This window comes from Coregonus clupeaformis, chromosome 26, assembly GCF_020615455.1.
Source record: "Coregonus clupeaformis isolate EN_2021a chromosome 26, ASM2061545v1, whole genome shotgun sequence".
Lineage (NCBI taxonomy): Eukaryota > Metazoa > Chordata > Actinopteri > Salmoniformes > Salmonidae > Coregonus > Coregonus clupeaformis.
In genome coordinates, this window is record NC_059217.1 from 33,523,439 (window position 1) to 33,583,591 (window position 60,153).

A 60,153-nucleotide genomic window follows, 5' to 3' on the forward strand; every position below is an offset into this window, starting at 1 on the left:
CCGGCGCGAGAAGAGGTTCAGCTGGGTCCAAATCTGTCCCCACATCAACGACAGATGGCCCTGGAACTCGTGGAGCAGAACCAGGATGTCTTCTCCTCCCTTCCCGGTCACACAGAGGTGGTCCAACATGAGATCCGCACCATGCCTGGCCAAACGGTAAACCAGCGCCCGTACCGCGTGCCAGAGGCTCGTAAAGTGGTTATACAGAAGGAGGTAAGGAAGATGCGGGAGTTGGGAGTAATCGAAGAGTCCCACAGTGCCTGGGCAAGTCCCATCGTACTAGTTCCCAAGCCAGACGGTTCAGTACGATTTTGTAATGACTATCGAAAGTTGAATGAAGTGTCTGAATTTGATGCATACCCAATGCCTCGTGTCGATGATTTAATAGACTCCTTGGGGCATGCTCGTTTCCTAACCACTCTTGATCTCACAAAAGGCTACTGGCAGGTGCCCCCTGACCCCGACGTCTAAGGAGAAGACAGCCTTTGCCACCCCGGAGGGGCTCTACCAGTATACCCGACTTCCGTTTGGTCTCCACGGGGCACCTGCCACGTTCCAACGCCTGATGGATCGAGTCCTTGCGCCCCACAAGAGTGCGCAGCGGCTTATTTGGATGATGTTGTTATACAAAGTCCGGATTGGGCCAGCCACATACCCCGGGTACAAGCGGTGCTGGATTCGCTCAGGGAAGCAGGGCTCACGGCAAACCCGAAGAAGTGCAAGCTGGCCTTCAGTGAGACAAACTACCTGGGGTACACCATTGGGCGGGGGTTGGTCAAACCACAGGAAGCCAAACTGCGGGCCATACAGGACTGGCCGCAGCCCATCACCAAGAAGCAAGTAAGGTCATTTTTGGGCCTCGCTGGCTACTATAGACGCTTTATTGCAGATTTTGCTACCATAGCTGCACCGTTGACGGAGCTGACGACCAAACGCCACTCACGAATGGTGAAGTGGAACCCTGCGGCGGAGGCGGCTTTCCTCAACCTGAAGCGAGCACTCTGCTCCAGTCCGATCCTGGTGGCACCAGACTTCAAGAAGGAATTCATTGTCCAAGCGGATGCTTCGGAGGTGGGACTGGGTGCTGTCCTCACCCAGGCACATGACGGTGAAGAACATCCCATTCTCTACCTAAGCAGAAAGTTACTTCCAAGAGAGAAGAACTATTCAACGGTGGAGAAAGAATGTCTGGCTGTAGTCTGGGCCCTGGAGTCCCTTCGGTTCTATCTCCTGGGCCGACGTTTCATGGTGGTATCTGATCACGCCCCTCTGCAGTGGATGGCCAAGAACAGGAATCAAACAGTAGAGTAACCAGATGGTTTTTGAGCTTGCAACCGTTTAACTTTTCTGTTGTCCACAGGGCTGGCAAGCACCACGGCAATGCGGACGCCCTCTCCCGGCGTGATGCCTTCTTCGCTGCCTTTACCCCGACGAGGACGTCGGTCCCGAGGAGGGGGATGTGTGATGTCACGAGAGGCTGTGTCCTGGAGGGACGTTACATCCCCCTGAGGTGGCTGCAAACCCAGACAGCTATGGCTCCATCTGCTGGTATGGTCGGGAACTCCACCCCTCTATGGCCAATCTTCCCACGCAGCTGAAACAAATGAGGAGCTGATGAGCTGAAGGTTTGGGAAGGGAAGAGACACAGTCTCCAACCTGGGCTCTCTGGAGGACAAGAGTGCTGCACGTCCACTTCCATGAGGAATATAAGGATTTGGAGATACTTACCTTTGGGAAATACTCACCTTTGGATATATGCACCTGTGGAAATACGTGAGAGACATTTGGAAGGACTTTTTGCTGGGTTGGCCACTAGCTGCAACGTGGACTACAGTAAGGCTGGGGAAAAGTTATCTGAGCGAGTGAGAATTATGACTTTGGATGTGGAAGAGACATCCCTGAACTGTTAACCCTTAAAGAGCCACAAGAGAACAGAATTTTGTTATATTTTCGTTAATTTCCCAAGACCTATAATAAAATCCTTGTTTTGTTTGAACCTTGTCTCCTTGCACTACTTGAGCAACCCCGCTGAAAGCTGTGTAGCCTCTCGTGACGTCACAGTATGTACTGTATTCTATAGTATTCTACTGTATCTTAGTCTATGCCGCTCTGACATTGCTCGTCCATATATTTATTGATATATTCTTAATTCCATTGCTTTACTTAGATGTGTGTGTATATGTTGTGAAATTGTTAGATATTACTTGTTAGATATTACTGCACTGTCGGAGCTAGAAACACAAGCATTTCGCTACACCCGCAATAACATCTGCTAAACAGGTGTATGTGACCAATAAGATTTGATTTGATTTGACTTCAGAGTCTGGATTGGTTCTTTGATGTTGTCGGCAGAATGCGTTGATAATGAAGAGGCTGTCCTTTTACTGGTTGTCTCCTCTGTCTTTCTCATTCAAACATCCACACGCACAGCCACACACAGTCCCGAGCCCTGCCCCCTTCCCTTACAATGGTTGGATTTTCAAATCCAAACAATGAGAGGTCTCAACCCCCAAGGGAATTTTTTGTTGTTGTTGTTGAGAGAACCAATCAAACCTCTCGTACAATTTCTGAGCGAATATTGCATAACAAACGGCATCCTTTCTAGACCAGTGTGTTCACAGCTCTCCCTGCGCTGTGGGTCACGTGGGTCACGTCAGCCAGGCTACCACAGAACCTGCAGCTAGAGGCTAAGTGCACTAACTCCTGTGCCATAAAGGCTCAGACCTCTTGGCACCATTGTCCTATGGTTTGTGTAGGGCAGCCCTGAGATGAACTGGGACAACCAGCTGAGCACCATCCTCTCAGCAGCTGATGGCAGCGTGACCAAGATGAGGGTGAGTAGCCAGTAGATGGCACTATAACATAGTTATACATATGTGGCAGTGCATTACAAGGGCTTCACCAGAAGAGATGGCAGCTCATTCTTAGCGTTTAGCCCAGATAATAGTTTTACAGTATATGATAGAAACCTAGAAGTTCATAAATACCCTATGTACGTTCCCACTGTATGTGTTGATTAGTTTTCATGTTTCCCCAGGAGAGACTGGTCACACCAGGAAAATACCCAAAAGAAAGAGAAGGTGAGAGGAGATCTCTGTGGTCTGTAAGGTGGCTGACTGTGAATCACCTCTGTTTGTTACTCTCTCTTTGTGAATCTCTCCCTCTCTCGTCCCCCCCAGCCCTCCACCGCTGTTCTCCCCTCTCTGTGATGTAGTGGGCAGACCTGGCAGCCATCCAATCACAACTGCAGATCCAGGTCCTTGTGTGTGTGCATGCAAGTGTATGTGTTCATATAAAATAATCATTTTTATTACATACTTAAAAGGTGCCTAAACAGCCCTACATTTAAAGTAATTTCTTCCTCCTCCTCTTCTTCCTGTCGTAATGGTTGCCAGGACATAGTCTCTGACTCAGAGTCTTCATGACATGGACAGAGAGAGACACTCAGCAGCACCGCATACAGGCACTACAAGGTACCTATACATGACAACACTAACAATTATTGCTCACAGGAATACAGTGCATTCAGAAAGTATTCAGACCCCTTGGCTTTTTTCACATTTTGCTACGTTACAACCTTATTCTAAAATTGATTAAATTATTTGTTTTCCTCATCTATACACAATACCCCATAACGAAAAAGCAAAAACAGGTTTTTAGACATTTTTGCAAATGTATTCAAAATAAAAATGCTTATTTACATAAGTTTTCAGACCCTTTGCAATGTTAATCGAAATTGAGCTCAGGTGCATCCTGTTTCCATTGATCATCCTTGAGATGTTTCTACAACTGGATTGGAGTCCACCTGTGGTAAATTCAATTGATTGGACATGATTTGGAAAGGCACACACCTGTCTATATAAGGTCCCACAGTTGACTGTGCATGTCAGAGCAAAAACCAAGCCATGAGGTCAAAGGAATTGTCCGTAGAGCTCCGAGACAGGATTGTGTCGAGGCACAGATTTGGGGAAGGGTACCAAAACATTTCTGCAGCATTGAAGGTCCCCAAGAACACAGTGGCCTCCATAATTCTAAATTTGGAAGAAGTTTGGAACCACCAAGACGCTTCCTAGAGCTGGCCGCCCGGCCAAACTGAGCGATCAGGGGAGAAGGGCCTTGGTCAGGGAGGTGACCAAGAACCCAATGGTCCCTCCAGAATTCCTCTGTGGAGATGGGAGAACCTTCCAGAAGGACAACCATCTCTGCAGCACTCCACCAATCAGGCCTTTATGGTAGAGTGGCCAGATGGAAGGCACTCCTCAGTAAAAGGCACATGACAGCCCGCTTGGAGTTTGCCAAAAGGCACCTAAAGGACTCTCAGACCATGAGAAACAAGATTCTCTAGTCTGATGAAACCAAGATTGAAGTCTTTGGCCTGAATGCCAAGCTTCACGTCTGGAGGATGTTTTTCAGCGGCAGGGACTGGGAGACTAGTCAGGATGGAGGGAAAGATAAATGGAGCAAAGTACAGAGAGATCCTTGATGGAAACCTGCTCAGGACCTCAGACTACGGTGAAGGTTCACCTTCCAACAGGACAACGACCCTAAGCACACAGCCAAGACAATGCAGGACTGGCTTCGGGAGAAGTCTCTGAATGTCCTTGAGTGGCCCAGCCAGAGCCCGGACTTGAACCCAATCGAACATCTCTGGAGACCTGAAAATAGCTGTGCAGCGACGCTCCCCATCCAATCTGACAGAGCTTGAGAGGATCTGCAGAGAAGAATGGGAGAAACTCCCCAAATACAGGTGTGCCAAGCTTGTAGCGTCATACCCAAGAAGACTCAAGGCTGTAATCGCTGCCAAAGGTGCTTCAACAAAATACTAAGTAAACGGTCTGAATACTTATGTAAATGTCATATTTCAGTTTTTTACTTTTAATACATTTGCAAACATTTTATACAAACCTGTTTTGCTTTGTCATTATGGGGTATTGTGTGTGTGTGTAGAATGGTGAGGGGGGGAACAACAATTTAATACATTTTAGAATAAGGCTGTAACGTAACAGAATGTGCAAAAAGTCAAGGGGTCTGAATACTTTCCAAATGCACTGTATACCATCCAATATTAATTGATTGAGTATTGTAGATGTGTTATTCTTTTATCTCTCACAGACGAGGTTCGCTGGCTGCGAGAGCAGGCGACGGAGAGAGGAGAGGGTCAGGGATGGCGAGTCCGGGAACGGAGAGAAGGATGGAGTAATGGAGGAGAAAGGTGGGCCGTGAGCTCAACACTTTGAGAGGGCACATCACCAGAGCCACACTAGGTAACCTGAAGGAGAGGTGATATGTACCCCTGCCCGATCCTAAATCAACCATTAGCCCTTAGTGTGGAACCATACCAGTTTGGAGTGGTTTGGTGAAAGCTGTCCTTTACATTGATCGTTGTCCTTTACAGTTTCAGCTCTAAGCTGCGAAGGGAGGAGTTGGATCATCTGAGGAGAGAGATGGACACACTCACACTCTGTTCTCAGGTTGTTTCTGCAGGACTACACATTTCAGACTCAGAGCCTCTGTAGAGATGGCACAGTCTCGTTTACTCCTACTCCTTCCCTTTCATCTTACAGTGTGACAGGGAGGCATGAGGAGGACATGTTTTTTCAGCAGTCGGAGGCCAGAGAGACGAGGGGGCAGTATGAACGCAGCTGCAAGGTTTGAATGATTGAAGGAATTAATAATACAAGAATGGATGAAGGTAATTTCAGTGACTTTTTTCTAACTTGTTTTCTCTCTGACTCCCGACCCCTAACCTCTAAATATTGTCTTTCCCCAGACACCAGAAGAACTGACAGACAGCTACAGAAACCACAGCTTTGACCTGACCAAGACTGTCCCTCAATACACTGAGCAGATCAGGTGTGTGTGTGTGTGTAATAATGCCATCTCCTGCAGGGTATCTGTATCACTGCTGAAGGACGAGATCAGGAGTCTGATTCTCAAGGAGAGACAACGGCCCGCTCCCAAGGACTGTGGGCTCTCATTCTCCGTGGCTGACGTGAGTATGACATTTAAGCGTGTTAACCCTCGCAAGGCTGCCGGTTCAGACGGCATGTCAAGCCACGTCCTCAGAGCATGCGCAGACCAGCTGGCTGGAGTGTTTACGGACATATTCAATCTCTCCCTATCCAAGTCGGCTGTCCCCACTTGCTTCAAGATGTCCACCATTGTGCCTGTACCCAAGAAAGCAAAGGTAACTTAACTCAATGACTTTCGCCTTGTAGCACTTCTGTCATCATGAAGTGCTTTGAGAGGCTAGTTAAGGATCATATCACCTCTACCTTACCGGACACCTTGGACCCACTACAATTTGCAATAATCCACAGACGATGCAATCGCCATCGCACTACCCTGTCCCATCTGGACAAGAGGAATACCTATGTAAGAATGTTGTTAATTGACTATAGCTCAGCCTTCAACACCATAGTACCCTCCAAGCTCATCATTAAGCTCGGGGCCCTCGGTCTGAACCCTACCCTGTGCAACTGAGTCCTGGACTTCCTGACGGGCCGCCCCCATGTGGTAGGAAACAACACCTCTACGTCGTTGATCCTCAACACAGGGACCCCACAATTGTGCGTGCTCAGCCCCCTCCTGTACTCCCTGTTCACCCATGACTGTGTGGCCACGCACGCCTCCAACTCAATCATTAAGTTTGCTGATGACACAACAGTAGTAGACCTGACCACCGACAACAATGATACAGCATATAGGGAGGAGGTCAGAGACCTGGCAGTGTGGTGCCAGGACAACAACCTCTCCCTCAATGTGAGCAAGACAAAGGACCTGATCGTGGACTACAGAAAAGGAGGGCTGAACAGGCCCCCATTAACATCGACGGGGCTGTAATGGAGTGGGTCGAGAGTTTCAAGTTCCTTGGTGTCCACATCACCAACAAACTATCATGGTCCAAACACACCAAGACAGTTTTGAAGAGGGCACGACAACACCTTTTCCCCCTCAGGAGACTGAAAAGATTTGGCATGGGTCCACAGATCCTCAATGTTCTACATCTGCACCATCGAGAGCATTCTGACCGGTTGCATCACCGCTTGGTATGGCAACAGCTCGGCATCCGACCGTAAGTCGCTACAGAGGGTAGTGTGTATGGCCCAGTACATCACTGGGGCCAAGCTTCCTGCAATCCAGGACCTATATCCTAGGCGGTGTCAGAGGAAGGCCCAAAAAATTCCATAAACTCCATTCACCCAAGTCATAGACTGTTCTCTCTGCTACCACATGGCAAGCGGTACTGGAGCGGTCCAAAAGGTCCAAAAGGCTCCTTAACAGCTTCTACCCCCAAGCCATAAGACTGCTGAACAATTAATCAAATGGCTACCCGGACTATTTACATTGACCCCTCTCCTTTGTTTTTACACTGCTGCTACTCGCTGTTTATTATCTATGCATAGTCACTTTACCCCTACCTACATGTACAAATTACCTCTACTAACCTGTACCGCCGCACATTGACTCTGTACCGGTACCCCCTGCATATAGCCTCGTTATTGTTATTTTATTGTGTTACTTTTTATTTTATTTTTAACTTTAATTGATTTAGTAAATATTTTCTTAACTCTATTTCTTGAACTGCATTGTTGGTTAAGGGCTTGTAAGTAAGCATGTCACGGTAAGGTCTACACCTGTTGTAGTCGGCGCATGTGACAAATACAATTTGATTTGATTTGGATTTGGATGACGATCTTGATGATCATGGGAACCTGGTGTTGGGGTTAGACAGCCCCTCTGACCTCAGCCTCAATGACCTTTGACCTTTTAGAGGCTCTGTCATGCCATAAAGACTGTGCTAGAATGATAGTTATTTCTCTCTAGTTTTAAATGTTTAAATGTTTTAAATGTCTCCACATGTGGAGACTAATAAAGAAGGTTTCGGGCACAAACCTCAAACCCTGACTAAAGAGGATGATGAAAAGGCTCAACTCAGCGTGAGGAGAAAAAAAACGTATTTTATAAACTCCTACACAATGTGGAAATATTGTACAACAGGGTTTTGCATTACACACCAACAGTATTTAACTCTACAGTGTGGCAGCCTTCTGTGATTCCGTTAATGAATTACATCTGGAGAAAGTTAACTTGTTTCACTGATGGTATACAACTTGACGATCACTGATGTTTTTGAGTCGGAGACCATCAGCAAAACCTAATGAATTACTATAGTGGACTAATGTTTACTTTGACCATCTAACCTAAGGCTGATGCCAGTCAGTGAGGTGCTTTAATTAAAAAACATCAACATCACTCCAGACTTTACGTCAAACAGTAAAACATATCAACCTAATAATACAGCCAGTAAATTTTTTGGCACTTCATATATGGAGCTACTAATACAGGGGTGCATATTAACTACCATTCAACTCAACTCCACATGGAGTCAAATAGAACCACTCGGTTTCAACTATAACTTTAGTCCCATTGATACAGATGAGTGGCACGACAACAAACGTCAGGAGTCTGCAACCAACAGATCTGTCAACCAGAGGGCGGTATCCCAAGCAGGAACTCTTAAGTTAGCTAACTTTGATAAACATTAGGAAATATAAATATCTATTGCTAATTCGTTTAAACAGGTCAACTTTTAAATGTTGAGTCTGTTAAACCATGTCTATTTCTATCTATCAGTATCCACCTGTCCACAGTCTATCTACCAGTATCTTTATGAAGTCCGAAATATGAAGTTATTTCAGAATATTTAGCAGTTTTCTGGCTCTCTTTGATCCTGCATTGTGACACACACACACACATAACTAAAGTCTCCCCAATAAGGTGGGGGTAGGGAAGGAAGGAATGGGTGGGGGTGTTCTTTTTTCCTGTGTGTCTAACACACACACACACTGCATTCACCTCACATCAATAGAGCATTATGCTCATAAAAGCTTTACATAAAATAGTTTCTCTCTGACCTCATGCTATACATTTACCATGTCTGTGAGTAGATCAGGTTGGACTATAGAGACGCAGCCCCAGTTCAGAAGGAGAGGGTCTGTGGGGTTCTAGCTGTTCCACCTGGTCAGAGACAAACGGTCTGGGGGGTCCATCTGGCTGTTCCATCAGGTCAGACTGTGTCCTCTCCGTCTCCATCAGAGGCTGTACATGGACAGGGGAGTATCCTCCATCATATCATCCTAAACAGGGATGGCAAAGGATGTCAGCAGGATGATATGCGGTGAGTGAAGTAAATGCTAACAATGCCTACTTAGCGTAATAGCTCACAAAACAAGCCTAACGCTATCACAAGTCTTCAGGTCTCATTACTGTTAAGCATTACGCTAACTCTTCACCTAACCACTTGTGTTCTACTGTCTCACCATAGGCAGGTCCTGGAGCCTGAGGAACTCAGGCCGTTGGTCCCGTCGTCGCAGTTTGATGAAGAGGAGCAGGGTGATGATGGCTGCAGTGACAGTGAGGCTGACACTAGTCCAGCTAGGAGAGGGTCCAGGGCAGGAGCGCCATTATGGAACACTGGTTCCCCTGCTGGGGTTAGGGGAACATATACTATATATACACATATACAGTACAACATACATTGAGTGTATAAAACATAAGGAACACCTGCTCTTTCATGACATAGACTGACCAGGTAAAGGATATTTAAGCCTTGAGACAATTGAGATGTGGATTTTGTATGTGTGCCATTCTGAGGGTGATGTGCAGCTCACTCACCGGCGATGACCGATGCATTCTTGCCAAAAGCATGTCTCTCTCGTTTTAAAACAATGCTCTTCGCTCAATAGGCATATTTGGAAGTTGATAACATATTTGGTAGCCTACAGATAGATTAGTTCTCTTTTCAGCAGGAGCCATTTGCTTTCCAATCTGTGTTCCAATTTGAAATATTGCGAAAGGCCTATTTTGGCTGCATGCTGTTCACTGACAGATTTGCTGCGCGTTCCCGACTGTAGGCTTGCCTTGTGATCGGGCTGCACACATTAAAAAATATATATGCCATTGATCCTCTGTGGCTAAATTATAGGCCTATAATTTCTTTCTGAACAGACAGCAGTAATTCTATAACTTTGGCAAATGTATTTCAATTCATCAGGGGTGCTGCAGCACCTCCAGCACCCTTCCAGCGGCTAAGCTATGATTCTTCAAGGAACTAAGGATTAAGTGCAACGTTGGAGAGATGAGAGTTGCAGGCTTATGTCTATCAGAGCAGAGAGAGGGAGAGAGATTCTAGTTCTGTGAGAGATACAGGCGGGCGCTTCTCTCTGTCTCTCTCTCACCACAGCAATGGCCACGGTTGGTCTATATAGGCTACAATGTTGCGCAAACCATAAACCCGAGCCGGCCCAACACAAATGAATTATTAGAATATCAGGCACGTTTTCAAATTACGTTTTTTAGGGGACAGGAGAATTACAGAGGAGGCAACTTTAATTAACTCTGATTGCTTTTATTATCATTTTTACATAGCAAAGAGTGAAAATTATTTTTCATGCTACGTGAGGTACCGGTTCCATGCAAATGGGTTCTGGAACAAAACAGTCCAAAACTGAGAGGTGCTGGGATCCCAAATTAAGCACTGGGTATGGTAGTAGGTGCCCGACCCACCGGTTTGTGTGTTAAGAACAGCAACTCTGCTGGGTTTTTCACGCTCTAGTTAGCTAGCTAATGTTAACTATAATAAGCTATAAAACATTGTTTACTGTTAGTTTTGAAATACAATTATATATTTATTTGACAATATATACAGTGCATTCGGAAAGTACTCAGACCCCTTGAATTTTTCAACATTTTATTACGTTACAGCCTTATTCTAAAATTGATTAAATTGTTTTTTTCCCTCATCAATCTACACACAATACCACACATTTTTAAAATATGACATTTACATAAGTATTCAGACCCTTTCCTCAGTACTTTGTTGAAGCACCTTTGGCAGCGATTACAGCCTCGAGTCTTCTTGGGTATGACGCTATAAGCTTGGCACACCTGTATTTAGAGTTTCTCCCATTCTTCTCTGCAGAACCTCTCAAGCTCTGTCAGGTTGGATGGGGAGCGTTGCTGCACAGCTATTTTCAGGTCTCTCAAGAGATGGTCCATCGGGTTGAAGTCTTGGTTTCATCAGACCAGAGAATCTTGTTTCTCATGGTTTGAGAGTCCTTTAGGTGCCTTTTGGCAAACTCCAAGTGGGCCTTTTACTGAGGAGTGGCTTCCATCTGGCCACTCTGCCATAAAGGCCTGATTGGTGGAGTGCTGCAGAGATGGTTGTCCTTCTGGAAGGTTCTCCCATCTCCACAGAGGAACTCTGGAGCTCTGTCAGAGAGTGACCATTGGGTTCTTGACCATGGCCCTTCTCCCCTGATTGCTCAGTTTGGCCGGGCAGCCAGCTCTAGGTCTTGGTGGTTCTAAACTTCTTCCATTTAAAAATGATGGAGGCCACTGTGTTCTTGGGGACCTTCAATGCTGCAGACATTTTTTGGTACCCTTCCCCAGATTTGTGCCTCGACACAATCTTGTCTCGGAGCTCTACGGACAATTCCTTTGACCTCATGGCTTGGTTTTTGCTCTGACATGCACTGTCAACTGTGGGACCTTATATTGACAGGTGTGTGCCTTTCCAAATCATGTCCAATCAATTGAATTTACCACAGGTGGACTCCAATCAAGTTGTAGAAACATTTCAAGGATTATCAATGGAAACAGGATGCACATGAGCTACATATTGAGTCTCATAGCAAAGGGTCTGAATACTTATGTAAATAAGGTATTTCCGTTTTTTATTTTTAATCCATCTGCACAAAAAAAAAGTTTCACTTTGTCATTATAGGGTATTGTGTGTAAATTGATGAGGGATTATTTCTTTTAAAATCAATTTTAGAATAAGGCTGTAAAGTCAAGGGGTCTGAAAACGTTCCGAATGCGCTGTATATACTGAGTATACAAAACATGAAGAACTTTCTCTTTCCATGACATAAACTGACCAGGTGAATACAGGTGAAAGCTATGATCCCTTATTGATGTCACTTGTTAAATCCACTTCAAATCATTGTAGATGAAGGGGAGGAGACCGGTTAAAGAAGGATTTTTAAGCCTTGAGACAATTGAGACATGGAGTGTGTCAAGGACTGCAACGTTGCTGGGTTTTTCACACTCAACCGTTTTCCGTGTGTATCAAGAATGGTCCACCACCCAAAGGACACCCAGACAACTTGACACAACTGTGGGAAGCATTGGAGTCAACATGGGTCAACATCCCTGTGGAACGCTTTCGACACCTTGTAGTCCATGCCCGACACTTTGAGGCTGTTCTGTGGCTGCTGCTGTTTGATAACAAATAACAAAACACTCTCCCATAGCAACATAACACACACACACACACACACACACACATGCATGACCGCACAAAGAAACCATCTACTCACCATTCACCATATTGAGCTGAGAGGGGGTGTTGGCGTGTGTTTTAGCCTGGGCTGGAGGGCTGCTGGCTGGGGTGGAGGCCGGGGGAAGCTGGGTGGTGCTGGAGGTCTGGGGCTGGGACTCAGATGTAGGTTCAGCTGGGGGAGAGGTGGTGGTAGTGGTTGTAGGATGGGGACTGAGGGGCTGTTTAGGCTGGGTAGAGGTCTCTGGGTTAGGGCTGGGGGTTGAGCTGGGCTGGGGGGCAGAGGTGGTGTTAGTGGTGGTCTCAGGCCTAGTAGGGGCTGGTTTAGCTGGGGAATCGGTGGTGGTGGGTGAGTGGGTTTTGGGATGATGGGTGGAGGGATGAAGGGAATGGCTCGATGGAGTGGTGTGGTGGACAGGTGTGTGTGGGGTGGTGGTGGTGGTGGGAGCTTTGTGTATGAGGACTGCAGTATTGGGTGTGTGAGAATGGTCAGTTGGGTTGTCAAAGGGGGCAACAGGGGGCTGTACGGTCTCTTCGGTGAGGTTCCTCGGGGCAGGGGCCTTCTCAGGGATGGGAGGGGGGGCAGGGACCCCCACACTGATGGCTAGAAGAGAGTGAAAGAGTGGTTTTAAAGTGAAATTCAATACAAGGAAAATAAGGATACAGCTCATAATATGAAGAGAGAAAAGAAGCAGTGTTGTCATGAGATAATATAGAACCAGGGGCGCAACTTTCACTGGGGACGGGGGGGGGGACATGACTCCCAAACATTCTGAAATTGCATTTTTGTCCCTCCAATATATATAATTGTACTGAGATACAAAAAGTGCCATCCGTGTGCTTTAGGAAAATGCGGACGCCTCAGAGTGGTCGAGTAGGCTGTTTGGCGGTTTCAGAAGCTCCTGCACGTCATCCCTAGCCGACACTGTCAGCTACTGTTCACCAGCACTGAACTTCTTACATCCCCTTTCTCGGTCTTAGCAAGACACTGACTACACTTTAGCTAGCTAGTAAGCAGAGCAGTAGATCAAAACATCATTTTATTTTACTTAGCCTAGATAATTGTTTGTACAGTATGTCTACTTTGGTGCCTAATTCAGACCTTATGGCATTTTTCAAGGATGAGCATTAAAAGGGGAGAAGACCACAATAAGTCTGGCCATGTGGAGAAGTGCAGCTATAGTGAGGGGAAACTGACTGGTTTGGTCAGGGCCAGCATGAGGGATAGTTTATCCTGTGTCGGTGAGTGTAGCTATTATGTTAACCTCTTCTGGATAGGACCCTTCATCTCAATATCTGCCTAAAATGACATGCCCAACTCTAACTGCCTGTAGCTCAGGACCTGAAGCAAGGATATGCATATTCTTGATACTATTTGAAAGGAAACACTGAAGTCTGTGGAGATGTGAAACTAATGTAGGAGAATATAACACAATATATCTGGTCAAATATCAAACAAAAAAACATGCGTTTCTATTTTTATTTTTGATCCATCATATTTGAAATTCAAAATTAGATGTTGTCCACAACAGGGCAACAGTGTGTGCGCAAATTTGAGACGGATACATTCAAGAATGAGAGAGCTACATACTATTTAGTATGAAGTCTCCCAGGTGTCCCTCACGAGTTTGCCCAAATGTACCCAAGTGGCTGAATTGGTCAATTGATACATTTTAAAGTACATAACTATAGAGAACATACAAAAATGCTATGGTAATAAACATTTAAATTTACACACTCCCAGGAATGTCATGCATGATGGATCATTAGCTTCCCTACATAAAAGGTACTAACAGGAGACGCGGAGAGAACGCTGATCCAATGCCTCCCAACACAGAAGTTAACTATTTAAGATAAGGGCCAAGTTAGCAGCCAACACTGATCTAATGTAATAAGTGCACACACCACAAGCCACACACAAAGTGAAAAAAAAAACTATTTACACACTATTTACAATTAGAGTATTTAGAACACCCACAGTCCTCTACACAAGATTGTTCTGCTGATGCCAAGTCCCATAGCAGTCTCTTTCTGCTGTGAAGAAGAGGGTAACAGCACAAGTAGTGCAGGTGATGGGAGATTGTGGCACAGAGTACAACGACGCCTTCCTGCTGTGCTCTTTTGGCCCTGAGGCACATTCAGGTCTGCAGTTATGTACACTGCTCAAAAAAATAAAGGGAACACTTAAACAACACAATGTAACTCCAAGTCAATCACACTTCTGTGAAATCAAACTGTCCACTTAGGAAGCAACACTGATTGACAATAAATGTCACATGCTGTTGTGCAAATGGAATAGACAACAGGTGGAAATTATAGGCAATTAGCAAGACACCCCCAATAAAGAAGTGGTTCTGCAGGTGGTGACCACAGACCACTTCTCAGTTCCTATGCTTCCTGGCTGATGTTTTGGTCACTTCTGAATGCTGGTGGTGCTTTCACTCTAGTGGTAGCATGAGACGGAGTCTATAACCCACACAAGTGGCTCAGGTAGTGCAGCTCATCCAGGATGGCACATCAATGCGAGCTGTGGCAAGAAGGTTTGCTGTGTCTGTCAGTGTAGTGTCCAGAGCATGGAGGCGCTACCAGGAGACAGGCCAGTACATCAGGAGACATGGAGGAGGCCGTAGGAGGGCAACAACCCAGCAGCAGGACTGCTACCTCCGCCTTTGTGCAAGGAGGAGCAGGAGGAGCACTGCCAGAGCCCTGCAAAATGACCTCCAGCAGGCCACAAATGTGCATGTGTCTGCTCAAACGGTCAGAAATAGACTCCATGAGAGTGGTATGAGGGCCTGACGTCCACAGGTGGGGGTTGTGCTTACAGCCCAACACCGTGCAGGACGTTTGGCATTTGCCAGAGAACAACAAGATTGGCAAATTTGCCACTGGCGCCCTGTGCTCTTCACAGATGAAAGCAGGTTCACACTGAGCACATGTGACAGACATGACAGAGTCTGGAGACGCCGTGGAGAACGTTCTGCTGCCTGCAACATCCTCCAGCATGACCGGTTTGGTGGTGGGTCAGTCATGGTGTGGGGTGGCATTTCTTTACGGGGCCGCACAGCCCTCCATGTGCTCGCCAGAGGTAGCCTGATTTGGTACCGAGATGAGATCCTCAGACCCCTTGTGAGACTATATGCTGGTGCGGTTGGCCCTGGGTTCGTCCTAATGCAAGACAATGCTAGACCTCATGTGGCTGGAGTGTGTCAGCAGTTCCTGCAAGAGGAAGGCATTGATGCTATGAACTGGCCCGCCCGTGCCCCAGACCTGAATCCAATTGAGCACATCTGGGACATCATGTCTCGCTCCATCCACCAACGCCACGTTGCACCACAGACTGTCCAGGAGTTGGCAGATGCTTTAGTCCAGGTCTGGGAGGAGATCCCTCAGGAGACCATCCGCCACCTCATCAGGAGCATGCCCAGGCATTGTAGGGAGGTCATACAGGCACGTGGAGGCCACACACACTACTGAGCCTCATTTTGACTTGTTTTAAGGACATTACATCAAAGTTGGATCAGCCTGTAGTGTGGTTTTCCACTTTAATTTTGAGGGTGACTCCAAATCCAGACCTCCATGGGTTGATACATTTGATTTCCATTGATAATTTTCGTGTGATTTTGTTGTCAGCACATTCAACTATGTAAAGAAAAAAGTATTTAATAAGATTATTTCATTCATTCAGATCTAGGATGTGTTGTTTAAGTGTTCCCTTTCATTTTTTTGAGCAGTGTATTTTGGCAGGTGAACACCACTGGTGGCAGGAGTAGAGGGGACAGAGGTAGAGGGGACAGAAGGTGCTGCAGTGGACTTTGTGCCATAGTCAGGAAGCTCCTGGATGAGCAGCTCTCTGAAGGCTAGCTGTGTCATGGGGGTCTGTCCACAGCTCTTAGCCATTTCCTTCTGGTGGATGAATGCATTCACCACAGCAATGCCGATGAAGTGATAGAATCTCAGTTGTCTTGTACCATTTCATTGTCTTGTGGAAAACATTGTAGTAGCCTATCAGCACGTCTGACAGGTCCACACCTCCCATGCCCTTGTTGTAATCCTTTACAGCAGCTGGAATGGGGAAATTTTTCTTGGTCCATGCCCCATTAGCATCCTTCAAACGACCTGCTGACGTGATTGCCACTGTACGATTTGTGGATACTGGAACACATGACCACCTCTCTGGTATCCATCCACTTTACAAAGAGCAGGTCATCTTTACGAATTCATCGCATGGTACCCCTATCAGCTCTCTTAGGCATGTCGTTTACTTTCATTTTGGGAACACCCACTCTGTTGGGACGATTGGTGCCACAAGACAATACATTCAGCTTCCTCAGGTCTGTAAACAGGGTAGGGCTTGTGTAAAAGTTGTCCACAAATAGTTTGTGGCCCATCCCCAGCAGTGGAAAATCCAAAAATTCCATAACGGAATCATAACTAAGTCCCTTACCTGTGGCTGAGATGGATTTCCCCTCGTAAACAAAACAATTCCAAGTGTAGGCACACACAGAATCGGCCAAAACAAACTGTTTGTAACCACTCTTTGTTGGCTTGTTATGCATACAGTTGAAGTCGGAAGTTTACATACAGTGAGGGAAAAAAGTATTTGATCCCCTGCTGATTTTGTACGTTTGCCCACTGACAAAGACATGATCAGTCTATAATTTTAATGGTAGGTTTATTTGAACAGTGGGAGATGGAATAACAACAAAAAAATCCAGAAAAACGCATGTCAAAAATGTTATAAATTGATTTGCATTTAATGAGGGAAATAAGTATTTGACCCCTCTGCAAAACATGATTTAGGACTTGGTGGCAATTCCCTTGTTGGCAATCACAGAGGTCAGACGTTTCTTGTAGTTGGCCACCAGGTTTGCACACATCTCAGGAGGGATGTTGTTCCACTCCTCTTTGCAGATCTTCTCCAAGTCATTAAGGTTTTGAGGCTGACGTTTGGCAACTCGAACCTTCAGCTCCCTCCACAGATTTGCTATGGGATTAAGGTCTGGAGACTGGCTAGGCCACTCCAGGCCCTTAATGTGCTTCTTCTTGAGCCATTCATTTGTTGCCTTGGCCGTGTGTTTTGGGTCATTGTCATGCTGGAATACCCATCAACGACCCATTTTCAATGCCCTGGCTGAGGGAAGGAGGTTCTCACCCAAGATGTGACGGTACATGGCCCCGTCCATCGTCCCTTTGATGCGGTGAAGTTGTCCTGTCCCATTAGCAGAAAAACACCCCCAAAACATAATGTTTCCACCTCCATGTTTGACGGTGGGGATGGTGTTCTTGGGGTCATAGGCAGCATTCCTTCTCCTCCAAACACGGTGAGTTGAGTTGATGCCAAAGACCTCGATTTTGGTCTCATCTGACCACAACACTTTCACCCAGTTCTCCTCTGAATCATTCAGATGTTCATTGGCAAACTTCAGATGGCCCTGTATATGTACTTTCTTGAGCAGGGGGACCTTGCGGGCGCTGCAGGATTTCAGTCCTTCACGGCGTAGTGTGTTACCAATTGTTTTCTTGGTGACTATGGTCCCAGCTGCCTTGAGATCATTGACAAGATCCTCCCGTGTAGTTCTGGGCTGATTCCTCACCGTTCTCATGATCATTGCAACTCCACGAGGTGAGATCTTGCATGGAGCCCCAGGCAGAGGGAGATTTACAGTTATTTTGTGTTTCTTCCATTTGCGAATAATCGCACCAACTGTTGTCACCTTCTCACCAAGCTGCTTGGCGATGGTCTTGTAGCCCATTCCAGCCTTGTGTAGGTCTACAATCTTGTCCCTGACATCCTTGGAGAGCTCTTTGGTCTTGGCCATGGTAGAGAGTTTGGAATCTGATTGATTGATTGCTTCTGTGGACAAGTGTATTTTATACAGGTAACAAACTGAGATTAGGAGCACTCCCTTTAAGAGTGTGCTCCTAATCTCAGCTCATTACCTGTATAAAAGACACCTGGGAGCCAGAAATCTTTCTGATTGAGAGGGGGTCAAATACTTATTTCCCTCATTAAAATGCAAATCAATTTATAACATTTTTGACATGCGTTTTTCTGGATTTTTGTTTTGTTATTCTGTCTCTCACTGTTCAAATAAACCTACCATTAAAATTATAGACTGATCATTTCTTTGTCAGTGGGCAAACGTACAAAATCAGCAGGGGATCAAATACTTTTTTCCCTCACTGTACACCTTAGCCAAATACATTTAAATTCAGTTTTTCACAATTCCTGAAATGTAATCCTAGTAAAACTTCCCTGTTTTAGGTCAGTTAGGATCACCACTTTATTTTTAAGAATGTGAAATGTCAGAATAATAGTAGAGAGAATGATTTATTTCAGATTTTATTTCATTCATCACATTCCCAGTGAATCAGAAGTTTACATACACTCAATTAGTATTTGGTAGCATTGCCTTTAAATTGTTTAACTTAGGTTAACCATTTCGGGTAGCCTTCCACAAGCTTCCCACAATAAGTTGTGTGAATATTGGCCCATTCCTCCTGACAGAGCTAGTGTAACTGAGTCAGGTTTGTAGGCCTCCTTGCTCGCACACGCTTTTTCAGTTCTGCCCACACATTTTCTATAGGACTGAGGTCAGGGCTTTGTGATGGCCACTCCAATACCTTGACTTTGTTGTCCTTAAGCCATTTTGCCACAACTTTGGAAGTATGCTTGGGGTCATTGTCCATTTGGAAGACCCATTTGCGACCAAGCTTTAACTTCCTGACTAATGTCTTGATATTCTGCTTCATTATATCCACATAATTTTCCTTCCTCATGATGCCATCTATTTTGTGAAGTGCACCAGTCCCTCCTGCAGCAAAGCACCCCCACAGCATGATGCTGCCACCCCTGTGCTTCACGGTTGGGATGGTGTTCTTCAGCTTGCAAGCAACCCCCTTTTTCCTCCAAACATAACGATGGTCATTATGGCCAAACAGTTCTATTTTTGTTTCATCAGACCAGAGGACATTTCTCCAAAAAGTACGATCTTTGTCCCAATGTGCAGTTGCAAACCGTAGTCTGATTTTTTTATGGCGGTTTTGGAGCAGTGGCTTCTTCCTTGCTGAGCGGCCTTTCAGGTTATGTTGATATAGGACTCGTTTTACTGTGGATATAGATACTTTTGTACCTGTTTCCTCCAGCATCTTCACAAGGTCCTTTGCTGTTGTTCTGGGATTGATTTGCACTTTTCACCCCAAAGTACGTTCATCTCTAGGAGACAGAACGCGTCTCCTTCCTGAGCGGTATGACGACTGCGTGGTCCCATGGTGTTTATACTTGCGTACTATTGTTTGTACAGGTGAACGTGGTACCTTCAGGCGTTTGGAAATTGCTCCCAAGGATGAACCAGACTTGTGGAGGTCTACAATTTATGTTCTGAGGTCTTGGCTGATTTATTTTGATTTTCCCCTGATGTCAAGCAAAGAGGCACTGAGATTGAAGGTAGGCCTTGAAATACATCCACATGCACACCAATTGACTCAAATGATGTCAATTAGCCTATCAGAAGCTTCTAAAGCCATGACATCATTTTCTGGAATTTTCCAAGCAATGCTGGAGTAGAGAGGTTTGATTTTGCAGAGCCTATCAAAGCTTGCTGTGCCTCTCTTCTTCTCATTGTCGTCGTCAGCTTGCGGGTCACTGATATGAAGCGCCCGCGAGATAGTCAGAAACCTGTTAGAAGACATGACAGTGGTGGGGAAAGGCAGTTGGTAGAGTCTTGAGCTTCTCCAGTAGTCCTTCAGGTTTTTCAACTTCACAAGCCCCATGTAAATGACCAGTGAGATGTAACAGTATAGGTCTTGGATGGAAATGGGCTTCTATTCCTCTTTCTTGCCTGCTTGCTTCTTAGCCCCATACTTGTTGGTGTTAGACACCAGCGAACCAAGAACTGACAAGGAGAAAAACGTCTGGAAAAGATGAAGGGGGCTGTACTTTCCAGTCATGTCCAGCTGAGGTACTAGCTGCCTTATAGATCGAAATGTTGGTGGAAGTGGCTCCACATCATCCTCTAGCACAGTATGCCAACGGTCCTCTCCCTCGGTGGTAGTTGCTGCTGGTGCACTGGCCCTCCTCCGCTTCTGGGCTGGCCTCTTCACACCTCTAGATGGCCGGGCAGGGGTGGGTGTGGAGCCAGAGACAGCAGCAGGGGTCAGACTGGATGAACCAGTTCTGATGTTTGAATGAGTGGGGGAAGGAGGACTTGAATGTGGTCTCTTTGGAGTTGGCTCCCAAAGGTCATCTGAGTCAGTCTCTACCACTATTGAGGATTTTTAAAGATACAGTCAGAACTCAAGTTTACTATTACTTATTTTATTTAACCTTTAATTTAGCAGGGGGTGAGCCCTGCATCAATACTTTTGCCCTGCATCAATACATCAAATACACAACACATATCTATAAACATATATATTATAAAGAGTAAGGGGAACTCAATCAATATAATGAAATATGTGGACCAACAGGCAATAAGACACTCAAAAACCACAGACACAGCATGTCATAGCCAACATAACGTACACATAGGCTATGCTAATACATTGTATGCCTCAGGTCTAATATATATCTCTATATATATATACACTGCTCAAAAAAATAAAGGGAACACTTGAACAACACAATGTAACTCCAAGTCAATCACACTTCTGTGAAATCAAACTGTCCACTTAGGAAGCAACACTGATTGACAATGCATTTCACATGCTGTTGTGCAAATGGAATAGACAACAGGTGGAAATTATAGGCAATTAGCAAGACACCCCCAATAAAGAAGTGGTTCTGCAGGTGGTGACCACAGACCACTTCTCAGTTCCTATGCTTCCTGACTGATGTTTTGGTCACTTTTGAATGCTGGCGGTGCTTTCACTCTAGTGGTAGCATGAGACGGAGTCTACAACCCACACAAGTGGCTCAGGTAGTGCAGCTCATCCAGGATGGCACATCAATGCGACATGTGGCAAGAAGGTTTGCTGTGTCTGTCAGCGTAGTGTCCAGAGCATGGAGGCGCTACCTGGAGACAGGCCAGTACATCAGGAGACGTGGAGGAGGCCGTAGGAGGGCAACAACCTAGCAGCAGGACCGCTACCTCCGATGAAAGCAGGTTCACACTGAGCACATGTGACAGACGTGACAGAGTCTGGAGACGCCGTGGAGAACGTTCTGCTGCCTGCAACATCCTCCAGCATGACCGGTTTGGTGGTGGGTCTGTCATGGTGTGGGGTGGCATTTCTTTGGGGGGGCCGCACAGCCCTCCATGTGCTCGCCAGAGGTAGCCTGACTGCCATTAGGTACCGAGATGAGATCCTCAGACCCCTTGTGAGACCATATGCTGGTGCGGTTGGCCCTGGGTTCCTCCTAATGCAAGACAATGCTAGACCTCATGTGGCTGGAGTGTGTCAGCAGTTCCTGCAAGAGGAAGGCATTGATGCTATGGACTGGCCCGCCTGTGCCCCAGACCTGAATCCAATTGAGCACATCTGGGACATCATGTCTCGCTCCATCCACCAACGCCACGTTACACCACAGACTGTCCAGGAGTTGGCAGATGCTTTAGTCCAGGTCTGGGAGGAGATCCCTCAGGAGACCATCCGCCACCTCATCAGGAGCATGCCCAGGCGTTGTAGGGAGGTCATACAGTCACATGGAGGCCACCCACACTACTGAGCCTCATTTTGACTTGTTTTAAGGACATTACATCAAAGTTGGATCAGCCTGTAGTGTGGTTTTACACTTTAATTTTGAGGGTGACTCCAAATCCAGACCTCCATGGGTTGATACATTTGATTTCCATTGATAATTTTTATGTGTCAGCACATTCAACTATGTAAAGAAAAAAGTATTTAATAAGATTATTTCATTCATTCAGATCTAGGATGTGTTGTTTAAGTGTTCCCTTTATTTTTTTGAGCAGTGTATATACACACACTACCAGTCAAAATTTTGGACACACCTACTCATTCACTATTTTTTACATTGTAGAATAATAGTGAAGACATCAAAACTATGAAATAACACATATAGAATCATGTAGTAACCAAAGAAAGTCATAAACAAATCAAAATAGATTTTATATTTGAGATTCTTCGTATAGCCACCCTTTGCCTTGATGACAGGTTTGCACACTCTTGGCATTCTCTCAACCAGCTTCATGAGGTAGTCACCTGGAATGCATTTCAATTAACAGGTGTGCCTTCTTAAAAGTTAATTTGTGGAATTTATTTCCTTCTTAATGCGTTTGAGCCAATCAGTTGTGTTGTGACAAGGTGAGGGGGGGGTCCATATTATGGCAAGAACAGCTCAAATAAGCAAAGAGAAATGACAGTCCATCATTACTTTAAGACATGAATGTCAGTCAATACGGAAAATGTCAAGAACTTTGAAAGTTTCTTCAAGTGCAGTCGCAAAAACCATCAAGCGCTATGATGAAACTGGCTCTCATGAGGACCGCCACAGGAATGGAAGACCCAGAGTTACCTCTGCTGCAGAGCATAAGTTCATTAGAGTTACCAGCCTCAGAAATCGCAGCCCAAATAAATGCTTCACAGACACATCAACTGTCACAGACACATCAACTGTTCAGAGGGGACTGTGTGAATCAGGCCTTCATGGTCGAATTGCTGCAAAGAAACCACTACTAAAAGGACACCAATAATAAGAAGAGACCTGCTTAGGCCAAGAAACACAAGCAATGGACATCAGACCGGTGGAAATGTATCATTTGGTCTGGAGTCCAAATTGGAGATTTCTGGTTCCAACAGCCTTGTCTTTGTGAGACGTGGTGTGGGTGAACACATGATCTCCGCATGTGTAGTTCACACCGTAAAGCATGGAGGAGGAGGTGTTATGGTGTGGGGGTGCTTTGCTGGTGACACTGTCTTTGATTTATTTAGAATTGTACACTTAACCAGCATTGCTACCACAGCATTCTGCAGCGATACACCATCCCATCTGGTTTGGGCTTAGTGGGACTATCATTTGTTTTTCAACAGGACAATGACCCAACACACCTCCAGGCTGTGTAAGGGCTATTTTACCAAGAAGGAGAGTGATGGAGTGGTGCATCAGATGACCTGGCCTCCACAATCCCCCGACCTCAACCCAATTGAGATGGTTTGGGATGAGTCGGACGTCAGAGTGAAGGAAAAGCAGCCAACAAGTGCTCAGCATATTTGGGAACTCCTTCAAGACTGTTGGAAAAGCATTCCAGGTGAAGCTGGTTGAGAGAATGCCAAGAGTGTGCAAAGCTGTCAAGGCTATACGAACAATTTTGATATGTTTAACACTTTTTTGGTTACTACATGATTCCATATGTGTTATTTCATAGTTTTGATGTATTCACTATTATTCTTCTATGTAGAAAATAGTAAAAATTAAGAAAAACCCTTGAATGAGTAGGTGTGTCCAAACTTTTGACCGGTACTGTATATAATTTATGTATGTATGTATGTATGTATGTATGTATGTATGTATGTATGTATGTATGTATGTATGTATGTATGTGTGTATGTATGTATGTATGTATGTGTGTATATATTATATATATATATATATATATATATATATATATATATATATATATATAAATATAAATCAAAGAAAAATATCTCAAAGGAATATGCAACCATTCAAACAACTGCATTAGCATGAGAAGCAAAAACGTATTTTACTTACTGATCTAACAGTGGATCGTTTCCTTCCAAAAACATTTATTCTGCGCTGGTATCAAAACTGTGCTCACTCACAGAGTCCTCATCTATTCCTTCTGTGTCACTCTCCAGGTCAATTTCTGCAATAATCTCATGCAAATTTGGATACTTGGACTTCAATTTAGCCTTTCCACTCTTAGTAGCCATGTTTTACTTTTTCAGTTTTGAGTAAAGTGTGTAGAAGAGAATGAACCGCTGCGTAACGTAAACTATCGTCCGTCCTGTGTGCTTTCACCTGGGAATGAACACTGTTGCTCACAGCTCTAGCATGATGGCTGTTTGTCGTACAAAGGGGGTTCACATACTGTTGGAAAGCCCAGCTCATTGGCTATCTATCTATCTAGCTATGTTTCATAGGTGGTCATTGGAACAAGACACTGTCAATCAAGTGAACATCGCTCATCTCATTGGTGCGTAATGATTGCTGACCTTCATGGGTTAATTGACGTGTTGTGTAGACAATATGTAATGTAAAATGATGAAACATGTTTGGTTGCCTTCTAGAGTGTCTGACGATTGCACAGAAACTGAACTTGACCAGGTTAAACAACGTTTTGTTGCAAGTTGAAAGAGTCGGAATTCCTGCAAAACGCTGTATAAAACATGGATCATGTTAGGATATTAAAATTGATTTTATCAAACAAAACTATGCTACATTTTATCTCTGGGACCCTAAGGATAACAAAACAGAGCAAGATTACTGAATGTAAGTACATTATTTACCGTCAGAGGTGAATGTATCAAACCAGTTGCCTTGATAAAAGTGTTTTGTTGTTGTGCACTATCCTCAAACAATAGCATGGTATTTATTTCTCACTGTAATAGCTACTGTAAATTGGACACTGCAGTTAGATTAACAATCATTTAAGATTTCTGACGATATAAGACATGTCTATGTCCCGGAAAGTTAGCTGTTGTTTACAACGCAATTCTAGTCACATATTGCATATTGAGCAGCAACTGTCCCTATTTCAGGACACTGATCCTGTAGAAGTTAAGTTTGAGCATCTTAGCCATACAATGTGTTCTATACAGCTGTCAACATTCTACAAGGAAGGGGCCACTTAATCAATTATATAATAATTAACCAGATTATCCCGGATACCACACTTAGATGAGTGATAACTCAATTCTAGAATGTTGTCATTGATGAGAATGAATCTACAAATCTATTGACATTCAGAATTATTGACTTTGTTTAGACATCCAGCCTGTATTGTAGTTGCATGACCAGAGACAAATCTTCAAAGGCACAATATTTATTTATTCGGTGTGGTACATGCATTCACACAGTCTTGATTTATAGGATCCTTCCCACTGTATGAATGATATGTCAAGTGATACAATTCCAAGTTATCAATTAAAAACTGCACTTGTCTTCATGTGAAAATTACAGTTTATTAAATATTCTACAGCTGTAATGTCATCAATCAAATCAAACTTTACATATATAGCACATTTCTTACAACAAATGCATTTCAAGGTGCTCATAGTCATGCATTGAAAGGCATGTGGCTCTTAACATCCTTCCTCTTGGCAGGTCTCTATAGGTGACCAGGGGATTTTTTCTACCACATTTGAATGCCCCCGTGGAGCTCATAAGTGTAGCCATGCAGCTGTTCGCTATTTTTGTGGTTCACAATATTGGCTGTACTGATGTATAATGCGAGTGGAGGAAGCCAGCCGTGCCCAACCAGGTGTAGTCAGTGGAGGACCTGTACCCAGCCGAAGACTACAAGCCTCTGTCCTTAGAGCCCACAGAGAAGGATCTTCAGTGGTTAAGGAACCATCTTCGGAGCAGGTTCAGTGGAATGGCATGTCTCCTTGAACCTGAGCCAGAACAACTGCTTTTCTGTCTGACAGTGTTAAAATAAAGGGCACCTGGGGAATGCAGGCATCCTGGCTGGCATGGCGCTGTCGTTGGAGCAGCAGGAGGCTATACGGCAGGCAACAGTTAGACAGTGCACCAACCCAAACTGGCACACCATGAGGAGAGGGAGGTTGACGGCCAGCAATGTTGGAGCAGTGGTTAGGGCCAAGCGCGTTACTCTGTTGCTGCTAAAAAGGGTCCTCAGATCACAGTCGTTGGATGGGGTGTTGTCTGTAAAGTGGGGCACAGATAATGAAGAGGAGGGCATTCAAAATGGCTACAGGGATGGATGTGCAGGAGAGGGCTTTGGGTCACGGGGTCTGGAATCCTGGGTGCCTCACCGGATGGTCTGGTGGGCACCACAGCAGTGGTGGAGGTCAAGTGTCCCTATGGTGTAAGGGACCATACCATTGAAAAGGCAGTGAAGTCAAAAAATTTCTATATCCAGGAGGAGAGAGAGTCTTACCGCCTCCATGAAGATCATCATTACTGGCACCAGGTCCAAGGGCAGCTCCACATCACTGGAAGGGACACTTCTTCGTTGTGTGGACCACCAAAGCCTCCATCACCATTCCCATCCAGCGTGACGACCTCTGGCAGACTCATATTGCTGGACTAGAGGAGTTTTTCAAGGACCACATGCTCCCAAAGTTGGCGCTGCAACAGTGAACATCTGTAAATATCTTGTACATAGTTTTTGCACACAAATCAGTTTATATCTTACCTAGAGTGGGAGAGGGCAATTCAGCGTTGTTATTGCGCCTCCTGTCAATAACTGTTTTCATGGAAGCCAATGGTCCAACGATATTCCACATAGTTCATACACACACACTAGGCTCCCAGAATAGGTTATACACTGCTCAAAAAAATAAAAGGGAACACTAAAATAACACATCCTAGATCTGAACGAATTAAATAATCTTATTAAATACTTTTTTCTTTACATAGTTGAATGTGCTGACAACAAAATCACACATAAATTATCAATGGTCTCCTGAGGGATCTCCTCCCAGACCTGGACTAAAGCATCTGCCAACTCCTGGACAGTCTGTGGTGCAACGTGGCGTTGGTGGATGGAGCGAGACATGATGTCCCAGATGTGCTCAATTGGATTCAGGTCTGGGGAACTAGCGAGCCAGTCCATAGCATCAATGCCTTCCTCTTGCAGGAACTGCTGACACACTCCAGCCACATGAGGTCTAGCATTGTCTTGCATTAGGAGGAACCCAGGGCCAACCGCACCAGCATATGGTCTCACAAGGGGTCTGAGGATCTCATCTCGGTACCTAATGGCAGTCAGGCTACCTCTGGCGAGCACATGGAGGGCTGTGCGGCCCCCCAAAGAAATGCCACCCCACACCATGACTGACCCACCGCCAAACCGGTCATGCTGGAGGATGTTGCAGGCAGCAGAACGTTCTCCACGGCATCTCTAGACTGTCACATATGCTCAGTGTGAACATGCTTTCATCTGTGAAGAGCACAGGGCGCCAGTGGCGAATTTGCCAATCTTGGTGTTCTCTGGCAAATGCCAAACGTCCTGAACGGTGTTGGGCTGTAAGCACAACCCCCACCTGTGGACGTCGGGCCCTCATACCACCCTCATGGAGTCTGTTTCTGACCGTTTGAGCAGACACATGCATATTTGTGGCCTGCTGGAGGTCATTTTGCAGGGCTCTGGCAGTGCTCCTCCTGCTCCTCCTTGCACAAAGGCGGAGGTAGCAGTCCTGCTGCTGGGTTGTTGCCCTCCTACGGCTTCCTCCACGTCTCCTGATGTACTGGCCTGTCTCCTGGTAGCGCCTCCATGCTCTGGACACTACGCTGACAGACACAGCAAACCTTCTTGCCACAGCTCGCATTGATGTGCCATCCTGGATGAGCTGCACTACCTGAGACACTTGTGTGGGTTGTAGACTCCGTCTCATGCTACCACTAGAGTGAAGGCACCGCCAGCATTCAAAAGTGACCAAAACATCAGCCAGGAAGCATTGGAACTGAGAAGTGGTCTGTGGTCACCACCTGCAAAACCAGTCCTTTATTGGGGGTGTCTTGCTAATTGCCTATAATTTCCACCTGTTGTCTATTCCATTTGCACAACAGCATGTGAAATGTATTGTAAATAAGTGTTGCTTCCTAAGTGGACAGTTTGATTTCACAGAAGTGTGATTGACTTGGAGTTACATTGTGTTGTTTAAGTGTTCCCTTAATTTTTTTGAGCAGTGTATTTCATAGCAGCCAACTAAAGTAATGTATTTAACTTTATCATGGCCACAGTGGGAATTTACATCTTTGATGTTCAAATAATTTCTTACCCCCAGTCATCCCTGCTTGTACCTGACATTGTTGTAGAAACAAGTGAACAATGAATTAAGATCATACACAAGCAATAGGCTCCTAGAATAGGTTATATTACATTCAAGTTTTGCTCAAAGCACCCAACTAAAGTAAGGTAGTTAATCTCTGCACAATATGTTAGTTTGTCAGCTAATTAGCCAGACAGTTTAAGTGGAATGATTAACTGACAATATTTACATTTAACTGACAATATTTCAAATTAACTGACAACATCAAAGCAAAGGGCTACCTGCTATCCCGGCATCATCCCTAGTGCCTGGAACTTCAATGTTTCCATTGAACACCAAAGAAGAAGTAAGTAGAGTTGGATAGGACACACCCTACGGAAATCATCTGGACTGCTTAATGAGAGATCGAGAGAGACACTTCCAGCAGATCTCCTTCCTGAGGGTGGCGTTGATCATGCACTGCTTCTCGTGTGGTGATCCTGATGTTCCGCATGTCTAAACCATGGCAGAAAGGGGATATAAAGTCAACATTTTCGATGCATCTAGAAATTCTGTTTTACACAAATGTTATCATATATTTGATGAGTTACTGACCTGTCCGTCCACAGGCTCGATGTGCTGTAGTCTCCGCAACTGGACGATTGTGCTCGGATCCCACTGGCACAGGATGTCCATGCACCAGATGGCCTGATGGATGCACTCCTGTTGGACTGGAAAACAAAGAAACATTTGGTCAGTGGTAAGTATTTTTCAATGTTGTATCACCCTCTTTATCTGGACAGAAAATGCATTGTTTATCATAACACAAACACACCTTGGACAATGTGGCAAGTGGTCCCTCAACACATAATCCTCATGCCTCATTGTTTGTTCTTGTTTCCCAATCAACAGCTACTTCTCTGATGAGTGGGTCTTGGTGGTTTACAAGTGCACAGCAAGTCTGCACCAACACATTACTATAACAACGCAGATAAGGTGGGATGAATCTCAGGATTTTGACATTTTTAGTAGAGCATTTGCCCTTTCAACATGGATCCTGTTTCTCGCTTTGTCTTTTGGGAGATGTATCTCACTCTCTGTGAACCTTCCATGGTTTAGGAATGGAGGAATGTTCACAATGACTCCTGCAGGCATCAAGACAATGGCTTGGTCCGACACAGATCCTGGATACAGATAACTGCAGTATGTTAACACCGCATTAGGTGCAACTCCCAGGAGTACCTTGAAGGAATGCATGGAACGGTACACAGAGAAGGTTTGCTTCTGTAGATCCATCTGACTTGGAGTAGCAACTTCTATGTCAGTACAGTTAATGACCATCCTGCAGTTTCTGCTGAACCCCTGAACAGACGTTTGGTTCTTCTCCCGACTTGGAACAGTCTTGAATGAAAGTGACGGTAACATTGTAGTGCTTGCACTACAACAGATTAGTTGAGCCAGGTGCAAGTTGGTGTAGCTGTAATGCAACTTCATAAGCACTATAAACACTTGATCCTCAAATGACAGCACCTCGACCCTCCACTTGGAAAAGTAGACAACAGTCCTTGTAAGGTTCCAAGTATTCAACAACAATGTTGAACATGTCTTTGTCTGGAAGTCCTGTTTCCATTCTAAGTACTTTATCGGACAGCTGTGATGCTGAATACCTGTTGCGGGTATACAGATGATTCTCCTGTAGAATCTTCAACTGCTAATGTTTCCTCAAGATGCACCTCAGTGAGAACATTCTGCAACTGGGCAGACAGCAGCTTCCTACATTCTTCAGCGGCCGAAGGGCCTGGAACTTCATTGTCTGCCATGGTGGATGTGTCTGGATATTCCTCTTCTGCCATGGTGGATGAGTCTGGATCATTTCTCTTTCCCAACGGAAAATGGCAGCTGCACACCCAAGTGTTGTCACTGGGTTTTGTACTAGCTACCTAGTTGATTACGAAAATCGTAACATCTATATTTAAATACCATAAACCACAGACTTGACTATAGTAACTGTAAAATAGACTGGGCATTGGTCTATCTGCACATCTAAAATCCTAAAATGTGGAATGGAGGAATTACCTCCAATGCTCAACTAGCGGATACGAACAGTCTAGGGTGCCAAAGAGGTGAAGTATTTTGATGAGCTATATGACTGTACTTATGATTCTAATTCTCAAGAGGAAAGTTAAAACACTCAGCCTGAGGTCACTGAGGAGGACCAACAGTGGTAGAGGGATCGTCTGAAAGGGCCAGACATGCAGGGATGGAACAAAGATTCGGGGCACTGGCCAGCAGACCACTCAGGCCCTAAATCTGTGGCATGCAATGTTTGTAAAGGCAACATTTCACTGCTGTGTCAGGCTAGTTTGGCACATTTTCTACTAGCCATTTCACTGCTGTGTCAGGATAGTTTGGCACATTGTCTACTAGCCCAGTCTGAATAGTACTAGCCTCAAGCTAGCTTAATTTCCATCCCTGCTGACATGTCTAACTGACTTCACAGGTCATTTGATTAATCATGTACAACAGATGCACTCGTGGAACAAAACCGTTTCTGCGTTTTTTATGGGGAAAACATTGAGTCCACAAGTCCTTTGTGAACTAGCTGGCCAACTAGCTAACTTTAGCTAATGTAGCTAACTAGCCAATCAAGGTGCCTAACTAGCTAGCCAACCAGGTGATATTTAGCTGGCTAGCTAGTTAACATTAGCTCACCGTTCGTATAGTCAGACTTTTCTAAGTGATGACATGCTAGTTAACCAACTATCCTTGCCATGGTGCCGGCCTAACGTTAGCTATCAAGTCTGACTACACGAACGGTGAGTTAATGTTGGGCTAATGCTAGCTAGCATGTCACCAAGTGAAAAAGTATGACTACAAACCGTGAGCTGAAATTAACTAGTTGGCTAGCTCACTAAAGACTTGTCAATAAAAAGGTCACAACAGTCATGATGCTAGCCTATGCTGGTTTTCTTTTTACTTGTAAGGAAGGTAACGTGCGTTGTACAGGTAACTACATTCGGTGGTTATCTAGCTAATTTTCATAAGCACCTAGCTAACCACAGATCTTTGACCTAACCAAAATAGCTTGTTAGCAGCTAGCAAACAGGGCTTACCTTATGACACGGCTCCAGCGACGCCTCTCGCTTACAGTGGTTGGAAAACGATCAAATGCACGTGTGCTTATCGGAGTAGTGGTTACAATCCGGTACATAGCACAGAACAATCCTTGCTTCTGCTCAACGGAGAGACCTAAGGTTAGCTAGTTAGCTACAAAGGCCAGGGTAATTAAAACAATTCTAGTAATTAAAAAGTGCTAAAAGGTAGGTAATTTGAAAGATGCTAAACAACAATACACACAAGAAATACACAATATCAATTATTTAAACAAGAAACTACAAAAAGGCAATAATATCTACTAGTTATTCTCTTTGACTTTACTTGCTAGGTTCCTTACTTGCTGCTGAGAGTTTCCGTGGACAAATTGAGGTTTTTCCCCACCCTGCAACACTGCATTAAGTGAAGTTTGCAAAAGGATGTGTTGTTCTGTATGATAGCCACATTAGCGGCTAATTAGCATTTCATTTGGGGGGGGGGTAATTACAGGCAAATATATTGATAAAAGTTACCTTGTCCGAGAGAGATTTACTTGGTTATCAAAACGTCAAGCCAGGGTAAGCCTACATGAAACACAGACCTTATATGAAGTTGTTCTAAAATCCCCTATGGAAAAATGAATGGTGGGAAAACGATTGGAATCGTTTCCGTGTTTGACCGCTAGGTTTTTAATGGGTATTATGACTCATACTGTGGTATTCAATAGGACCAGCACGGGAGCGATGAACAGAGGCAGCTGCTGTCTGTGTGTGTTGCACTTTTTCTCCGAGTTGTAAAAGCAAGCACAGCAGAAACGGGCTACTCTTTATTTGACTGATGTAGCTGGCAAGGTAACTGCTGTTAGACTTAATATATATATATATATATATATATATATATATATATATGTTTTATTCCCAGTGCTGAGCTAGTAGTATAACTGACATGTAACATTAGCTAATGTTTCATCCCCTCTCAACTGAAGTTCTGTCTGAAGTGAATGAACTAGCTAGCTAGTATTTACCACAGCCAGTTCAGCTAGCACTGCAGTGCATAAAATGTGGTGAGTAGTTGACTCAAAGAGAGACAATAGTTGGACAGTTTTGAATAAATGAATTTCTTCCAAAATTAAGGAGAAGAAAAAGAGAGGGAGAGAGAGAGAGAGAGCTATATTTGGTATGATTTTTAACAACTTTACGTTAGCCAATGAATGCAGCTAGCTAGTTTAGCCCACTCAAACACCCGGCTCAAACAGAGAGGGATGCTATATTAGCTAGCTGGCTATGGCTATCCAACACTGGAACTCTTCCAAGTTAAGGTAAGCTTTTGGTTTTATTAATTTATTGCCACTGGTGCCCTCTGGTGTAACTGCTAAACTGCTTTCTGACTGTACACTGTACTGCATGATTGTAGCGGGTTTACTAATGCGTTAGTTCTAGTAGCTATGTTGACTATGACATGACAACGATATAGGCTGTGTGTAGCGGTTAGCAGTCATGATATGAAGGTTTGGCTTGGAAAGTTTTTTTCGCCTGGTCACAGACAGCTGATGTGTTGTGCACTGAAGTCCACCAGTGAAGGGAAAAGGTGAGAGGAGGAGAGCGCATAGATAGTTGCGAGAAGTGATCATTCTGTTTTTATGTGACTGCTATGAAAGTGAACTGTGTTTGCGTGTGATCAGGGGTGTATTCAAAAATGTTTCTTAAACGGAAGCAAACAGAACAAAACGGGGAAAAACATACCTGAATTTGTCCAATAGAAACTCACATTTGCAACTGTTGGACTAATGATTACACCCTAGATCAGCTAGATGCAGGCAAGAGTGTGCAAGGCGGTATTGAATGTGTCATTGTCTGTCACCTTGATTACTCAAAATTCTCTCGACCTGTAAACGTTCATTCATAGACTAGGTTGTAGCAACCTCATGATGGGTACAGAGAAAATTAGAGTATCATGTAGTAGCCTAAACCTATCGATGTTCCATTGAGCTGGGTGAATGGAATATGAATGACAGTCATCCAATATGCTGTAATAGAAATAAGGCCATGCTCATAAAAAAAATAATAATCCTCCCTCATCTTAAACGGCACCGACCGCCACTGATGGAATACTGTATGACAAAAAGAGTCTATACTAAAAACATGCCCACATCAGGGGAGATACCTACAGTGGGGGAAAAAAGTATTTAGTCAGCCACCAATTGTGCAAGTTCTCCCACTTAAAAAGATGAGAGAGGCCTGTAATTTTCATCATAGGTACACGTCAACTATGACAGACAAATTGAGATTTTTTTTCTCCAGAAAATCACATTGTAGGATTTTTAATGAATTTATTTGCAAATTATGGTGGAAAATAAGTATTTGGTCAATAACAAAAGTTTCTCAATACTTTGTTATATACCCTTTGTTGGCAATGACACAGGTCAAATGTTTTCTGTAAGTCTTCACAAGGTTTTCACACACTGTTGCTGGTATTTTGGCCCATTCCTCCATGCAGATCTCCTCTAGAGCAGTGATGTTTTGGGGCTGTCGCTGGGCAACACAGACTTTCAACTCCCTACAAAGATTTGCTATGGGGTTGAGATCTGGAGACTGGCTAGGCCACTCCAGGACCTTGAAATGCTTCTTACAAAGCCACTCCTTCGTTGCCCGGGCGGTGTGTTTGGGATCATTGTCATGCTGAAAGACCCAGCCACGTTTCATCTTCAATGCCCTTGCTGATGGAAGGAGGTTTTCACTCAAAATCTCACGATACATGGCCCCATTCATTCTTTCCTTTACACGGATCAGTCGTCCTGGTCCCTTTGCAGAAAAACAGCCCCAAAGCATGATGTTTCCACCCCCATGCTTCACAGTAGGTATGGTGTTCTTTGGATGCAACTCAGCATTCTTTGTCCTCCAAACACGACGAGTTGAGTTTTTACCAAAAAGTTCTATTTTGGTTTCATCTGACCATATGACATTCTCCCAATCCTCTTCTGGATCATCCAAATGCACTCTAGCAAACTTCAGACGGGCCTGGACATGTACTGGCTTAAGCAGGGGGACACGTCTGGCACTGCAGGATTTGAGTCCCTGGCGGCGTAGTGTGTTACTGATGGTAGGCTTTGTTACTTTGGTCCCAGCTCTCTGCAGGTCATTCACTAGGCCCCCGTGTGGTTCTGGGATTTTTGCTCACCGTTCTTGTGATCATTTTGACCCCACGGGGTGAGATCTTGCGTGGAGCCCCAGATCGAGGGAGATTATCAGTGGTCTTGTATGTCTTCCATTTCCTAATAATTGCTCCCACAGTTGATTTCTTCAAACCAAGCTGCTTACCTATTGCAGATTCAGTCTTCCCAGCCTGGTGCAGGTCTACAATTTTGTTTCTGGTGTCCTTTGACAGCTCTTTGGTCTTGGCCATAGTGGAGTTTGGAGTGTGACTGTTTGAGGTTGTGGACAGGTGTCTTTCATACTGATAACAAGTTCAAACAGGTGCCATTAATACAGGTAACGAGTGGAGGACAGAGGAGCCTCTTAAAGAAGAAGTTACAGGTCTGTGAGAGCCAGAAATCTTGCTTGTTTGTAGGTGACCAAATATTTATTTTCCACCATAATTTGCAAATAAATTCATAAAAAATCCTACAATGTGATTTTCTGGATTTTTTTTCTCATTTTGTCTGTCATAGTTGACGTGTACCTATGATGAACATTACAGGCCTCTCTCATCTTTTTAAGTGGGAGAACTTGCACAATTGGTGGCTGACTAAATACTTTTTTCCCCCACTGTGTATATATATATATATTGAGGTGAGAGCATTGGAAATGCTTTTGGTGGTTGACCTGCTTCTGTTTTGTGGGTGTCACTGTGTGCTGTTTTCGATGGATGGGTCCTGGCCTCTCGGGGGCCTAGGGATCCGGGGGGACAGGGGTGGTATGCCGAACACTGGGATGACGGCCCAACTTGGGATGTGGAGGGGCTTTAGTGGGGGGAATAGTGGAAAACAATTGGAGGGTTACTTAGTAGCAATGCAAATATCATGGTACAGCTACAGTGGGGGAAAAAAGTATTTAGTCAGCCACCAATTGTATAAGTTCTCCCACTTAAAAAGATGAGAGAGGCCTGTAATTTTCATCATAGGTACACGTCAAATATGACAGACAAATTGAGGAAAAAAAATCCTGAAAATCACATTGTAGGATTTTTTATGAATTTATTTGCAAATTATGGTGGAAAATAAGTATTTGGTCACCTACAAACAAGCAAGATTTCTGGCTCTCACAGACCTGTAACTTCTTATTTAAGAGGCTCCTCTGTCCTCCACTCGTTACCTGTATTAATGGCACCTGTTTGAACTTGTTATCAGTATAAAAGACACCTGTCCACAACCTCAAACAGTCACACTCCAAACTCCACTATGGCCAAGACCAAAGAGCTGTCAAAGGACACCAGAAACAAAATTGTAGACCTGCACCAGGCTGGGAAGACTGAATCTGCAATAGGTAAGCAGCTTGGTTTGAAGAAATCAACTGTGGGAGCAATTATTAGGAAATGGAAGACATACAAGACCACTGATAATCTCCCTCGATCTGGGGCTCCACGCAAGATCTCACCCCATGGGGTCAAAATGATCACAAGAACGGTGAGCAAAAAATACCAGAACCACACGGGGGACCTAGTGAATGACCTGCAGAGAGCTGGGACCAAAGTAACAAAGCCTACCATCAGTAACACACTACGCCGCCAGGGACTCAAATCCTGCAGTGGCAGACGTGTCCCCCCTGCTTAAGCCAGTACATGTCCAGGCCCGTCTGAAGTTTGCTAGAGTGCATTTGGATGATCCAGAAGAGGATTGGGAGAATGTCATATGGTCAGATGAAACCAAAATAGAACTTTTTGGTAAAAACTCAACTCGTCGTGTTTGGAGGACAAAGAATGCTGAGTTGCATCCAAAGAACACCATACCTACTGTGAAGCATGGGGGTGGAAACATCATGCTTTGGGGCTGTTTTTCTGCAAAGGGACCAGGACGACTGATCCGTGTAAAGGAAAGAATGAATGGGGCCATGTATCGTGAGATTTTGAGTGAAAACCTCCTTCCATCAGCAAGGGCATTGAAGATGAAACGTGGCTGGGTCTTTCAGCATGACAATGATCCCAAACACACCGCCCGGGCAACGAAGGAGTGGCTTCGTATGAAGCATTTCAAGGTCCTGGAGTGGCCTAGCCAGTCTCCAGATCTCAACCCCATAGAAAATCTTTGGAGGGGAGTTGCCCAGCGACAGCCCCAAAACATCACTGCTCTAGAGGAGATCTGCATGGAGGAATGGGCCAAAATACCAGCAACAGTGTGTGAAAACCTTGTGAAGACTTACAGAAAACGTTTGACCTGTGTCATTGCCAACAAAGGGTATATAACAAAGTATTGAGAAACTTTTGTTATTGACCAAATACTTATTTTCCACCATAATTTGCAAATAAATTCATAAAAAATCCTACAATGTGATTTTCTGGATTTTTTTTCCTCATTTTGTCTGTCATAGTTGACGTGTACCGATGATGAAAATTACAGGCCTCTCTCATCTTTTTAAGTGGGAGAACTTGCACAATTGGTGGCTGACTAAATACTTTTTTCCCCCACTGTATATGGACACTCAATCACTATGGTATTTTTATTGGTAAATGTACAAACATATATAATGATAAATATATTTAAAACTTGTATCTCATTATGGTATGTGGTGAAATAAGTATAGCCAGTTGTAATGGCTTAGCAGATAATAACAAAAGAAGAACAATATTTACATGGCTCAAAGAGAAGGAATATAATATATATTGTTTACAGGAAACTCATTCAACAATTCTAGATGAAGTTGCGTGGAAAAAGGAATGGTGGGGTGAAATATACTTCTCCCATGGGCAAAGAAACTCAAAAGGGGTGATGATATTAATTAACAGTCATTTCGATCCGAATGTGCAAATTGTCCAAACAGATCCGCAAGGTAGATGGATTATTTTAAATATGTTATTGGACCATAAACAGATATGGCTCATTAACCTTTAAGGACCAAATAATGATGATCCACACTTCTTTGACAATATATACAATAAATGATCAACCATGCAAGCAATACAAGCCTCTATTATTATGGTGTGAGATTATAATCCCGTTTTAAATAGCTCAATGGACCGTAAAGGAAATCACACTACAAACTATCACCCTCATGCTCTTAAGGAAATCGTGAATGTCATGAATACATTAGAACTAGCAGATGTATGGAGGCTTAAATATGCTGATCTAGTGAGATATACATGGCGGAGACTCAATCAAGCTAGTCGTCTTGACTTCTTTCTTATGTCATTTTCGTTGGCACCGAAAGTTTAAAAAGTGTTGATAGGGGACAGAATGCGGTCGGACCATCATATAATTGGCATATTCAGTGGGGAGAACAAGTATTTGATACACTGCTGATTTTGCAGGTTTTCCTACTTACAAAGCATGTAGAGGTCTGTAATTTTTATCATAGGTACACTTCAACTGTGAGAGACGGAATCTAAAACAAAAATCCAGAAAATCACATTGTATGATTTTTAAGTAATTAATTTGCATTTTATTGCATGACATAAGTAATTGATACATCAGAAAAGCAGAACTTAATATTTGGTACAGAAACCTTTGTTTGCAATTACAGAGATCATACGTTTCCTGTAGGTCTTGACCAGGTTTGCACACACTGCAGCAGGGATTTTGGCCCACTCCTCCATACAGACCTTCTTCAGGTTTCGGGGCTGTCGCTGGGCAATACGGACTTTCAGCTCCCTCCAAAGATTTTCTATTGGGTTCAGGTCTGGAGACTGGCTAGGCCACTCCAGGACCTTGAGATGCTTCTTACGCAGCCACTCCTTAGTTGCCCTGGCTGTGTGTTTTGGGTCGTTGTCATGCTGGAAGACCCAGCCATGACCCATCTTCAATGCTCTTACTGAGGGAAGGAGGTTGTTGGCCAAGATCTCGCGATACATGGCCCCATCCATCTTCCCCTCTATACGGTGCAGTCGTCCTGTCCCCTTTGCAGAAAAGCATCCCCAAAGAATGATGTTTCCACCTCCATGCTTCACGGTTGGGATGGTGTTCTTGGGGTTGTATCCCTCTTCTTCCTCCAAACACGGCGAGTGGAGTTTAGACCAAAAAGCTATATTTTTGTCTCATCAGACCACATGACCTTCTCCCATTCCTCCTCTGGATCATCCAGATGGTCATTGGCAAACTTCAAACGGGCCTGGACATGCGCTGGCTTGAGCAGGGGGACCTTGCGTGCGCTGCAGGATTTTAATCCATGACGGCGTAGTGTGTTACTAATGGTTTTCTTTGAGACTGTGGTCCCAGCTCTCTTCAGGTCATTGACCAGGTCCTGCCGTGTAGTTCTGGGCTGATCCCTCACCTTCCTCATGATCATTGATGCCACACGAGGTGAGATCTTGCATGGAGCCCCAGACCGAGGGTGATTGACCATCATCTTGAACTTCTTCAATTTTCTAATAATTGCGCCAACAGTTGTTGCCTTCTCACCAAGCTGCTTGCCTATTGTCCTGTAGCCCATCCCAGCCTTGCGCATGTCTACAATTGTATCCCTGATGTCCTTACACAGCTCTCTGGTCTTGGCCATTGTGGAGAGGTTGGAGTCTGTTTGATTGAGTGTGTGGACAGGTGTCTTTTATACAGGTAACGAGTTCAAACAGGTGCAGTTAATACAGGTAATGAGTGGAGAACAGGAGGGCTTTTTAAAGAAAAACTAACAGGTCTGTGAGAGCCGGAATTCTTACTGGTTGGTAGGTGATCAAATACTTATGTCATGCAAGAAAATGCAAATTAATTACTTAAAAATCATACAATGTGATTTTCTGGATTTTTGTTTTAGATTCTGCATCTCACAGTTGAAGTGTACCTATGATAAAAATTACAGACCTCTACATGCTTTGTAAGTAGGAAAACCTGCAAAACTCTTACTGAATTTCCACGTGGGCGAGGATATTGGAAATGTAATCAAAGCCTATTGGATGATAACTTGTTTTTAACTAGGACAGAGGAATTTATAACAGATTTTTTCCGACAGAGCATAGGTATAGCAAATCCCCTTATTGTATTGGGCACTTTTAAATGTGCCTTTAGAGGCCATGCAATTAAGTACTCATCTCGAAAACAAAAGCAATTTAGGTAAAAAATAGTCCTTACTAACAAAGGAAATAGAAGGTCTAACAGAAGAGATAGATAGCAATAAAAACTGTAACATAGAGGCTCACAATAAATTTGAGGAAAAACAAAAAGAAATGGAGAAACTTATTCAAGAAAGGTCGAGGGTAATATATTATAAAAATAAAGCAAACTCTATACTATGGTATTTACAGTACGCCAATAGCTGCACTCACACATGAAGCTGGAATGTGGCTTTGGCCACATCACATCCAAGGCTAGTGTAAACAGATACACTACATGATCAAAAGTATGTCGACACTTGCTCGTCAAACATCTCATTCCAAAATCATGGGAATTAATATGGAATTGGTCCCCCCTTTGCTGCCATAACAGCCTCCACTCTTCTGGGAAGGCTTTCCACTAGATGTTGGAACATTGCTGCAGGGACTTGCTTCCATTCAGCCACAAGAGCGTGAGTGAGGTCGGGCACTGATGTTGGGCGATTAGGCCTGGCTCGCAGTCGGTGTTCCATTTCATCCCAAAGGTGTTAGATGGGGTTGAGGTCAGGATTCTGTGCAGGCCAGTCAAGTTCTTCCACACCGATCTCGACAAACCATTTCTGTATGGACCTCGATTTGTGCACGGCGGCATTGTCATGCTGAAACAGGAAAGGGCCTTGAAAACTGTTGCCACAAAGTTGGAAGCACAGAATCGTCTAGAATGTCATCGTATGCTGTAGCGTTAAGATTTCCCTTCACTGGAACTAAGAGGCCTAGCCCGAACCATGAAAAACAGCCCCAGACCATTATTCCTCCTCCACCAAACTTTACAGTTGGCACTCACATTGGGGCAGGTAGCGTTCTCCTGGCATCCGCCAAACCCAGATTCATCCGTCGGACTGCCAGATGGTGAAGCGTGATTCATCACTCCAGAGAACGTGTTTCCACTGCTCCAGAGTCCAATGGCGGCGAGCTTTACACCATTCCAGCCGACGCATGGCATTGCACATGGTGATTTTAGGCTTGTGTGCGGCTGCTCGGCCATGGAAACCCATTTCATGAAGCTCCCGACGAACAGTTATTGTGCTGACGTTGCTTCCAGAGGCAGTTTGGAACTCTGTAGTGAGTGTTACAACCGAGGACAGACGATTTTTACGCGGTACGCGCTTCAGCACTCGGCGGTCCCGTTCTGTGAGCATGTGTGGCCTACCACGTCACAGCTGAGCCGATGTTGCTCCAAGACGTTTCCAATTCACAATAACAGCACATACAGTTGACAGGGGCAGCAGAAATTTGACGAACTGACTTGTTGGGAAGGTGGCATCCTATGACGGAGCGACGTTGAAAGTCACTGAGCTCTTCAGTAAGGCCATTCTACTGCCAATGTTTGTCTATGGAGATTGCATGGCTGTGTGCTCGATTTTATACACCTGTCAGCAACGGGTGTGGCTGAAATTTGATGGAGTGTCCACATACTTTTGTATACAGTGTAAGTGCCAAATCTGTTGAAGAGAGAGAGACCTCACTAGACATATTTTACTAATGCAAATCCACCCTATGGAAAGAGGTGGCTTCTAAAAATGCCCACTACCCCTTACCACTAACCCCTGAACCAAGGTGGCATGGCTCTAAATAGACTGAGAACAAGCTGAAAATCTGCAACAAAAACCAATGGATATGTTTTTTGATCTATATTAAAAAAAGCTTTAATTAGATTGGCCTACAAACAATCTTAACCAATCTAATAAAGTATTTGTAATTTATGTTGTTCTCACTCTATTAGTAGTGGGTTCGATCCCTGGGACCACCCATACGTAAAAATGTATGCACACATGACTGTAAGTCGCTTTGGATAAAAGCGTCTGCTACATGGCATATTATTATTATTATTATTATTACAATTCCATTCATTATATTTTTTATGTTATACAGTACATTTACCTGGGACCTCGTTCTCTTCCTGGATGGGTGGGGGGGCACCCATGGAAGGGTCCACCACTACGACCTCTATGTCGTTGCTGCTGCTGTTGTTGTTGTTGTTGGAGAGCCTCCCATCAGTGAGTTCACTGGCTGGCTTGGGGTAGTCTGTACTTGGGATGGACAGAGAGCCTGGAGGAGAGGGAGAACCTCCAGCGAGGGGGGTCTGAGCAACCCCGGGTATACCCAGGGTCAGAGGCCCGTCTGAGGGAGAGAAGGGAATAACAAGGGGGTCCTGGCCTGGAGGAGAGAGAATCAGTGTAGAAAATTTGACCTTTGGTTATAACAAGATAATAGGAGTGTTCTTGCTGAAGCAGTACACAGTATAAGAAAATACATTAAACAATATATTCACAATCTCTGAAATAAGCCCATCTGTGAATTATGCATTTCTGATGTCAGATAGTCGTTTTCCAGAAGACTGACAGATCCATTTAATCCCATCAGGACCAGTAAGGATCATTTCCTCTGACTCCTCTATTTTTAAAAGAAGTGCAGACAGAGAGGATTTATGGTCTACTGAAATACAGTTGAAGTCGGAAGTTTACATACACTTAGGTTGGAGTCATTAAAACTAGTTTTTCAACCACTCCACAAATTTCTTGTTAACAAACTATAATTTTGGCAACTCGGTTAGGACATCTACCTTGTGCATGACACAAGTAATTTTTCCAACAATTGTTTACAGACAGATTATTTCACTTATAATTCACTGTATCACAATTCCAGTGGGTCAGAAGTTTACATACACTAAGTTGACTATGACTTTAAACAGCTTGGAAAATTCTAGAAAATTATGTCATGGCTTTAGAAGCTTCTGATAGGCTAACTGACATAATTTTAGTCAATTGGAGGTGTACCTGTGGATGTATTTCAAGGCCTACCTTCAAACTCAGTGCCTCTTTGCTTGACATCATGGGAAAATCAAAAGAAATCAGCAAAGACCTCAGAATTTTTTTTGTAGACCTCCACAAGTCTGGTTCATCCTTGGGAGCAATTTCCAAACGCCTGAAGGTACCACGTTCATCTGTACAAACAATAGTATGCAAGTATAAACACCATGGGACCATGCAGCCGTCATACCGCTCAGGAAGGAGACACGTTCTGTCTCCTAGAGATGAACGTACTTTGGTGTGAAAAGTGCAAATCAATCCCAGAACAACAGCAAAGGACCTTGTGAAGATGCTGGAGGAAACAGGTACAAACGTATCTATATCCACAGTAAAACGAGTCCTATATCGACATAACCTGAAAGGCCGCTCAGCAAGGAAGAAGCCACTGCTCCAAAACCGCCATAAAAAAGCCAGACTACGGTTTGCAACTGCACGTGGGGACAAATAACTTACTTTTTTGAGAAATGTCCTCTGGTCTGATGAAACTGTTTGGCCATAAAGACCATCGTTATGTTTGGAGGAAAAAGGGGGTTGCTTGCAAGCCGAAGAACACCATCCCAACCGTGAAGCACGGGGGTGGCAGCATCATGCTGTGGGGGTGCTTTGCTGCAGGAGGGACTGGTGCACTTCACAAAATAGATGGCATCATGAGGAAGGAAAATGATGTTGAAGCAACATCTCAAGACATCAGTCAGGAAGTTAAAGCTTGGTCGCAAATGGGTCTTCCAAATTGACAATGACCCCAAGCATACTTCCAAAGTTGTGGCAAAATGGCTTAAGGACAACAAAGTCAAGGTATTGGAGTGGCCATCACAAAGCTCTGACCTCAATCCTACAGAAAATGTGTGGGCAGAACTGAAAAAGCGTGTGCGAGCAAGGAGGCCTACAAACCTGACTCAGTTACACCAGCTCTGTCAGGAGGAATGGGCCAAAATTCACCCAACTTATTGTGGGAAACTTGTGGAAGGCTACCCGAAACGTTTCACCCAAGTTAAACAATTTAAAGGCAATGCTACCAAATACTAATTGATAGTATGTAAACTTCTGACCCACTGGGAATGTGATGAAATAAATAAAAGCTTAAATAAATCATTCTCTCTACTATTATTCTGACATTTAACATTCTTAAAATAAAGTGGTGATCCTAACTGACCTAAGACAGGGAATCTTTACTAGGATTAAATGTCAGGAATTGTGAAAAACTGAGTTTAAATGTATTTGGCTAAGGTGTATGTAAACTTCCGACTTCAATTGTAGATGGTAAGGGAGAATACAGATGTAACATGTATTATTCAATACTAGTCTATGTCTGCTAAAAATTTGACATGGGGGAAATGCTGATAATCAGATTCTGTTTAATTTTAAATTAGGACTGCCATCATGGAAAATATGCAATATGCATATGGTTATTTCCATGTAAAAGGACCCATGAGCACCAACATGTGAAGTTTATAGGAGCAAGCATATCACATTTGATGTCAAATGAAAGCTAAGACTCTATATTTTGGGGAGAGTAAGGCATAGATACATTTTCAACCATTTTCCATCCAAAGAATTTGGAATAAGCAAAGGCTTTGATTTCTGGTCACACAGATGGAAAACAGGTCTTAAAAAACATCTCCTAGAAAAAGTATTAAAAGGTAAAGTAAATATACTGCATCTTTCAAATATGTTCTACTTTCTCTCCCTCAGGAGGAGGGAGGATTATGAAAGTTCACAGAAGTAACAAGTGAAGGTAGACCTATCAATTAGTTAATGTTTTTACTGATAACAATTTTGTTCATGAATAATTAAGTGATTAAAACGAGTCATTGTTACCAAATCGGTAACAGAGTGACTGAAAAATCAGTAACAGTATGACTGAAATTGAATTGGTCACAATGGGAAATCATAGTAGTCACAAACCACAGTTGCATTAGAGCACAGTAAAGCACAGTAAAGAAATGAAAAGTAGAAATAAGTTCAGTACAGTAGAGTAGATTTTAATACAGTAGATCAGACATTCTCTTTCCATCTCTCCCAATCCTCCTCCTCTACCTTCCTCTCCCCCCTGTTCATCTGATGAAATCCAGAGTACCAGTGTAATGTCATTACTAGTCAGTGGCACAGTGTCATGGAGCCACTCATTCCTCTCAGCATCACTCACACAGCTCGTCAACACACACACACCACACGCACGCATGTACAGTGCCGTGCACACAATATGCTGCCAACAACAAAGCCTGTTGCAGATACACACACATGTACACACACATTTGACATGGCTACATACAACACCATGCACACACACACACACACACACACACACACACACACACACACACACACACACACCCAGTGTGTGAAAAGTAAGTGGCTGTACAATACTGGCCCTGTTCCCCTGCCTCAGCACTGTTAGGGCTGCTCAATTCAAGCTCTGGGGGGAGGGTGTGTGTGTGTGTATGGAGGGGCTCGGGAGTTATAAAGGGACCCACTGTTTGACAGAGAGAAACAATTTCTGCTCTTCACACATTAAGGGTCTTACACGCACACACACACACTCAGGGTGATACAGCATATACCTGGGGAAATAACTTGACCTTTACGTCTGAAAGAACAGCAAACCATTTCTCTGCTAGCAGCTGGCCAGTTTTCCTTTCAGCACTGGGTGTGTCAGTAAGATAAGTTACACTGAAGCTGTTTTCTAGACCCATATTTAGGCTATACAAAGCTAGGGCCAATCAGAAGAACAAGAATACAACATTGATGCTCACTGAAATATGCCACTGCAGAGATCGTGAGACAAAACAACCCGGGCGAATGACTACTAAGAAGGAAGAGGAAAAGGGAAAGGAAAGGTGGTGTGCGGCAGAGGTTGAGGAGGAATAAAACAAAGATCCCCGCTGCCAACTCTCCTGCTCTCCAATGCCCAATGGCTTATGGGGAAAATGGACGAATTGCAGGCAAACTCACGGTATCTACTGTATATGAACACAAGGAGGCCTGTATGATGGCCTTTTCCGAAACTTGGCCAACTCTGAAGTCACTCCTAACAGATTCACTATTACTCATATGGACAGAGATTTTGAGGCTACTGGTAAGGAGCACGGAGGGGGAGTCTGTGTGCTGATAATTGACAGATGGTGTAAAACTATGACTGTCAGGAAAAAAATATGCACTCCTGATATAGAGCTGCTGTCAGTGTCACTGCCCTCCCCCGTGAATTCCCCCAGCTGCTGTCAGTGTCACTGCCCTCCCCCGTGAATTCCCCCAGCGTTTTCTGACAGTTGTTTATATCCATCCAAAAGCAAACATTGTCAATACAGTTGACATCATTTTTACATCACTCAAGAGCTTGATGCGATTTCCCCTGATGTGCCCAAATTCATCATGGGGGATTTCAATAGCTGCACTCTCAAGTGCACTTTGAGTACTTACACTCAGTACGTGACTTGTCTAACAAGAAAAAATAAGGTAATTGACTTATGTTATGGCTCAGTCTCCAAAGCATATTCATCCTTGGCCAGACCTCCACTGGGTGGATCAGATCATTACACTGTTCTTCTCCGACCAACTTATAGACAGTTACTCAAAAGGGAGAAGGTGGTGGAAAAACAAATACAGGTGTGGGACAATGACAGTATTGATCAATTGCAAGGATGCTTTGATTGTACTACCTGGAGTGTATTTGAATAATCATCAGCTGACCTGAACGAGATGACTGACGTGATATCTGGCTATATTGAATTATGTGTTGATTCGGTGATCCCCAAAAAAACATGTAAGATACACAATATATACAAATGTATGTGGACACCCCTTCAAATTAGTAGATTCGGCTATTTCAGCCACACCCGTTGCTGACAGGTGTATAGAATCGAGCACACAGCCATGTAATCTCTATAGACAAACATTGGTAGTAGAATGTCCTTATTGAAGAGCTCAGTGACTTTCAACGTGACACCGTCATAAGATGCCACCTTTCCAACAAGTCAGTTCATCAAATTTCTGCCCTGCTAGAGCTGCCCCAGTCAACTGTAAGTGCTGTTATTGTGAAGTGCAAACGTCTAGGAGCAACAATGGCTCAGCCGCGAAGTGGTAGACCACAGAAGCTCACAGAATGGTGCCGAAGCGTGTTAGGCGTAAAAATCGTCTGTCCTCGGTTGCAACACTCACTACGGAGTTTCAAACTGCCTCTGGAAGCAACGTCAGCACAATAACTGTTCGTCGGGAGCTTCATGAAATGGGTTTCCATGGCCGAGCAGCCGCACACAAGCCTAAGATCACCATGCGCAGTGCCAAGCGTCGGCTGGATTGGTGTAAAGCTCGCCGCCATTGGACTCTGGAGCAGTGGAAACACGTTCCCTGGAGTGAGGAATCATGGTTCACCATTTGGCAGTCCAACGGACGAATCTGGGTTTAGCGGATGCCAGGAGAACGCTACCTGCCCCAATGCGTAGTGCCAACTGTAAAGTTTGGTGGAGGAGGAATAATGGTCTGGGGCTGTTTTTCATGGTTCGGGTTAGGCCCCTTAGTTCCAGTGAAGGGAAATCTTAACGCTACAGCATACAATGACATTCTAGACGATTCTGTGCTTCCAACTTTGTGGCAACAGTTTGGGGAAGGCCCTTTCCTGTTTCAGCATGACAATGCCACCGTGCACAAAGCGAGGTCCATACAGAAATGGTTTGTTGAGATCGGTGTGGAAGAACTTGACTGGCCTGCACAGAGCCCTGACCTCAACCCCATCGAACACCTTTGGGATGAAATGGAACGCCGACTGCGAGCCAGGCCTAATTGCCCAACATCAGTGCCCGACCTCACTAATGCTCTTGTGGCTGAATGGAAGCAAGTCCCTACAGCAATGTTCCAACATCTAGTGGAAAGCCTTCCCAGAAGAGTGGAGGCTGTTATAGCAGCAAAGGGTGGCCCAACTCCAAATTAATGCCCATGATGTTTGGAATGAGATGTTCGACGGGCAGGTGTCCAGATACTTTTGGTCATGTAGTGCATTTCCTAACAACAAACCATGGGTGACCAAAGAATTGAAAGTGGTGCTTAGCAAGAAGAAAAAGTGTTTGCCTCCCGGAATCCACTCGAAAGAAAAGAGGTACAGAGAGAAGTTAACAAAGATTTTTTTTTAAAGGTGAGATGCCAGTACAACGATAAGGTGCAATAGACACTGTCACAGGGAGACTCTCAGTCTGCCTGGATGGGCATTAAGAGTATGGCAAACGCCCCCTTCAAAGGGAGGCAACGACTCAATCCCTGCCCGAACGAGAGGGTTCGCCTCGCTACAGCCAATGGGCTCTATGCACGCATCACTTCCGCATTGGCGTAAGGATGCTTGGGCATTTCCGGTTACCGGAAAAAAACATTTGACAGTGACAGTAGACCGTTATGATGGCAGAGATGAAGTTTACAAGGTGTTTGCCTGAGTTGCCTAAAGTATCTGTTAATGATATACGGAGGGTCGTCCGGACATCTAGTACGACAACACGTAGCAAACTGGATAAAGGCTTCAAATTTTACGTTTCTTATTTTCTTTGCAACTTTGAAGGTAATATGCTAACGCTAGCTAGCCTGAGCTAGAAGCCTTGGTTTGGTGTTTTAAGTCATGACTCCGTCCTGCTTCAGGTTAATCATGCTTTAAATAAAGTTTAATCATGTGTTTGTACTTTTATGAAAGTATCAGGTAAAAACAGGGCTACAAATGAGATCTCTGTGAGAGCCCACTGCTACCGCTCAATGAAGAAACTAAAGCCACCACACCAGCTGAGAGTAGGACTAGATTAAGTGACACGTTCAAAGTTCTGTTCCGTTCAACACATGTTTTACTCATTTAATGTTCCCACAGCTTTGATTGCCATTGCTAAGAGAACACTTTAGAACTTTAGTGGTTTTCACGATAGCTGAACAGTGGTAGCCTAATACAGACCAGGGTAGCTGAGTGGGAATTGCCATGCTTTGTTGTTGGGTCTGTTGTAAACAAATTGGAGTTTGGTTTGAAATGTAAACAATAATGAGATTACTACTTTTTCCTGACTTGATGACTGCAATGACAGTAACATATTCCACTCAGTTATTCTTCAAACTGCTTATGTTCTACTCAAAACTGTCCTGTCATACTTCTTTCTTTATAAACATATGGCCCAACTTCCTTGCTTTTGTACTTGATGTTTCTACTTTTCAAGAGGAATTAGGAGCAAAACCTTCACTCTACTGTTGTTATTGGTACTAGGCTACAATGTTGCACCACTCACCTACTGCTCTGCCAATACTGTTTGAAGGTAGGTAAATGGCACAAAACAATAGGTAAGTGGTGGGAGACAGTATAGCCAAGTGGTGCAAGACAGTAGGAAAGTGATGCAGAAAGCACAAAAGTGACAGGAGACAGTAGATAAGTTGCTTACACCAGTAAAAAGTAGAAAGAACAAGTTTTGCTCCTACTCCTGCTGCTGTAGACCCTCGTCTTTCAAAACCCATTAAATTATGCTTCTGTGTATTCACAGCCAGTTGTGCTTGTTAAAAGCTACTGTTCCTGTGTGGCTGGGTGTGGGATATGCAATCATTTGGTTGCATTACTATATCAGACTGCCCATTACTCTGAATGTGGCATATCTGTCGTCCCTCCTGTACTTTCGTACGTTTACACGTCATCGTGTTATTAGTCAAGACGAAGTATTACAAATATAAACATTAACATAAACATTAAGATAAACAACAACAACAACGAAAATTAACCGTTTCGGATGTTTTTGACGACAAGCATTCAATGCTAGCATACGGTAGCACAGCATTCTACGATAACCGAAAGTTTACATCCATCCTGAAATTTAACCGGAAATACGTCATGCTCGCCTGTGCATATCGCCTATTAACTGAATGAGTTCTTCACACGCTTCGAAGCAGGGGGGCGGCGGAGGAGGATGTCATGGCAACCGAGAGTGCGCTTGTAATCAATGAGGAAGTCGTACAACGAAGTCGTGAAAGATCCCGGGGCCTGATAACATAAGTGGTCGTGTCCTGAAACACTGTTCCACTCAGCTAAGCAGTGTATTCGGCTCTCTCTTCAAGCAGTCCCTGGATACACTGGAAATTCCATCTCTGTGGAAAAAATCTATTGCTGTACCTGTCCCAAAAACCTCTCACCCATCTGCATCAAATGACTACAGACCTGTCGCTCTTACCTCTCTTTTGATTAAATCTCTTGAAAAGATCATCAAAGTATACATCATCAACACCACCAAACAGCTCCTTGACCCCATAAATTTGCATACCGGTCGGAGAGAAGAACAGATTATGCCATCCTCTCGTTCTTAAATCTGGTGTACATGCATTTGCAGAGCAGCAAAACCCATATGCGTATCATGATCGCAGATTTCAGGGCAGCGTTCTTTCACCGGTGCTATACTGTACATACTGTATACAGACAGCTGCATGAGCCAGTTCCCAGGGTGTCACCTGATCAATGCTATGCTGACGACACTGCTTTGGTCAGTCTCCTCGAAGGGGATGAGACCGAGCACCGACCGGCTCTGAATGATTTTACTGTCTGGTGTGAGTCTCCCATCTAAAACTAAACACATAAAAAAAACTAAGGATATGGTGATTGATTTTCAAAGGAACACTACCTTGCACACATCATCACTGATAAAAAGGTGAGCCCATCGAAATAGTGGAGGAGTACAAATACCTTGGACTAATCATTGACAACAAGCTGTCCTGGGATCAGTGTAATGACGCTATTTTTAAGAAAGGCCAACAGAGACTTTATTTCCTACAGAAACTGCACTTTTTAATGTTGACCTAACCATCATGGTTCTCTTTTATATATCATTAATTGAGAGCATTCTGTCCTACTGCTTGACCTGCTGATTTGGGAATATCAAGGTTGCACAGAAAATTTGGTTGGGCAGGATAGTCAGGACTTGCGGAACAATCATGGGGCTGCAACAGCAAGAACTGTCATCTCTTTACCTGGGCAGAGCCCACCAGAAGGCGAATAAAATAGCGGTTGACTCTTCTCACCCACCCCACCCCAAATTCCAGCTCCACCCCTCTGGCTGCAGGTACAGACTACCTAAGGTAAAAAATAAGAAATAGGGCCAAGTACTCTTTTACTCCAAATGCAATTCTGGAACTTAACAAAATCTGGGACTAATTGCACTTTAGCACATGTAGCCCATTTTTACATTTTTATTATGAAATTGCACTTAACCAGCCTACTTGCTTGAAAACATCCTTTGCTATTTACTTTTTATTTATATTTTATTTGTATATGTTATTTCGTTTGTATGTTTTATGACTGCTGCAAAATGTATTATCTCTCTGAGGACATTAAAGTTTTCTGAATCTGAATCCTCCCCTCTCCTCCCCATCACTTTTCTCTATTCCTCCTCTCCCTCAATCCTCTTTTCTTTTCTCCTACAATTTAATCTAACCAAGCTTGGAAGAAACATTTTAGTTGACTAGATGACTATAGAATGACTGGATGTCACTTCAGTGACCTGTTCACAGCATATGCAGCCCACTGCAGGCTTTGCCATTCAACTGCATTTCCACACTCATTTACGAGCAGCAAATGCCACCCTGTGACTCTATGCTATTTCCTTGTTTATTTGAATTCCAGCTTGTAGAACTTGTGATAGCATCGTGCTGCAATAAAACCTTTTCAAATGTAAAACTGTGTGCTTCCCTGTTCTTACGTAGCGACTGTATACTATACACTCTGCTAAATAGAGCTGAGAAAGAGAGAAAGAGAAAGAGAGAGAATGTGAGATAGCAAAAAGAAGGATGGACGGGTGAAAAAGATGAGAGAAGGAGAGATGAAAGAGAGGGGAGTGATGTGAGTGAAAGAGAGAAGTGTGAGAGGAGAGTTGAGAGAGAGTGAGCTGGCCACAGAGTGCGACAGCTAGACAAGAGTGCGGCAGAGACATAAATGTTTGTTCTGAATTATAAATAACTGATTGTTGATTGTTCCTAAGCCTACTCAGTCCCTCTCCTGCTGAACACAGAGAGAGAGAGAGAGAGAGAGAGAGAGAGAGATGGCTATTGGACACACAAAACTGTAGCAATCCTTGGTACAACGGGATATAGTGCTTGCCTTGCAACCCGAGGCTCTGGTTTGGGTCTGAATTCTCTATGTTTTGGTTAGAAAGCATGCTAGACATCTTGAATCCGTGGCAGACACACAGGGCGTATGTAGGGAACCTTACAGTCTAGGAACTAGGTAGGAACTAGGAACACACCCAGATGGCCTGCATCTTCCCTTTGTGGTTTGAGGAAACAGATATAATTGGGTGCCTCTTAAGACACTAGACAGCATCCTGGGGTACCCCTAGGGGCCATGGCTGCACATTTTAATTCCAGCCCAGCACACCTTTTTGCTCTTGATTAGTTGAATCAGGAGGGTCCCTTCTGCAAGAGTGGGTTGAGAAACACTGGTCTAAGGCAGCTTCCATCCCTAATTTCCTTCATCTGCACCATACAGATAGAACAACACCATGGTAACCAGGGTCCAACCCTACCACACCCCATGCTTGTCCTCAGAAGATGACTATGTGTGTTTGTGTGTGTGTGAACTAGCATATATGCTGAACTGTCTGTGAATAACATCTCTGTTCATTTTAGCAGATCAACAAGACAGACTTTTAGTGACTGTTATGGCTCCATAAAATAAAATAAAATTGTATTTTTCACATGCGCAGAATACAATGTGTGTAGACTTTGAAGTGCTTGCTTAGAAGCCCTTAATAAAAATAAAGGATTCATAAAAATAACAGATTCAGAAGAAGTTAAAATGATCATGGTAGGCCTATACCACTTATTAACAGTGTCATAACCTTTATCTCTCCTAAGTCTTTACTATGCCTGTGAAACTAATAATGAGAGGCAGACCTACAAACTAAACACAGAGAACGAATATAAGATCAGTAGGGATTTGAGAGAGAGATAGACACTGTAGATGGATAGAGATCGAAGATAGAGAGAGAGGGAGAGAGAGAGAGAGAGAGAATGACAAGATGAAAATGTAGAAGGGGATTTGGAGTGACAATTTAGTATTTCCCTCAAGAGGTAAGAACGCAGTCTCCAGTCCAATTCCTTTCCAACCACAGGAACATGATGTAACAAACCCAAAAATGGATCTGAGAGGACTAAAATGTATTTTGTCTGTATGTATTATAACAACCTCTTAAACTGCCACAGAAAACACATTAGTGCAAATCACAGAGCTTCTTACCTTCTACATTCCAACTCAAGCTGAGTATCACTAGAGCGCACAGCGCGACGTGGATTTTGGTTTCCATCGCTCTCGCCTATGATATAGTCTAACAGTAACTATTAAAACGCTGTCGCCGTGTCCTCTGTTCCCTCTTCTGTTCCTGGTAGCAACAAAGATATTTTAGTTCTTTGTGGTCCTCTCAACTATAAATAACTGTATGCACGGCCGATCAGTGGAGAGAGGAGCGCAGATTTCCGAAGTGCACTGTCTCTTGCCGCGTTCAAGTACTAGTCGGAACTAGGAAACTCGGACATTTCAGACTTTCTAACTGGTTGTAGTTATACACGTGCCGCGTTTAACCAGTTAGAAAGCTGGACATTTTCGAGTTTCGTAGTTCCGAACGTAACCTGAACGCGACATCTCTCTTCTAAGCGAATACACAGTGTCACGTGTTTAACCTGGTTCTTGGTGGGTTTCCTTCCTCGCTGACTCTCTAATTCTAGCTACAACAACGTAAAGAGCGTAAAGAGAGTTTCTGGTCAGTATAATGGGTAATCTGTGCTATTAGCCTTTGGTCAGAAAGGATGTAATCGCCAGTGCCAGTAAACCACGTACCACCAGTGCCAATAGAAGGGGCGTGATGGATTAGATTAGATTAAACATTTAATAGTCACATGTACAGGGTTGCAGATGTAATTACAGTGTACAGTGAAAATGTTAAGCTCCGAGCTCCAAGAATGCGTTGAAAAAAAACTATAAAGGTATACTGAACAAAAATAGAAATGCAACATGCAACAATTTCAAATATTTTACTGAGTTACAGTTCATATAAGGAAATCAGTCAATTGAAATAAATTCATTAGGCCCTAATCTATGGATTTCACATGACTGGGCAGGGGTGCAGCCATGGGTGGGCTTGGAAGGGCATAGGCCCACCCACTTGGCAGCCAGGCCCACCCACTGGAGAGCCAGGCCCACCCATAATAATAATAATAATATGCTATTTAGCAGACGCTTTTATCCAAAGCGACTTACAGTCATGCGTGCATACATTTTTACGTATGGGTGGTCCCGGGGATCGAACCCACTACCCTGGTGTTACAAGCGCCATGCTCTACCAATTGAGCTACAGAGGACCACCCATGGTTGCACCCCAGACAGAAATACTCCTCAGCACCCCTCAGACGATCCCACAGGTGAAGGAGCCGGATGTGGAGGTCCTGTGCTGGCGTGGTTACACGTGGTCTGCGGTTGACGTACTGCCAAATTCTCCAAAACGACGTTGGAGGCAGTTTATGGTAGAGAAATTAACATAGTATTATCTGGCAACAGCTCTGGTGGACATTCCTGCAGTCAGCATGCCAATTGCATGCTCCCGCACCTGTGTAATGATCATGCTGTTTAATCAGCTTCTTGATATGCCACACCTGTCAGGTGGATGGATTATCTTGGCAAAGGAGAAATGCTCACTAACAGGGATATAAACACATTTGTGCAAAACATTTGAGAGAAATAAGCTTTTTGTGCATGTAGAACATTTCTGGGATTTTTTTATTTCAGCTCATGAAACATGGGACTAGTGGTGGCTATTCAGAGAGACGGGAGGGAGGAGAATCAGGGAGGGGCAGAGAGACAGAGACACCCTGAAATTATAATAATGAATACAGCAGATTTATCATAGTCTGTGACAGAAATAGGAGACATATGATTTGTGCAATATTGAGTGCACCCCTGTTATGGCATTGCAGAGAGTTATATGAATTGAGGAGAAACATGGCAGAGAAGCATGTCTGTTCTGCGCAATATTCTAACAATCTACCGAATAAGAGAAATTACAGGAAATAAACCCACTATATATTTGGAAAAACATTATGAACACCTGCTCTTTTCATGACAAAGGCTGACCAAGTGTACCCTTGTTGATGTCACCTGTTAAATCCACTTCAATCAGTGTAGATGAAACAGTGTAGATGAAAGGGAGCAGACCAGTTAAATAATGATTTTTAAGCCTTGAGACAATTGAGACATGGATTGTGTTTGGACACACCTAAGGTTTAAGTCGGAAGTTTACATACACTTAGGTTGGAGTCATTAAAACTAGTTTTTCAACCACTCCACAAATTTCTTGTTAACAAACTATAGTTTTGCAAGTCGGTTAGGACATCTACTTTGTGCATGACACAAGTAATTTTTCCAACAATTGTTTACAGACAGATTATTTCATGTATAATTCACTGTATCACAATTCCAGTGGGTCAGAAGTTTACATAGACTAAGTTGACTGTGCCTTTAAACAGCTTGGAAAATTTCAGAAAATTAGGTCATGGCTTTAGAAGCTTCTGATAGGCTAATTGCCATAATTTGAGTCAATTGGAGGTGTACCTGTGGATGTATTTCAAGGCCTACCTTCAAACTCAGTGCCTCCTTGCTTGACATCATGGGAAAATCAAAAGAAATCAGCCAAGACCTCAGAATTTTTTTTGTAGCCCTCCACAAGTCTGATTCATCCTTGGGAGCAATTTCCAAACGCCTGAAGGTACCACGTTCATCTGTACAAACAATAATTTGCAAGTATAAACAACATGGGACCACAAATCAATCCCAGAACAACAGCAAAGGACCTTGTGAAGATGCTGGAGGAAACAGGTAAGAAAGTATCTAAATCCACAGTATAACGAGTCCTATATCGACATAACCTGAAAGGCTGCTCAGCAAGGAAGAAGCCACTGCTCCAAAACCGCCATAAAAAAGCCAGACTACAGTTTGCAACTGCACATGGGGACAAAGATCGTACTTTTTGGAGAAATGTCCTCTGGTCTGATGAAACAAAAATAGAACTGTTTGGCCATAATGACCATCGTTATGTTTGGAGGAAAAAGGGGGGCGGCTTGCAAGCTGAAGAACACCTTCCCAACCGTGAAGCACGGGGGTGGCAGCATCATGCTGTGGGGGTGCTTTGCTGCAGGAGGGACTGGTGCACTTCACAAAATAGATGGCATCATGAGGAAGGAAAATTATGTGGATATATTGAAGCAACATCTCAAGACATCAGTCAGGATGTTAAAGCTTGGTCGCAAATGGGTCTTCCAAATGGACAATGACCCCAAGCATACTTCCAAAGTTGTGGCAAAATGGCTTAAGGACAACAAAGTCAAGGAATTGGAGTGGCCATCACAAAGCCCTGACCTCAATCCTATAGAAAATGTGTGGGCAGAACAGAAAAAGCGTGTGCGAGCAAGAAGGCCTACAAACCTGACTCAGTTACACCAGCTCTGTCAGGAGGAATTGGCCAAAATTCACCCAACTTATTGTGGGAAGCTTGTGGAAGGCTACCCAAAACGTTTGACTGAAGTTAAACAATTTAAAGGCAATGCTACCAAATACTAATTGAGTGTATGTAAACTTCTGACCCACTGGGAATGTGATGAAAGAAATAAAAGCTGAAATAAATCATTCTCTCTACTATTATTCTGACATTTCACATTCTTAAAATAAAGTGGTGATCCTAACTGACCTAAGACATGGAACTTGTACAAGGATTAAATGTCAGGAATTGTGAAAAACTGAGTTTAAATGTATTTGTTTAAGGTGTATGTAAACTTCCGACTTCAACTGTACTTAGTGGGACTATCATTTGTTTTTCAACAGGACAATGACCCAACACACCTCCAGGCTGTGTAAGGGCTATTTGACCAATAATAGAGTGATGGAGTGCTGCATCAGATGACCTGGCCTCCACAATCCCCTGACCTCAACCAAATTTAGATGTTTTGGGATGAGTTGGACCGCAGAGTGAAGGTAAAGCAGCCAACAAGTGCCCAGCATATGTGGGAACTCCTTCAAGACTGTTGGAAAAGCATTCCAGGTGAAGCTGGTTGAGAGAATGCCAAGAGTGTGCAAAGCTGTCATCAAGGCAAAGGGTGGCTATTGGAAGAATCTCAAATCTCAAATATATTTTTATTTGTTTAAAACTTTTGTGGTTACTACATGATTCCATATGTGTTATTTCATTGTTTTGATGTCTTCACTATTATTCTACAATGTAGAAAATAGTAAAAAATTAAGAAAAACTCTTGAATGTGTTCTAAAACTTTTGACCGGTAGTGTATGTATAAAATGTACTCTTTTTAAAACACATTTACACTTGTTGGCTAGAAGATAATGTTTTTTTATTTTGTGTGTCTGATATAATTCGTTCATTGACTGACAAGAAATGTAGTCATATTGAATAGTAATATTAAAAAATGTATATATAATGGATCAACTAAATTGTATATCCCGCCGAAGACCTTGAATGGTACTGTCCTGTCATCACATAACTGGCTATGACCGAAGAGGAAGAGAGAGGCCCAACTAGTCAGAAAATCTGTCTCTCTCCAGCAGGTGGCGATTTTTCGTTGTTTCGCTCACCAAGTGAAGAGTTTTTGCATGAAGGTCAATGAGAGAGTGTCGAATTTGGTCAACAAAAAAATGTATGACTTATTTGCTACGTGAGGTTTATTTGATCCAATAGAAGTTTCATAATGCTTAAGTTTAAGTTGTTTCGAGTGTACTGATAAAATAGGACATGTGACATCCCGGCAACTTAGGGAGAACAAAAAACTTTATATTGGAGTTTTCTCGAGATGGTATGCATATTCATGCTATGAGGCTAGCATAGCATCTCTCTCCATTGAATACAGGCAGTTGACGTTAACAACCCTCATCGAATATTCAAAATAGTATTACAATAATGAGATGTATCCACCAATCTAAAGATAGGATAGGCGGGATCGAGACAGCCCGCCATGCCGCTTTGTGGACAACGACTCCCATTATTAGGGCGGAGAGACATGTATCTTGTCAGTATATCCATAATCTTTGCTATGACATAACAGGGCGTTTTACTGTAATACAAATGTATGGAATATAAACCAGTCTACAAAGCGACGAGAACCAATAGACTAAGAACCCCATCAACCTTTCGCCAAATGCAAGCAATGTCTGATAGGGTGAATTACCGGAAATAAGTTACCTCTGGTTCGTTCAGCCATCCCTATGGGAAAAATGATATAGCAGATGGCTATATCAGCCAACAGGGCTATTAAAGGCTCAGTGTACTGCTTTTGTGGTGGGGGTCACCAAAAAATCTGAACTCATCATGAAGGGGCACAGTTGCTTGTGGGTATGCGCACCCAGAATTATTTTAACGTTTTACAGCTAATTTTCTGCAATTCTACACATTTTGCCATAGGGTGAAAGGGAAAGGGAAGGGAAAGGGGAGAAATGTTTGCAGTTTTTAATATGAGTGGGACTAACAAAATCAATGGGGGCCCCCCAGCCAGTAATTTGACGATGATAACAAGTTTAGATAGCTGGTCGCTAAAATAACTTAGCAATCTAAAAAATGTTAGCTGACATGGGCTAATTGAGAAAAATTGCTGATGCACAATAACATTTTGAAACTGCACCTTGTGTACCCTACTATTCTAACTTGCAATAGTACTTTGAGACCCTGACTGAGTCCCCCCCAACCCCCCACACACACAGACAAAACAAGGGGGAGCTGCATGCTGCCCACAGGCCCTAGTTGCCCATCCCTGGCCTATGTACTGTTATTTTTAAAGAAATAAGTGCAAAATATCCATGATGTTGAAAAGCATAGGACTATTCAAATGTATAACACAGAAAGCGGTACAGGTCCTAATCCAGGCACTTGTCATCTCCCGTCTGGATTACTGCAATTTGCTGTTGGCTGGGCTCCCTGCCTGTGCCATTAAACCCCTACAATTTATCCAGAACGCTGCAGCACGTCTGGTGTTCAACCTTCCCAAGTTCTCTCATGTCACCCCGCTCCTCCGCACACTCCACTGGCTTCCAGTTGAAGCTCGCATCTACTACAAAACCATGGTGCTTACCTACGGAGCTGTGAGGGGAACGGCACCTCCTTACCTTCAGGCTCTGATCAGACCCTACACCCAAACGAGGGCACTACGTTCATCCACCTCTGGCCTGCTAGCCCCCCCTACCTCTACGGAAGCACAGTTCCCGCTCAGCCCAGTCAAAGCTATTCGCTGCTCTGGCACCCCAATGGTGGAACAAGCTCCCCCACAACGCCAGGACAGCGGAGTCACTGACCACCTTCCGGAGACACTTGAAACCCTACCTCTTTAAGGAATACCTGGAATAGTATAACAGTAATCATTCTACCCGGAACATACGTAAAACATAATTTTGATCAATAAAAGTTTTTAACTTTTCATAAAAGTTTTAATTCTCATAACTCCTAAATTGTCCTTATAACATTTTCCCTGCTTTGAAAGCAGTGTCGTGGTTGGAGGAAAGACAAATGGCATAAGCACTTTGCATTGTATGTGGGGTCAGGTGACGTTGCAGACTGAAGCTGAAGGCGGTAGATGGGAGCAGGCAGCATTATCATTTCGACCAGTTTTAGGTGTCAAGCTTATGGTCATGTTCCAGCAGTGTGTAGGATGGAGATTCCTAGATGTGAGAAATGTGCAGGAGGGCATGAGACGAAGGTATGTGTAGTATCGGTGTAAGCCAATGGAAGCCAGTGGAAGCCAGGCTTCCCCCCAAAATGTACCAATATTTGTTTTTTTAAACATCTAAAATAATGTATCATTCGTCTCTCTGTGTCTCATAATTTTCCTTCAGTTCGCAAGAGTCTGAATGTATCTCACCGGAGAAAGCATCCGAGTGAGCGAAACAGCGCCCCTCTGCCTCTTTATGTGTAGCCCTTCTTTCTGATGCTGTCTGGTCAGAAAGAGTATGATATTGTTGCCGCCCACAGCAATGAATGTAAGTGAAGCCAGCGAACATTTGGCCTCCCTTGATAAAAAATATTATACAATAATAGCCAATCATTGTCAAGCTAAATTGAGTGAGCTCATCTGAGAATGGTCCTGGCACACAAAAAAAAGTGTGAAGGGAAGCCAGTTTGGATTTGGCTTCACACCAATCACATTACATCAAAAGCCAAACGTCATTGACAGGAAAATACATGAATTGTTGCATCTCGTTGTGTCGTTGTTTAGCTAGCTAGCCAAAATGGTCCCTTTCCTAAATTAGCCATGGATGGACATAGGGATTTGGACTTGTGGTTTTACTTAATTCTCCGTACTGACCAATGATTATAACGGCGATTCTGATCCAACCATAAATTCATACATTGTGCCTCTGGCCTGAGAGGATGGAAGTTCAACATGTAGCTAGATTTAGTAGCCTAATGTTAACTAGCTGGCTTATCGTTGCCCATGAAAGGAAGGTAGGCTAGCGAGCAAGCATTTTAGCCAGGTAGCATAGGACAACAAAAAATAAAAGCGTGTACTGTATGACAGAGTCATAGACCGTTTCGGCAACATGAAAGAGAGGAGGATAGCATTGGCATTTCTTTACAAGTAGGTTGAGTCAACATGTACTTACGCACACACAGAGAAATTAGTACCATGGACAGCAACATGATATTTAGCTTAAATGGATTGGACTAAATTGTTTTTGGAATCTTTTTGTTGTCACTGTATTAGACTAAGCATGGGTGATTTGATGATGTTGAAATATTGAAGTTGAAATGGTGCTGGAATAGTGGAGGCATCTCCTGTTTTCTTTGCAACTTG

At 43.8% G+C, this 60,153-nt stretch overlaps 1 protein-coding gene and 1 long non-coding RNA gene across 2 annotated transcripts; both read right to left on the reverse strand.

Annotated features, from left to right (window-relative positions):
• Positions 1-7,673: 7,673 nt before the first annotated feature.
• Positions 7,674-16,240, reverse strand: LOC121539817 (extensin). Its single transcript, XM_041848485.2, has 4 exons — positions 16,096-16,240; positions 12,384-12,947; positions 9,324-9,489; positions 7,674-9,140 (listed from the first exon to the last, which is right to left on the reverse strand). Exons 1-4 carry the CDS (start codon positions 16,238-16,240, stop codon positions 9,131-9,133), a joined length of 885 nt encoding a protein of 294 aa, XP_041704419.2. The 3' UTR covers positions 7,674-9,130.
• A 9,067-nt stretch (positions 16,241-25,307) lies between these two features.
• Positions 25,308-31,779, reverse strand: LOC121540206. The gene is made up of 6 exons (XR_005995465.1): positions 31,318-31,779; positions 28,820-28,935; positions 28,507-28,720; positions 28,235-28,256; positions 26,389-26,579; positions 25,308-26,309 (listed from the first exon to the last, which is right to left on the reverse strand). It is a non-coding gene; the product is annotated as an uncharacterized LOC121540206 (long non-coding RNA).
• Between the last annotated feature and the right edge of the window lie 28,374 nt (positions 31,780-60,153).

What these genes read in the sequence shown, in the direction of transcription:
- LOC121539817 (XM_041848485.2), bottom strand. Translation starts at nt 16,240, where the DNA reads ATGGCTAAGAGCTGTGGACAGACCCCCATGACACAGCTAGCCTTCAGA. An exon ending in CTCTACTCCTGCCACCAGTG is followed by an intron (nt 12,948 to 16,095) that starts GTGTTCACCTGC and finishes ACTCTCTTCTAG; the next exon opens with CCATCAGTGTGGGGGTCCCT. An exon ending in TCAGCTCAATATGGTGAATG is followed by an intron (nt 9,490 to 12,383) that starts GTGAGTAGATGG and finishes CCCTAACCCCAG; the next exon opens with CAGGGGAACCAGTGTTCCAT.